The sequence below is a fragment of the Carcharhinus amblyrhynchos genome, chromosome 19, assembly GCF_965287045.1.
Source record: "Carcharhinus amblyrhynchos chromosome 19, sCarAmb.v2.hapA, whole genome shotgun sequence".
In the NCBI taxonomy this organism is placed as follows: domain Eukaryota; kingdom Metazoa; phylum Chordata; class Chondrichthyes; order Carcharhiniformes; family Carcharhinidae; genus Carcharhinus; species Carcharhinus amblyrhynchos.
The window spans coordinates 26,049,348-26,121,436 of NC_137342.1; the positions used below are offsets into that span (position 1 = coordinate 26,049,348).

At 42.2% G+C, this 72,089-nt stretch overlaps 1 protein-coding gene across 1 annotated transcript; it reads left to right on the forward strand.

Moving 5' to 3' along the window:
- Window positions 1–11,523: 11,523 nt before the first annotated feature.
- panx2 (pannexin 2) lies at window positions 11,524–60,178 on the forward strand. The gene is made up of 4 exons (XM_080207877.1): window positions 11,524–11,869; window positions 12,253–12,573; window positions 54,126–55,550; window positions 59,189–60,178. The coding sequence occupies exons 2-4, from the start codon at window positions 12,348–12,350 to the stop codon at window positions 59,566–59,568; spliced, it is 2,031 nt and encodes a 676-aa protein (XP_080064003.1). The 5' UTR covers window positions 11,524–11,869; window positions 12,253–12,347; the 3' UTR covers window positions 59,569–60,178.
- The last annotated feature ends 11,911 nt before the right edge of the window (window positions 60,179–72,089 follow it).

The window sequence follows — 72,089 nt, forward strand, 5'->3', positions numbered from 1 at the left end:
CCATCCTTTCTCAACCCTCTGTCTCCACTCCTCCAGCACCCCTCTTTTAAATCACCATTTTTATATCCCTCAGGAAATTAAACAATTCAGCTCGCAGTTCTGCTACTACATTATATATGATCGATAGAAGCTTGGTCGGTTGAGTAGTTTTTTTTCTCATTATAGGCTTTGCCAGGTCTTTCTGAAATAATGTATATTAAATAGTGAATGGCAATGTAAAAGCATAGCTACACCATTTCTAAGCATGGGTAGTGGTGCAGTATTAATCCTGGTTCAATAGTGCAAAATCTTTAATGCATTGTGATCACAATAAAATGTTATGGATCTCTCCCAGTCTGTTGCAATTCAATACCAAAGAAGCTAATTGTTATAAAAGCACAGTTAGATCATTCCTCTAAGATTGCAGTAATGTTGGATCAAAGGCTAAGTGGGTGAAACTTGCCTCCACCTAAGTTTTCTTGCACTGAACTTCACAGAAATGATGGTTAGAACTCTTTTTGGATGTTGGTTTACTAGTCTCACAGTTTAAAATGAATTTGATAGGTAAGTATCTGATGGTTTAGAAATATTCATATATGATCCAAATTATATATCAAGGAAAGGTTTTAGGAGGTTTTTTTTGTTCATTCATTGGACATGGATGTCGCTGGCTGGTCAGCATTTATTGCCTATCCCTTGTTGCCCAAGGGCAGTTGAGTGTCAACTGTTGCTGTGACTCTGGGGTCACATCTAGGCCAGACCAGGTAAGGATGGCAGATTTCCTTCCCTGAAGGACATTAGTGAACCAGATGCATTTTTCCAACAATTGACAATAGTGTCATGATCAGCAGTGGATTCTTAATTCCATATATTTTTTATTGAATTCAAATTGCACCATCTGCTATGACGGGATTCAAACCCGAGAACATTAGCTAAGTTTCTGGATTAATAGTCTAGTGATAATACCACTACGCCATGACAATTTCCATTTAGCTGGATATTTTCTTGCGCATGTTACTTGCAATGAAAATGTCTGTGGAAGGATTGTTAAAAGCACATTCCAGATCAGCCAAATGAAAAGCATTGGGAATTCTTCGGGGTTGAATAAAAATGAAAGAAAACAATTCCTGGTTAATTTAGACATTAGTCAGTTTAATAAATGGAATGAATAGAATTGAACAGTCTTATCATATCAGATACACACAACTTGATTTGTAATGTGAACTGGCATTTCAATTCTGAAGTGAGGGACAACCTGTACTGTCAAAAGTGTTGTGCTGTTGATTTGACGTTAAACAGAGGCAGGGCCATTTGCCATCTCTGGTAGATAGGCTAAAAATCCCATGCCACCTATTAAAGAAGAGCAGGGGAGTTGATCTAGTCAACATTTATCCCTGATAAAATATCAGCAATGGATTATTTGGTCATTTATCTCATTGCTCTATAGAAGGCTTTGTGAAAGTTGGCTGCTATCCCCACATCACAGCAGAGACTGCACTTCAGGAATGTTTGATAGGCTATGAAGTGATGTGGGAAGTCCTGAGATTGAAAGGTGACATATAAGTCAAATTCAATTTTCCTTTTTGTTCTTTGTTTGACGGAATGCACATGCCTTTAACTTAATTAATCATCAATACTGGTAGTGTCCAAAACTGATTCAGACATTCAAAAATATTTGTACATCAGATGGACCAGGAGTACAAAATTGGAACGGGCTCAAGATGGAATTGGAGTGGAGAATTTGGCCTCTGTAACTCATTAACGCAGCCTGTATCAACAAAACCACACAATGGAAGTTGGGGTTTTCCCTTCTTCCAACATGATTTTAAGCAATACTCAGACAAGGGTTGGAGAAAAGATTAAGGTTTACAATGACCGATTGTAAAATCCTAGAAGCAGTAGCAAGCCATTCATCTTCTTGAAAAAGCTCATAAGATTATTCATAGTTTAGCTATAGATCCCAGAATTGAAGGCTGAGGTGATCTCAAAAAAATAAAATTCTTAAGAGGACTTGACCGGTTAAATGTTGGAAGGATGTCTGGAAAGTCTAGAAATGGGGGCTGCTGTCTCAGAATGAGGGGCTGTCCACTTGGCACTGAGTTGAAGAGAAATTTCTTCACTTAAAGGGTTGAATCTTTCAAATTCTCCATTCAGTAGGCCTGTGGATTCTCACAGAATCATAAAATCCCTAAAGGCAGAAGGGGGCCATTCGGTCATCTGCACGGACAACAATCTCACCCAGCCCCTATCGGCATAACCCCACATATTTACCCCGTTAATCTCTCTGACACTAAGAGGCAATTTAGCACAGCCAATCAACCTAACCCATACATTTTTGGACTCTGAGAGGAAACCAGAGCATCCAGAGGAAAACCACACAGACATGGGGAGCAAGTGCAATCTCCACACAAAGTGACCCAAGTCCCTGGCACTGTGAGGCAGCAGTGCTAATCACTGTGTCACCATTTATTCAAGATAGTGTTTAATAGTTTGATGGACATTAAAGGAATTAAGAGATTTGAGGATAGCACAGGAATGTGGAATTGATGTGCAAGTTCAGCTATGAACTTAATGAAGCTTGGAACAGGTTTAAAGGAACAAATGGCCTACTACTGCTCCTAATTCTATGTTCTTTTATACTTGCATTACTTTCAATGCTAGAAAGGTCATTCATTTTGAACCAAAACTGATAGATCCAAATATGTTAAATAATGTAAATTTAGGGATGCTGGAGCTCCAAAGAGATTTATCATTCCATGTACATGGATCACTAAAATGTAGCAGTCAAGTACACAAAAAGAAAATTAAAAAAGCCTAATAGTTGTAAGCCTTTATAGCTGGAGAGCTGTAAAGTGGGGATTACATTTTGCTACAGTTTTACAAAGCCTTGATCAGACACATTGTGAATACTGTGTACAGCTCTGGTCCACGCACCATAGAAATTATACATTAGGCTTTGGAAAGAGCACAGGACAGAATCACTGGAATAATACAAGAGCTCCTAGGCTTAGATTATGAGGAGAGATTTGATAGCTAGTGTTGTATTCCCTGGACTTAAATGGTTAAGGGTGATTTGAAGTTCCTAGAATTTTGAAAGTACTGATAGAATAAATGAAAACATTTTCCATTGGTTGAGTAGTTTGGATAAGGGCACATGACCTACACTAGAGCCAAGTCTTTCAGGAGGAGTTGTGAAACATACAAAGGATGGTAGATGAATAAAGTGCACACTCACAAAATGCAGTAGATATTATTCAATTAACAATTTTAAATTGGAGGTTGTAGGACTTTTTTTTCAATCTAAGGTGTATGATATGGAGACAAGTTGGGAAGGAGAAGATAGAGTAGAGATCAGTGTGACCTCATTAAATGGTGAAACAGACTTGAATGGCTGAACATCCTGTTCATAAGTAGATGGAACTATCTGTACTGGTGAGAGAGCCCAGATCAAGGGGATATAAGCTTAAAATTAAAACGTGGCAGTATGGGGGTGATATCAGCAAGCACTTTACACAGATGGTGTTTAAATTTGAAATGTAATTCCCTCCTCCCTCCTCCCAACACTCAGAAAAACTGAAATTGGTCAATTGAGTATTTCAAAACAAAGCTTGATAGCTGAAGTGGCGTGGCTACAGATGAACCACAAGCTAATTGATGGGTGGAACAGGCTCAAGGGGCTGAATGGTTTTCTGTGACATCACTTATCTTCCTATTACTGTCACTCTTCCCCTCCACCACTACTTCTGCTGTTTTCTGTCGGCCATCCAGCTCAACTTGTGCTGCCCATGCCAAAGTAATGCAGTCTAATGCCAGTATCTGATGGGTTGGGCGTTTAGGATTTAACCGAACTAATGAAGAACTTGAATTTTTGCCAACAGCAGGGAGTACAAGGTGGGAAACAATATTGCCCAAAATGTAGAAAGAAATAAAAATAATCTGGTTAACCGTTAGACTGTGAGTGAAAACCTTGACACCGTTTTTTACAAGCTAGAAAAAAACACACATACACATAAACTGTTTCATCCTCAAAAATTCTAAAACGAATGAGGCGAGTTCATTTCTAGGGTAAGAAATTTTCTTCAAGTTTGTCCTCAAAGTAAGTGTCAGTGGCAATCTTGCTATCACTAACCAGGCATGCCAAAAGTCCATTGATTTTTTGATTTGACTTTGATTTGATTTATTATTGTCACAGATCTTAACATAGTGAAAAGTATTGTTTCTAGCACGCTATACAAACAAAACATACCGTTTATAGAGAAGGAAATGAGAGAGTGCAGAATGTAGTGTTACAGAAATAACTAGGGTGCAGAGAAAGTTCAACTTAATGCAGGGTAAGTCCATTCAGAAGTCTGACAGCAGCAAGGAATAAGCTGTCCTTGGTTGGACTTTTTCCCAAAGGAAGAAGGTGGAAGAGAGAATGTCCAGGGTACGTGGGGTCCTTAATTATGCTGGCTGCTTTGCCGAGGCAGCGGAAAATGTAGACAGAGTCAATGAATGGGAGGCTGGTTTACTCAATGAATTGGGCTGCATTCATGACCTGATGTGGTTACTTGCAGTCTTGGGTACAGCAAGAGCTATACCAAGCTGTGATGCAACCAGAAAGAATGCTTTCTATGGTACATCTGTAAAAGTTGGTGAGAGTTATAGCTGACATGCCAAATTTCCTTAGTCTTCTGAGAAAGTAAAGGCGTTGGTGGGCTTTCTTAACTACAGTGTCAATATGAGTGGACCAGGACAGGTTGTTGGTTATCTGGACACCTAAAGACTTGAAGTTCTCAACCCTTTCTACTTCATCCCCATTACAATCTCCTTTGTTTTGTTGACATTGAGGGAGATTTTGGTGGGACAAGAAGATTCCAGAAGCGAACAGTAAAATCCAGGCCCAAGTCTATAGCTACTATGTTTAAATAAGCTCTTATAATAATTTGAATTCACTCACAGTCAAGGATTAAGAGTAGCAATAAGTTTGAATTAATTAAATCACTGTGCCAGGAGGTTAAAGATAGTAGAACTATTACATGAATATGAGATCAAATATCAATGCATGGATATTAATGCTCCCTCCTCCACCCTGCTCACTCCCTATTGCAGATAATGGGCTGGGAATCAAAGGGGGTGTGGTCATTTAATCAGGCAGGAAGGTGCAGAGTGGTGAGCCAATTGGGACAATTTAGGGTTGCAACATGCAGAAGGTGGTATTGTACCAAAGATGGTGGTGGGAGATCACACCACATGGGCAGGCCGGCAGCTATATCCTGCTGGACCTGCTTGCAGAATATGCGCACCTCTCGCTTTGGGCGCCTGTGCTCAATAGTGGGCCCCTCTGGCAGTGAAGGTTAGCCTTCCTATGGAAGACACCACTGCCTTCCACATCAACACCCCTCCATCCTCCTCACTGGACCTTCCTGACTGGCCCCAGCAAGGATATTCACTCCCTGACTGTTCACTGTCCTGAGCTTTCTGCAATATCAGCAGTGGCCACAACTCCCAATGGCATTGCTAATCCTGAAGAGCTGACAACCTTCTAATTCTTCAGCAGCCGTTGGATGAGGGATCCACATCATGAAGGCACTAGCGACTCCAACAACAGACAGGTGTGTTTCTAATTGGGATTTAATCCCACTGGGGCTCCCAGAAATGGCCAGCATGCTTGCGGCTTTCCATCCAGTGGACTGGGACAATGGCAATGGCCATTAAATTCTGATGTTTCTTCTTCATCAGTGTCCTGTTCCTCTTAGACTTCACATTCCCTCTTCAGTGCTTGATCAGACGATAGTTTTTGGGTCACAGCAACAAAAAACAGAAGATGCTGGAAAATTTCAGCAGGTATGACAGCATCTGTGGGAAGAGGATAAAGCCAATTTCTTGGGTATCTGAAAGGGTGAAAGCGCAATGGTAAGACTGGGATGAGGGAAGGGGGAAACAACAGGTGCATTCTGACACTATCTATAGCACGTAGTTCAGAAGCAAGGGTAGGATAAGATGAAAATGGAACATGAGAAGGTGAATTAGGTGGGAACATATCGTCATTCTCCATTTCTCAGCACTGCCAATGATTGTCAGAACCATCCCTTCCATAGAGGGTGACTTCATTCCTGTCCCCCATTGGTTTTGCTCTGTCCCATTATGGTCAAACTTCTCCTGCAAGAGAGAGGAAAGTTTAGCAGTGGGTGTGAATGTGATTGGGTGATGGACATGTCCATAGTTAAATAGTTGACAGGGTATATATGCTGTGAGATGTGGGTATCAGAAGTGTAGCAGTGCTCTGTGTATGAGGTTGAGATAAGACAATGAATTAACTCAGTACAAGTGGATGGGTTTTGTTTGAATAAAATTGCGATGTCTGAGTCATGCTTAATTGAGGCTGTTAGCATGAATGAAAGGGTAGTGGCACATGTAGCATTGTGTGAGGATAGTGATTCACTTGTAATTGTGTACTCACTGACTTGACCACTCATGTCATCATTATGCTTCTTCCTGTACTGCATCTAGGTGCTCAGAGTTATTCTGCTGGTATTAGCCATGCAGCTGCTTGTTCCCACAGCCTTCTTACTGTCTACCTGAGCAAAGAGGACTTCTCTCCTATTCTCTGCACCTCCTGCAACATGGCTGCAGTGCTCTTTAGAGTCATACAGTTTTACAGCATGAAAGAGGCTCTTTGGCTCATAATGTCTGTGCCAGACACCAAGTACCTATCTATTCTAATCCCATTTTCCAGCACTTGGTCTGTACCCTTGTATGTTATGGCATTTCAAGTGAGGGTTCCCGCCTCTGCCACCCTTTCAGGCAGTGAGTTCCAGATTCCCACCACCCTCTGGATGAAAATGTTTTCACATGTCCGATAAACCTCCTACCTCTTTACTTATGCCTATGCCATCTGGCTATTGGTCCCTTGCTAAGGGGAAAGGTTCCTTCCTAACCACCCTATCAATGCACCTCATAATTTTGTATGCCTCAATCAGGCCCCCCCCAAAGCCTTCGTTGCTGGTGGCACAGTGGCACAGTGGTTAGCATTGCTGCCTCCCAGTGCCAGGGACTCGAGTTCAATTCCAGCCTTGGGTGACTACCTGTGTGAGTTTGCACATTCTCCCCATGGCTGCTTGGGTTTACTCCAGATGATCCGGTTTCCTTCCACAGTCCAAAGATCGCAGGTTGAGTGGGTTGGCCATGGTGAATGTGTGGGGTTACAGGTATAGGGGTGGGAGAAAGGGCCTGGGTGAGATGCTCTGTCAGAAAATTGGTGCAGACTTGATGGGCTGAATGGCCTCCTTCTGCACTGTAAGGATTTTACGATTCTATAAATCTATGAAAACCACCCCAGCCTATCCAGTCTGTCTTGATAACTGAAACGCTCCAACCCAGGCAACATCCTGGTGAATCTCCTCTGCATTTTCTTTAGTGCATTCACTTCCTTCCTGCAGTGTGGCTACCAGAACTGTGCACAGTACTCCAGCTGTAGGGATAGTTCCCTTGAACAGTGTGTGATGGAACCGACGAGGGAGCAAGCTATCTTAGATCTGGTGTTGTGTAACGAGACAGGAAGAATTAGGGATCTTGTTGTGAGGGATTCTCTTGGGACGAGCGATCATTGTATGATTGAGTTTTTGATGCAGATGGAGGAAGAGAAAGTAGGGTCCCGGGCCTGTGTCCTCTGTTTGAACAGAGGGGAGTACGATAGGATGAGAGAGGAATTGGCGAATGTAGACTGGGGGCGCAGATTGGTCGGTAGGACTGCTGAGGAACAGTGGAGGATCTTTAAGGAGATCTTCTTCGGTGCTCAGCAGAAATATATTCCAATGGTAAAGAAGGAACGTAAGAGATGGGATAATCAGCCGTGGTTATCGAAGGAAATAAAGGAGACTATTAAATTAAAAGCTGATGCGTTTAGAGTGGCTAAAAGTAGTGGGCAAGTAGAAGATTGGGAGACATTCAAAAATCAACAAAGAACGACTATGAAGTTGATAAAGAAAGGAAGGATAGACTATGAAGCTAAACTAGCACTAAATATAAAAAAGGACAGTAAGAGTTTTTACAAATATATAAAGAGGAGGAGGCTGGCTAGAGTGAATGTTGGACCCTTAGAGGATGAGAGGGGGGATTTAGTGGTAGGAGATGAGGAAATGGCTGAGGCCTTAAATAAGTTTTTTGCCTCGGTCTTCACGGAGGAGGACGCGAATAGTTTGCCGGATATTAAAGATAGAAGGATGGTAGGCCTGAATGCGGTTACTGTCACTAGAGAGGTAGTGCTTGATCGACTAGCGGGACTGATGGTGGACAAGTCCCCAAGACCGGACGGAATACATCCCAGGGTTCTGAAGGAAATGGCAGAAGTGATAGTAGATGCCTTAGTGATTATTTACCAAACTTCGCTGGATTCCGGGGAAGTGCCGGAAGATTGGAAAACGGCTAATGTTACGCCGCTGTTTAAAAAAGGTAGCAGGCAAAAGGCAGGGAATTATAGGCCAGTTAGTTTAATGTCTGTTGTTGGAAAAATGCTTGAATCCGTCATCAAAGAAGAAATAGCGAGGCACCTGGAAAGGAATGGTTTGATAGAGCAGACGCAGCACGGATTCGTTAAGGGGAAGTCGTGTTTGACAAATTTATTGGATTTCTATGAGGATGTGACTAGTGTGGTAGACAGAGGGGAACCGGTAGATGTGGTGTTTCTCGATTTTCAAAAGGCGTTTGATAAGGTGCCGCACGAAAGGTTGCTTCAGAAGATTAGGGGGCATGGAGTTGGGGGTAAGGTGTTAGCATGGATAGAGGATTGGTTGTCTAATAGGAGGCAGAGAGTTGGTATCAATGGGTGCTATTCTGACTGGCGGTTGGTGACTAGTGGAGTGCCGCAGGGATCGGTGCTGGGGCCTCAGCTATTTACCATTTATATAGATGATCTGGAGGAGGGGGCTGAGTGTAGGGTGACAAAATTTGCTGAGGACACAAAGATGAGTGGAAAAGCAAATTGTGCGGAGGGTATGGAAAGTCTGCAGAGGGATCTAGATAGGCTGAGCGAGTGGGCGAGGACCTGGCAGATGGAGTACAATGTTAGCAAGTGTGAGGTTATCCACTTTGGCAGGAATAATAGTAGGGTGGACTACTATTTAAAGGGCGAAAAGCTGCAGCATGCTACGGTGCAGAGGGACCTGGGGGTCCTTGTGCATGAGTCGCAAAAACCCAGTCTGCAGGTGCAGCAGGTGATCAAGAAGGCGAATGGGATGCTGGCCTTTATAGCGAGGGGGATAGAATATTAAAACAGGGAGGTCTTGCTGCAACTGTACAGGGCACTGGTGAGGCCACAGCTGGAGTACTGTGTGCAGTTTTGTTCGCCACACTTGCATAGGGATATTTTGGCCTTGGAGGGAGTGCAGAGGAGGTTCACTAGGCTGATACCGGAGATGAGGGGGTTAGTCTATGAAGAGAGACTAAATAGACTGGGTCTGTACTCGTTGGAGTTTAAAAGAATGAGGAGGGATCTTATAGAGACGTATAAGATAATGAAAGGGATGGATAGGGTAGAGGTAGAGAGATTCTTCCCGCTCAGAAAGGACAGCAGGACTAGAGGGCACAGCCTCAAGATAAGGGGGGAGCAGTTTAGAATGGAGTTGAGGAGGAACTTCTTTACTCAAAGGGTGGTGAATCTCTGGAATTCTCTGCCCGTTGAAGTGATGGAGGCTACCTCGCTAAATATATTTAAGACACGGGTAGATAGGTTTTTGACAGACAAGGGAATTAAGGGTTATGGGGGGAAAAGCGGGAAAGTGGAACTGAGCCACTTCAGATCAGCCATGATCTTATTGAATGGCGGGGCAGGCTCGAAGGGCTAGATGGCCTACTCCTGCTCCTATTTCTTATGTTCTTATGTTCTTATGACCTAACCGGTGTTTTATACAACTCCACCATAACCTTCCTACTGTTATATTCAATGCCTCAGTTAATAAAGAAAAGTATCCCATATACCTTATCTACTTATCATCTTGTCTTCAGAAATCTGTGGACATGCATACCAAGGTCCATTTGATCTTCTGTACTTCCTTGGGTCTGAGCATTCATTGTACGTTCCCTTACCTTGTTAGTCCTCCCAAATGCATCACATTTTTCAGAGTTATATTCAATTTGCCACTGCTCTGCCCATCTATATCATCCTGTAATTTAATACTTTGCCCCTCACTATTTACCACAGCACCAATTTTTGTGTCACCTTTCAGAGAAGCTTGGAACATTCAACCTGACTTGGGGCACCATTTCCAAACATCTTCCTACTTAGAGAGGCTTATCTTCCACACTTCCAAAGCCTGCAGCTGCCAAAATGCATTTGGGTGCACGCTACTTTAAGTGGTGTTCTCTTCACTCAAATGTGTGTGCACCTGGTGAGGTGTGTAGCCAGTCACTCAGCAGCTAGCTTGGCCCTGGACTACACATTGGCATTGGATCAACTAGCAGGCAATTCAATGTTTGTGTGCTGCCTGAATCTCAGTAGAGGGCCCGCAGATGATTCTAAATTAATCCAATTCAATTTTTTTAATCCATTCGTGGGACATGGGCATCACTCGCTGGCCAGCATTTATTGCCCATCCCTAATTGCCTTTGAACTGAGCAGCCTGCTAGGCCATTTCAGAGGGCAGTTGAAAGTCAACTACATTATTGTGAGTCACATGTAGGCCAGACCTGATAAGGATGGCAGATTTCCTCCCCATAAGAACATTCGTGAGCCAGATGGGTTTTTCCAACAATTGTAGATGTTTTCATGGTCATCAGTAGATTCTTGAATCCAGATTTTTTTTTACTGAATTCAATTTCAAATTCCACCATCTGCCATGACAGGATTCAAACCTGGGACCCCAGAACATTAGCTAAATTTTTGGATTAATAGTCCAGATAGATAATAGCCCAAGGTCTCCCTTCCCCAAAACATTTGCCCCACACCTCCACCTTTAAAGATTTTTAAAAGTGGCAATAATAAGGTGTTGTGACTTTAAGTGTTGTGAATACTAGTGGAAAGGTGTAAACTGTTTATTCTTCGTACTGAAAGCTTGATGTGATTACACACATTTGAACCCTCCTTCCTCATAAATGCAAATGCATTTGTTTGTCAAGCAGATAATAAAATGTTGTTTGTTAACAAAATAGCAGGAATGCGAGAAGACACGTCATGAGTCAGGCATGTTGTTTCCTGGAGACCAACATGATTGCGTTTTCCACAAACGTGCTGCAGGTTTTATTTTTTTATCCTGGAGACTCCGGCAGCCACTCCGCAGCTTGAGTCGCGACGAGCGTTTAAATGGGAGTGAGTCTCAGCGATTTGTGTGCGGCACATGGCGAGCCTTTGAAAGCGGCGGGTGTTTTTTACTAACTCGGGTGTGAGAGGAGGATTTGACCGAGGTTGGCGCCCCCGGACAGCTGCCCAGTCCAGCTGTGGAATGGCAAATCCGCTGCAGTTTCACGTGTTTACCTCCCCGCGCCATCCACAACAATGAATGGAGCACAGCGGCTGCTGCCGTGAGGAGCTGGCTATGGTGCTGAATCCACTGGTGCTCTGCAGCAAGCCTTACCTCTACTGTTCTTACTCCTGCACTGTGCGGTCCCCCCACCTCCGCCTCCCACCCCCCTCTTTTCCCAAGTATTTGCCCCGCTCTTTCGATGATGATCTGGCTGAAAGTTGATAGCTAAAAAGAGAGGCGATTGCACCGTTCGGAAGAAAAAGCACACACAACATGCACAACATTGTGGATTTCTGAATGATGAAGGCAACGTGAGAAACTCCAGGCATCGTTCTCTCAATGTAAATTCCAGCCAAAACGCTAAAGGCTCTGATCATCTGTGTTCATCAAAGGATGTCGCTGCTGGAGATTTGAAAGGGCCGATTTTAACACTTTTGGATCTCACAGACTCGGTGAGCACAATTTTTAAAGTTGGATGTATGACAGCTAGACCAATTTCTGGATTTTTTTTAGGGGGAGGGGTGATATGTTGCCATAGAAAGTAGGGAATTGTTGGGATTCTCTTTTTGGCCACACTTTTTATATGCTGCCGTAGTCAGTAATGTTTCAGTTTAATTGAAAGCAGGGAGGAAAGAGGTTCCATTGCATCTGAGCGATCTGGAATGTGTCTTGGTGCAGTGATGTAGTGTTTTCCGCTAATTGGCGGATGGGCTAAGTGCTAATTCTGTCTCTCTCTCTCTCTCTCCCCCCCCCCCCCCCCCTGCTGTTTTGGCGTGTGTCACAGTCTGCAAATTTCTGAACATGATGCTTTTTTTTCCCCTTAATGTGTTAACAGAAAGCGATCTTTTGGGAAAACAGTCGCTTTCCTGCAGAGAAAGGAGGAATCCAGCGCCAGGCGGTTGTAGGGATCATATCTGCACTCAGTGACGAATGCACAACATCATAGATCACCAACCAGACATGGCTACTGCGCTGTTAGCTGGAGAAAAGCTCAAGGAGCTGATCCTTCCGGGGCAACAAGATGAGAAAGGTTCGCCCTTTGCAGCCTTCATGGTCCAACTAAAGCTAGAACTCCCCTTCGACAGAGTAGTGTCCATCGGGACTGTCATTATCCCCATCCTCTTAGTAACATTGGTATTTACTAAAAATTTTGCAGGTAAGAAGATCGGGAAGTACAGAACCCAAAGCTTCATTGACAATCATTTTAAAACTGTTATACTAGGGCGGCATTCCTAGCCATTTCCCCCCTCCATTTCGGCTGTGATGCATGAGGGAGGTTCCAATGAAGCAGCCGCAGTCACATTCAAGCTCCAATCTAATCGCATCCCCTCCGAGACGCTTTGTCGCCACCCTCCCCAGCCCCCTCCCACCTCGCCCCGTTATTTAAAACTTTCATTGGGACGCTTTTATTGTTGACATCTGACCTTCAAAATGAACACACTGTGGCAGAGATGCCCACTTTAAAGGAATAGGATTATGCCTAGATTGCTGCATTACAGTTTCCAACCCGCCCTAGTAAAACTGTTTTGGAGAATGCAGGGTGTGCTTAATGTGTATCTACACCAAGTACAACCCATTAGGACAGACCTAAACACAGTGCCTTAGTTCTACTTTCTGTGATTTTTACATCCACAGTATCAGTTCCACTTCACGAGAAGTATTCGCCAAATGTATTTATCTTTGAGAAAGTGTAGATTTTTTTTGTTCTGTAAAGATTTGTGTGAGTGATGCATTGTCATGAGATTGACATCTGTTGTATGTGTGCAATAGAAAGTAGGACTGCAAAGCACTTCAATGAAAAGTGACAATTTAAAGCAACATTAGCAAATGCACTCGTTGGGTGGGGTAAGAAGAATGTACCACTTCCTTCAAGGACTGTTTGCTTAAACACTTGGAAAACATTTTACTTAAATACGTAAATTAACGTTTTTTAAGATTGAGATCTAAAGATTACATAAAAAACAACAATTTCTCAATTTATCCTGCTGAAAATTACGTCAGTCAGTAGTTACTGTTTATCCCAGCAACTCAACCTGTCAAAAATGCCACTTACACTGCACAGAAAATCTTCTTGTAAGAAAGCACGCTGTTATTAAGCGATGAAAACCCACCTCCGCAGTGCAAACATTTATCTGTTCAGTCCATTCTTTTAAGGTAGGAAAAGACTATAAGAAATGCCGTAGTACTTTGATTCTAAGCTTGTTTCATCTATTCTTTTTTATTCTTGTGAACTTTGTGTTATGAAGTCGATCCCTAACCTCCAGAAAGGAAAGCAGTCCATCATTTAGTCATCAGTAGTCAAGCAATAAATTGAAGAGGCGAGCATGATTACATGCTGCTTCACATACTTGCGTTTTGGCTATACTGTTAGCCTGCCATTCATGGAAGAGTACATAGATAATGTTGTGTACATTTGTACAGACATTGTACATGTTTCTGAGACATGAGTAAAGCAGGCGGGAAAAAGCTTACTGCCCTTGGGGCAGCAAGTGTTAACCACATAATGCGGAACTCGTAAAGACTAGACAAGTGTGACAGATTTCTGTGCCCAAAGAACATTAGTGAACCAATTGGATTTTTTTTTAACAACAATCCAACATCTTTCACGGGCATTTTTCTGGTGATAGCCCAGATCTTAGCAAATTTATTGAATTCCGTTTCATAATTTACAACGCTAGGATTTGAACTCGCATTGAACTTCAGGGTAAAGGCAACATGGAGTTGGAGGCAGCAGTAGGATCTATCTTACTGTTCCCGGTGCATTGTTGAGTTTGTTAGTTTTAATTTTTGCAGGAGGTGCTGGTGTGCCCGTATTTTACAGTTTGCCTCTCATGTGCATTGGCGGTGGTGGAGTCAATATTGAATATTTGTGTGAGCCTTGAGGAAGAGGTCTAGTATGCCTGATGTTTTCCCAATCCTTGTTGTGAGATGTGCATCAGGGGCGCCAACTGGCTTGGCTCTACAAGTCATGAATCTGTGTGTCTGTAATGGGAGCAATAATCCTGTCAAATGAAGCATGTCTACCTGTTCTCAGATTGGTGATTCTGATTCGTGAAGGATGAATCAGATTGAAGATCAAATTGTTAGATGTGAGAATGGATGAAAAGAATTCAAAGCAAATGATTTATCTTAAGTATATGCTCTTAACTTAAGAAAAGTTTGTTCATTGATAGAACTGCGAAGATGAAATGGTGGAAAATTATAGATTCTAGGCTCATATAATCAAACACTTTATTGAATAAATTATTATGACTCAAGCATATTACTGCTATTCATTAATTGAGAACTCCAAGATTCAATTAGTTAACTTCAATACATAACTTATACTTCAGGTGGGAATTGATTCTCTTCTGCAGCCCTTGAGCCAATTGCTGCTTTTTCCATCCAATGCATCTTTTTGTCAGCAGTAAATTGTCATGCTACCCTTGTATATAAACAATGACTATTGTTGCATGCCTGAATGCATTGAAAAATAAAGCTGTTGACCCCAAAGTACTCTTCGGTGTTACAGTTGGCATAAATATTTAACGAATAGTAATTGTATCTAATCAAGGCAATATAGAGGTAAATAGAACATGCATGGTCAAAGAGGCTATGCTATGGTTTGAAAGGTGTCTATGTGGGACCGTACTGAATTGAACAGTTCAGTTAGAAGCATCAAAAGGAATTGCTAAGTAGCCAGATACCATTGCTAATAGCAAAGGGAAATAGTACATCATCTGAAATGGCTTAATGGTTTGAATAAACAAAGCAGAAGATGATGTTCACTCGTCACCCAACAGAAGAGGTTCTGAACGAGGAAAGGAACTCACGCCAGCTGAGAGGAGGGTGAGTTACTCAGCTTGGTGACCTTGAAATGGAGTGGAGAGTTTGTGGCAAGAACACATTAGCTGAGTTGGTAAGTGCCTTCCCAAAGTATACGTCTCTGTAGACACAAATATTAATTGGACTGTCATGAATTTTAAACAAATGCACTTAATCAACTTTCGTTTGATGCATTAGTATTCTACTGATAGCTATAGATTTGATGCCTAATTATGAGATACCTGTGATACCTTTGTTGCCTCTGCAGATGAGAAGGATCAATTGGAATGATGCAGTCTCCCTATCCACCATGCACTGCACTCCAAAAAATGACCACCTTCAGAAGCACCTGTACTACAAGCACCAACACAGAAACTGTGGTACCTGCTGCAGCACTTCTGCATGAGCATTTATCTGGCATTAACAATCTAACAGTACTAATGGAGCAAGATTACATTCATTTCAGGTCATGAGGACTAAGTTGTGGCATTGCAAGTTCTTATTGAACACTTAGAGCATTGCAGATTAAAGCGGCATCTCTGAGGTTTGGGGTGGCATTGGATTCCAGAAGGCTGAAGTCTATTTGAATTATGTTAACTAACATATGAGCTGAAATAAAATCTTTAATGACACCTAGATTTGTGATAACCGTATTCAAACTGTCCTGAGTCTGATTATAGAACTGGCATTGATTGTGGGAGAGATATTGCAGTCCACTATGGAGCAAAGCTTGTGGCATCAATCACAAAGAGATGTCACAAACCAGTAAATCATTGTGAGGCCTAGTCTGAGCATTTCATTCTCGCAAGAACTGGTAAAAATCTTTGAGTTCTCCGAGAAGATAGTGGAAGCCTTCCTGTACAGATGTACAGACATCAAAGTGCTGCTTAGCCTCCCCACCATCCCTCCATCAAGATAGAGTCAATTTCTAATATCTTCTGACAACTGCTGTTCACAAGGGTCCCAGAAAAAAAGACACCCAGTTTCCAGCAGGTGAGACTTTGAAGTACAAAATATAGTTATGACATTGTTGTAATTTTAATAAATAAATATATTTTCACATCATTTTGTCATTGCCTGATTTATTGAACAAAGATTGGTTTATAATTAGGTTGAAACAAATATATTACATTCCTCATTTTGGTTAATTTCATTTTGAATTAATTCAGGGTGTGATGATTAACATACATAGCTGAATGTAATTAGTACAGGATATCATATGTAACTACAGGCATATCTTTACTTCTTGTTATCTAGATAGCATTTCATACATGAAGTGGTCAAAGCAGTTTGCTAGCTGTGCCTTTATACTGACATTTGGGTGGGGTGAGGTATGGGATCTTAGATTATATTGCTGTCATTGCACATTTATTTGGGAGGACCTGGAAATTGTTACACCCAATTTTGGGCAAAAGAATGAATACTATGGAGGAATACTATGATTAGTAATCTCACACACTCCATAGAAGTTCAGCAAACAGTAATATTTAGTCACAGCAGGTGACTGCCTGCATGTAATGCTGATCTTAGTAAATATTCAGGTAAGGGCTAGTCATTTAGTGAAGTAGCCTTTTCCAGATTGGATTGTGGGAGTGCCAGATTTATCTTTGTGCTTTGCTAGCCCTCAATCCTCCAACTCTTTTCATCCAGACCATCAAGTGTCAGGATATCTATCATTATCCTGATAGTTACCATTAATCAGAAATTGAACTCATGCTGATGCAAACCTCTACTCTACTCATTTGTCAAGTCAGATGTTTTTATGGGCAACAGTTACTCAACCGCGAGGGGTGAGGGGAGTAATTTTTGGTGACAGTAGCAGGAACAATGTGTATGGCAACCGTAGGAAGTTCATTAGTGTGTTCTATGAGGAGGGTGATGAGAAGCAGGGTAAGGAAAGCTTACCAGTGCTGAGTAATGGGGAGACCAAGGGAGTTGTCACGCCATTGCAGTTCAGGCCATATCATTAAATTTCTGGCACTGTGGCCAGGTCTTGAGTAAAATACTTCCACAATGATTTGCCCTGCAACTTCTGCCTACACATCCAGGAAAATTACCTTTTCACCAAACTGCCATCTGACAGGAAGAGCAACTTCTTCCCTGTGGTCACCCCCAAATCAGCATCAAGGAAGTGGGCATCCTTTTGACAACACCTTCAGCTGCCATTTCTTCCACAGAAGTTTTATTCAGCAGAGAGCAGCCAAAATCCACTTACGCTGCAAGAGATGCAGGTTGCCCTTAAACCAGGTTACTGATGCTTGATTTCCCACCCACTTGCAATCAGCAAGCTATCAATAAACAGTGCAAGCAGGAGTGACAATTCAGAGACCTTAATTGAATAAAACAAATGCAGCTATTTCACTCCATTTCTGGTGCTATTCAAATTTGTTTTTCATGGTCTTGCCACATGGGTCTCCAATAATGGGAGCCACATATACATGATATTTACTTCATTCAAGATAGGGATTAGATATGCTTCATTTAGATTAAGCATTTGACCAATGTTTATTATGGAAATGTTGTTTGTGCCTCCTATTTCATTTCCACGTTCTTTTGGCTGACCTCATATTTTTCACTCTCTGTAATTTTAAGTTCATCCAAAACTCTACTGGTCATATTGCAACTTGCAACAAGTCCCATTCAGTCATCTGCCCTGTGCTCACTGACCTGCTTTGGCTGCCTGTTCCGGGATGCCTCCATTTTAAGGTGCTCACCTGCATCTTCAAATTGCTCCATGGCCTTATCCCTCCCTGTGTCTGCAACATCCTGTGGCCCTACAACCCTCCAAAGACTCTGCATTTGTCTGGCAAGTTCTCTTCCTTCAACCCAGTACTGATGGCTATGCCTTCAGCTAGGCCCTAGACTCTAGAATTCTCTCTCTAAGTCTCATCACCTCATCCCCATCCCCCAACCCACATAGTCCTATAACTTTGCAATTTATCTTTTCTACTCATAAACACTGGGGTGACATTAACCATCTTCCAATCCAAGTGGACAATACCTGAATTAAGAGAGTTTTGGAAGAGGAGGCCAACAGCATTTACAATTCCCTCATCTTTTTTTTTAACTGCACCAGGGTGGAAGCCAATAGGTCATGAAGATTAATTTGTCCTTTGTTGCACATATTTTCCCTTTTACCATTTTAAAAAGAATTATATTAAATTACTTCCTCCCCTTTATTTATTTTTACTCATCCAGTTATTTCTGGTACTTTACCCTCATTCTCTACATTGAATACTGTGGAATTGGTAATGGCATAGTTGCACTGTCACGGGACCAGCAATCCAGAAACCCAGGTTGAAAACCCACACTAACGGATGGTGAAATTAGAATTTAACAAAAAAAAATCTGGAATTGAAAGTCTACTAGTGACCATGAAGCCATTGTCAATTGCTGTTAAAAACATATCCTGTTCAATAGCGTCCTTTAGGGATGGAAATCAGAAATTTAATCAACTATCAGGGGTAAGTTTTTCACTCAGAGTGTGATGGGTGAGTGGAATTGGCTGCCAACGGTGGTGGTGGAGGCAAATTCGATAGGGCCTTTCAAGAGACTTCCGGATGACTACATGGAACTTAATAGAATTGAGGGTTATAGGTAAGGCTATTAGGTATGGATATCATCGGTGCAACTTGTGGGCCGAAGGGCCTGTTTGTGCTATAGTTTTTCTATGTTCTATGTTTTCTAAATCTGTTATCCTTATCTGGCCTGGCCTACATGTGATTCCAGGGTCATAGCAATGTAGTTGACTCTTAAATGCCCTCAGGGATGCACAATAAATACTGGCAAGCCTGTGATGCCTACATCCCACAGATTAATTTTAAGAAAGTTAAAATTAGGAAGTCTACTATTTCCTGATTTTTCAATTACATTATCACCTGTGTCTGTCTTAATGGCAATCCTCTATTTATTGTTTAAAAACTCTTACTTTTATCCAGTTATATCCCCCATAAATTATTTCTCATGTTCCCCTTTTGCAGCTCTTACTAATTTCTTTATATTGCTATGGTGTTCTTTTATTCTCTCCCTATCTGGAACTGTATATTTCTTTGTATTCATACTATTGGCCTTTTTATTCATTCTTCTGTCTTCATTTGTCGGAAGATCAAATGCCAAAAATAGCTGAGAACCAAGGAAAATATACTTGCAAATAAAAGGTTGGAAGCTGACTAATGATCTGTTGAAAGTTAAGCTCAAAAGCTATTATTCTAATGTGGTGAACATTAAAGATATATATTGCCAATGAAATTGTTGTAGTAAATCCCCTATGAGCAAAAGGTGGAGAAGAAATGAAGCTGAAATATTTAGAATACTTGGGAATATGACTTTTAAGATATGGGGCAATGTAAGGAACTAAATTAGTTAATGATCAGGCAGAAGAAACAATGGGCAGTATGGTACCATGAACAGCATGAGTCATCCATGGTGTGAAATGTTATGAATTCTTCAAAGAGACAGTAAAATTAAACCGAATTGAATTGATTTTTTTATTGTCACATGTATTGGGATACACTGAAAGGTATTGTTTCTTGCGCACTATACCGACAAAACATACCGTTCATAGAGTATATAGGGGAGAAGAAAAGGAGAAGGTGCATTGAAGTTACCGATAGGATGAGGAGAAAGATCAGTTCAATATGTGACAGGACCATTCAAACCTCTGATGGCAGCAAGGAAGAAGCTGTTCTTGAGTCAGTTGGTACATGTTTTGACTTTTGTATCTTTTCCCTGACAGAAGAAGATGGTAGAGAGTATGTCCAGGGTATGTGGGGTCGTTGACTAAAGTTTAAAGTTTATTTATTTATTAGTCACAAGTAAGGCTTACATGAAGCTACTGTGAAATTCCTCTAGTCACCACATTCTGCTGCCTGTTCGGTTATGCTGGCTGCTTTCCCAAGACAAAATGAAGTGTAGACAAAGTCAACGAATGGGAGACTGGTTTGCATGATGGACTGGGCCATGTTCACAACCCTTTGTAGTTTCTTGGGCAGAGCAGGAGTCACACCAAGCTGTGATTGAGGAGTTGAGGGGGTTGAGCTATGAGGAGAGGCTGAATAAACTAGGCTTGTACTCGTTAGAGTTTAGAAGAATGAGGGGAGATCTCATTGAGACGTATAAGATGATGAATGGGATGGATAGGATAGAGATGGAGAGACTCTTCCCGCTCAGAAAGGATAATAGGACTAGGGGGCACAGCCTCAAGATAAAGGGGGGGCGGTTTAGAACGGAGTTGAGGAGGAACTTCTTCACTCAAAGGGTGGTGAATCTCTGGAATTCTCTGCCCGTTGAAGTGGTGGAGGCTACCTCGCTAAATAATTTTAAGACGCGGGTTGATGGGTTTTTGATAACAGAGGGGATTAAGGGTTATGGGGAGAGGGCGGGAATGTGGAACTGAGCCACGACAGATCAGCCATGATCTTATTGAATGGCGGGGCAGGCTCAAAGGGCTAGATGGCCTACTCCTGCTCCTATTTCTTATGTTCTTATGTGATACATCTAGAAAGGATGTTTTCTATGACGCATCAGTATAAATTGGTGAAGGTCATAGTGGACATGCTGACTTTCCTGAGCTTCCTGAGAAAGTCGAGGTGTTGTTGCATTTCCTTAATTATAGCATCAGCATGGCGGGACCGCGACACATTCTTGGTGATCTAAACACCTAGAAACTGTCTGAGAATCTATTACTATTGAGGTACATGTTATCCAAAAACTTGAAGAAATAAGACCCATATTACCTCTGTTGACTCTTTTTGCAAAAATTGATAGAATTATAGATATTTAAAGCACAAAAGAAGGCTATATATCACTTCTTTGTTACAGAAATCTAAAACCCATCTCACTGCATTTTCTTGAGCCCTTCCTTTGCAGTAACCGTTACCTGGAATAAAACGTCTCTTTGCATGAAGGCAATGCTTCTAACTTCTGATACATTTTAAAATCTATTAGACTGCCTCCTGGATGTCTGTACTCCAGTTAAATAGTCCTGGTGCCTCAAGACTCGCTGTAATAACTATGGATCTGATTTAACTGTGATTAGGATTCAGTCAGGTGACAGTGAATGTGGAGAGAGGAAGGGGATCAGCAACCATTGTTTTTCCCTACCACCCCCCCCCCAACTCCCCCCACACCACCTCCCCCCCCCCCCCCACCCCCCCCATTCCCCCTTCCCCCCGACCTGCCCAGCCATTTATTTATATGCACATCTGGAAGGCATTCAAAATGGTTCCACATAAGGAATTGTTGGCAAAAATGAAAAATCATGGAAATAAAGGCAACCTATTTACATGTCGAGGGAATTGGTTCAGAGGTAGGAGGCACTGAGGGAGAGGGAGGGAGATAAAGGGATAATGAGTATGCACACTAATTGGCAGGATATGACTAGTGGTATCCCTTAGGAATCTGCACTGGCGCCTCAACTTTTCATCATATTTACAAATGTCTTAGATGCAGGATTTGTCAATTGTGTATCTAAATTTGCTGAGGATATCCAGTTAGAAAGCACAGCAAATAGTGTGGATGCAAGTAAAAGGTTACAAAGGGGTGTTGAGTGGTTGCATTAGTTGGAGTTCAGTGCGGGGAAGTGTGAAATCATCCACTTTTGCCTAAGAGATGTAGATCAGTATGTTTTCTGAAAGGTAGGAAGCCAGGAACTGTGGCAACGTAAAGAGATTTAGGGATTCAAGTACAGAAATCAATTAAGGCTTGTGGGATTAGAATAGATTGATGCTTGATGGTTGTTGCAGACACAGTGAGTTGAAGGGCCACTGCCTGTGCTGTAAAGCTCTATGAGTCTATAAAAGAAAACAAGCTACAAAAATGTCTAATTGATGTTAGTCTCAATCTCAAAAAGGCTGGGATGAAAAATGATTGGAATTATCCAACAAATAAATGAAACTCTGGTTAGTTCACATTTTTTAAATATTCATTCATGACATGTGGGAAATGGCAGCATTTATTACCCATCTTTAATGGGCCTTGAGAAGATGGTATTGAGATGGCTGCTTGAACTACTGCAGTCTGTTTGGTGCAATTACAAGCACAAGTGCTGTCAGGTAGGAAATTCCAAGATTTTGACCCAGCAAACATGGAAGAACAGCAATACATTTCAAAGTCAAGAATATGTGCAATTTGGAGGGGAACAACTGAAGTGCTGTATTCAATTCTGTGCACCACACACCAGGAAGGATATGTTGGTTTTGGGGGAATGGAGGATGGATACATCAGTGGGATTCTGGGGCCCAGATTTTCAATCCCAGGACGGGTGTGCAGAATGAGTGCTGGGTACAGAGGTGGGCTGGGGGAAAGACCTGCTCCATCCTCCAGCATTTTAAGTTAACAAAAGACAGCTCTCTAGCCCTCATCCCTCACCACCTGCACATTCCATGCCAACCTATGCCACCTCATGACCTGATCTACCCAACCCCATGTCCCTCATACCCCCACGCCAACATGTGTCCTTTATCCACCCACATGGCCTCTCATACTCTCTATTCCAACCTACACTGTTTCACCCACACCATATGTTACCTTATACCCCTTATGCCAACTTATGTCCTCTATCCAACCCCAAAGCCTTTTATAATACTTAAATCAACAATGCCAACTTATGCCAACCCATGCCCCCACACACCACCATTTACCCTTACCCTCTCCTTGCCAACTTACCAAGTACTCTTTGACAGCTTTGACAGTTCCTTGGCAACTTTACGATTCCTTGAAAGCTTTGAATGTTCCTTAACAGCTTGACAATTCTTTGGTAGTTTTGTGACAGCTTGTCAGTTTCTTGACAGCTTTGACAGTTTCTTGGCAACTTGATAGTTCCTTAACAGCCCAACATTTCCTTGACAGCATGATAGTTCTTTAACGGTTCCTTGACAGCTTCAACAGTTCCAACGCAATTAAGCATATTTTACACACCATCAGGTTTACTTTCAACCAATCCCAAAGGATGCTTTTGACTCTCCAAAGTGCACCTTACCTCTCCAAATGGATACTCTAGCTATCCAAACAAATACACCAAGTTCAGAACTCGTACTTGGTCTGATCTGCACATTTTCGATTTCACACTCCTGTCTGATCAAAATCCCAGTTCAGTGGAGGCAGCTGGCAACCTAGATGCCAAGCCATCTCTGTAAGTGATGTATACATGAATCACAGTCCAACTCCAGTCTCAGCCCCGCAGAAATAGGAAATGCCATGCTTGGGAGCGGGTGTTAGAACTCCCGGCAATGTCTTGAATTTTCACCACAATGTAGTGAAAACCTGGGCCTGGGATTGAAGTGGGCCAGGTTGTATAGGTAAGTAACCCTTGAGTATAAGTGATGATCTAATTGAGTTGTCTACAATAATTAAGGAATTTCATAGGTTAAATAGAGAAAAACATTTTTTTCTGGCGTTGAGTCCATAAAGGTGAATAACTTTAAAACTGCAGCTAATCTGAGCAGAGGTGATGAGAGGAACCATTTCTTTGCTCAAGGGGCAGTAGAAACCTGCCCAGAATTTTATCATCCTGCCCACCATGGGAATTGGAGTGGGCGAGGAGCGGATAATGGAAAGGTCTGTTGACCTTGGGTGGGATTTTACGGTTTCAGGACGAGCAAAGCTGTAAAATCCCTCCCCTAGCATTCATACCTTCAAAAAAGGTATTGAGACTCAGCCAATTGAAAAATCCAAAACTTGTTGCCAGGTAACAGTAGTAAAGTATATGTAACGAAGGTGGCTGAATGAAATTGAGGGTACATGTACCCATTAATGGATGGAATAGTGATATGGGCTGCTCCTATTTTGGTTTTTCAAGATGTCACTGAAAATCTTCACCTCAGAGAACACAATACAGACAAGTTTCTGTTGTACATCACAACTGGAGACCCAAAGCAAAGTATCTAAATGCAGAACATATCAGATTCAGAAGCACAGAGGATTTGCATGAATTTTGGAACAAAATACATAAGGTTCAGATTTATGGGATAGAGGTAGATATGGTCGTATCAAAGATGCAATGGTCATGAGGCTTGGAATCTTCAGGGAGAATGCAACAAGAGGCGTCACATAATCCACAAAAAAATCAGCAGAGATGGTCAACTATCTGCTCTGGGCTACCAGTGACATTGAGGGTCACCATTACCCTCAATTATGTGCTTTAGGATTTTCAAGAACATCATTTTACAGTCAGATACCTTTCCTTGCTTTGCTGCATTACACGAACAACTAAAATCTTACATTTCAATACTCAAAATGTATGTGGGTAGATGATGTTAATGTCAAGGAGCAAAGAGACTGACGCCCTCAATTTTGGGCAGTGTTGTGGCACAGGATCGATTCCAGCCTTGGGTGATTGTATGTGTGGAGTTTGCATATTCTCCCATGTCTGCATGGGTTTCCTCTGGGTTCTCCAATTTCCTCCTACAGTCCAAAGATGTGCAGGTTAGGTGGATTGGCCATGCTAAATTGCCCCTTAGTGTCCCAAGACATGTTGGTTAGGGGGATTAGCAAGGTAAGTGTGTCCGGTTACAGGAATGGGTAGGGGGTGGGCCGAGGTAAGAGGCTCTGTTAGAGAGGTGGTGCAGACTCCATGGGCCAAATGGCCTCCTTCTACACTGTAGGGATTCTACAATTGTATGATTTCCAATATCTTTAAAGTGTAGTTGCATGATAATTTGTGGCAGTTAATCGCCTCTCCCTCGCTCCCTCCCTCCCTCCTCCCTTTTTCCTTCCTGTGCCTCCCCAATGTCCCTTCCCTTCCTAGACTCCCTCTTCTGCCCCATCTCATGATAAGAGTGAGAAAATGTAACTACTTGTTTATAATCCTGAGTAGAAGGATTGCTATTCGATTACGGTTTTAACGAATAGAATTTCTCTCTGAAAGTATTCATGAAAGATTGCTAGGTGTCATATATGATACATTTATTCCGGTGCAACAAAATAAGTCACAGCTGTTAAAGGAAAGGAGGAATAGGTGGCTAGGTTTCTCCAGCTGCGGTTATGAAATGGAACCATGCCTGATACCTCAACACAGCCAGAAAATAATTAACATATCAGGGCACAAGGTTAATCCACTCAACAGAGTGTGAGTCATTTACGGTGATTTGAGGGGACTTTATATTATATTGCGGAGAAGCTCCACAAAATTAAGTAGCATGTTTCATAATGTCACCATAGAGCGGGAGCTCTCCAAGCTGCAAGTTGTGGAAAATCAAGAAAAATGTGCTGTGCAGCAGCAGGGCTGGACGCGATAAGAATGGACCCAAGTGTAAGGTGTCACGGCCACCAGCAGTAACCTAGAGATGCAGTTGAATAGGTAGGTTTGAAGGAAGCTTTTGAAATTGGAGGGAAGTAAGTGACAAAGTAAATATTTTTACAGAGGTGATTGGTCTTGAACAGCTATTGCCATCTTCTATGTGCTAAGTATGACTCCAACCATTGAGGGGTTTTTCTCAATCATCCCCACTTGAATGCAATTTAAACTTCAATCCCTTGATGCCACATTGAAATGCTGTCAAGGGTAGTCACTCTCACTTCATTCATGGATCTCAGCTTTTCAGTCCCTGCCTTAGCTAAGGTTGGAATGGCCTCTGGAGACAAAATGGCCGCAGCATAACCCAATCTGAACATCAATGAATAAGTTTTTGATGCATTAGCTATCAAGCAGCACTTAAAGGAGCCTTTACCAATGGTAGTGCTGTGCAGTATATAGCAGTGTCACATTTTAGCCCCCTACTCAGTTGGTTTATGTGAGCTATTCTGAGTATCTGACTCACTGACTTTGGCAGCACAAAGTCCTGCTGAGTCAAGACTTTAATCTGAATGAGCATCTAACTCTATCTGGCTCCTGGTCTGCAGAAGTAATGAACAGTGTCATGAGTAATAGCTTCAAAACATAGGTCATTTTACAGCATATTGCCTCACTCACTTGAAATGGCTAAGCAATGTAAATTGGTGAAATCTTAATGCATCAGTGGTACCCATGGGGGAGCAGGCACAGATATGAGTAACACAAGGTTTATTTTCACATATTAAGAGTGCATTAATGAAGCAAAAGTTACTTTGATTTCCTGAATGCATGGATATGTTGCCCAAAAAAACAGTTAATTCCAGAATCCTCTTTGCAAGAGCCTTTCTCGTGTTGAGATTGTGGGTGCTAATCAGTGTCAAAGATGGTATATGGATATACAATGCCTCCTAGATAAGGTTGCAAATCTAAAGAGCAGCTCATCCCTCAGTTATCCCCTGTTTGTGCCTGGAATCTACCAGTGACCACCAACATGTTCACTGTTAATTATTCAGGTAACTCCCCATTAAACAGATAAGCTAGTTCTATCACCATCTCCCTGGAGAAAATTTCAAGCAATGCATTACCTCTTTATTAGCAACAGAAAGTTAGACCAGTATCTGAAACTGCATTCCTATGAGTAATTAATGGAGACCTCCAATGGGTAATCTGCGCAGTCTTCAAGAACTCTATATCCCACACCAATACTACAAACATTGTCGACCTACAAACAATCAGCTGTGAAATGTTGCTGGAGAGGGGAGCATTCTGACCCAGGATGGAAAAATGGATCACATGAAAGCTGAATGATGAGCTGAATAGCCTCCTTCAGCACTGTAGGTGATGTGTTACTTTGGTCGCTTTTTATTTTCTTTTTGTTACCTTAACAGTATGGAATTTCCTGTAACTAGCTGTACACAAAGTAATTAGGGACCAGCAGCCATAAACAGTGGGCTGACGAATGGCAGACGGAGTTTAATTTAGACAAATGCGAGGTGATGCATTTTGGTAGGTTGAACCAGGGCAGGACCTACTCAGTTAATAGTAGGGAGTCGGAGAGAGTTACAGAACAAAGAGATCTAGGGGTACATGTTCATAGCTCCTTGAAAGTGGAGTCACAGTTATCAGAGTGGTGAAGAAGGCATTCGGCATGCTTGATTTTGTTGGTCAGAACATTGAATACAAGAGTTGGGACATCTTGTTGAAGTTGTACAAGACATTGAAATACTGTGTGCAGTTCTGGTCACCCCAGTATAGAAAGGATACTATTAAGCTAGAAAGAGTGCAGAAAAGATTTATTAGGATGCTACTGGGACTTGATGGATTGAGTTATAAGGAGAGGATGAATAGACTGGGACTTTTTTCTCTGGAGCGTAGGAGGCTAAGGGATGATATTATAGAGGTCATAAAATAATGTGGGACATAGATCAGCTAGATAGTCAATATCTTTTCTCAAAGGTAGGGAAGTCTAAAACTAGAGGACATAGGTTTAAGGTGAGAGGGGAAAGATACAGAAGTGTCCAGAGGGGCAATTTTTTCACACAGTGGATGGTGAGTGTCTGAAACAAGCTGTCAGAGGTAATAGTAGAGGTGGGTACAATTTTGTCTTTTAAAAAACATTTAGATAGTTACGTGGATACGATGGATATAGAGGGATATGGGCCAAATGCGGGCCCAAACGACATGGACAAGTTGGGCTGAAGGGCCTGCTTCCATGCTGTGAGCCTCTATGACTCTATAACTCTATGAATGATTAATTTCTCCCTGTAGAATAAGGCATCAATCGGAATTATTAGCTCCTAACATGCCAGTGAGCACAAACTGTGGTTTACACACGATACAAGATTGCAAAAAGTGTGAAAGTAACCACCAGATTTTAATGGCGCACAATGGTTAGCACTGCTGCCTCACAGCGCCAGGTTCAATTCCAGCCTTGGGTGACTGCCTGTGTGGAGTTTGCACATTCTCTCAGTGTCTGCGTGGATTTCCTCCAGGTGCTCCGGTTTCCTCCCACAGTCCAAAGATGTACAGGGTAGGTGGATTGGCCATGCTAAATTACCCCTTAGTGTCCAAAGATGTGTGGATTAGGGGGACTAGTAGGGTAAATGTGTGGGGTTACAGGGATGGGCGTGGATAAGATGCTCTGACGATGAGTCAGTGCAGACTTGATGAGCTGAATGGCCTCCTTCAGCACTGTAGGGATCTTGTGAATTGCCTTCCTGTTTTGTAAACCAAGCTAAGAGGGTGGGAGAAGATGAAAGAACTGGTTTCAGTTACCATCACCACATCCCTCCCCTTCCACCCCCAAACTCATTCCATCCCACCCGGGTCCCATATTAACCTGTTCCTTTCAGCAGGTGAGCAGAAAACTGACAATTGGGCCCTGTTTTAAATACCCAAGTCAGACCTGATAATGTCATGAGGAGCCAATTTATAAGTACAACAGGACGCCGAAGACAGTGTGGCTTCTCTGCCAACTGAGACCTGGATCGTGGGCCAGAGACAAGTATTAGATTTCTTTTCCAAACTCCCTGTTGGGTCAGGAGGGGAGGAATGTTGAGTTCTGATCTCAGATCAAAACTTATCTGCCAAAATGAGGCCCCTGGTGAAATTTAGGGCTGTTGCATAAATATAGCAATGTCTATGATTCTGTCGCACAAGCATTATTTTCTTTCAACACTTTTGTCGCATTTACAGAAATCTTACCATTTGTGCTCTTTTTAAGGTAATTTTATTTCTTCTTGATTTCCGTCAGTAATGTGCATGCTCTGCTATGTATCTTCTCCTAATTTTGCCTCATGTTTTGTTGAGGCTTCGTAGAGTCATAGATGTGCAGAGCACAAAAAAAGGCCCTTTGGCCCAGTTTGTCTGCGGCAGTCAAAGACAAACTGCCAATCTATTCTAATCCCATTTTTTGGCACTTGGTCCATAGCTTTATATGCACATCTAAATACTTCTTAATTGTTAAGAGGGTCTCTGCCTCCACCACCCTTTCAGACAGTAAGTTCCAGACTCTCACCACCCTTTTGGTGAATATGTTTTTCTTCCCAAGCCCTCCTTACCTCCTATCCCTTTCCTTAAATCTATGCCCCCTAGTCATTGATCCCTACACCATGGGGAAAGGTTTCTTGCTGTCTACCCCATCTATACTCCTCATAATTTTATACAATACAATCATGTTCCCCCCCAGTCTCCTCTGTTCCAAGGAAAACAACCCCAGTCCATCCAACCTCTCTTCATAACTGAAACTCTCCATCCGAGGCAACATCCTGGTAAATCTCCTCTGCGCCCTTTTCCAATGCTATCACTTCCCTCCTATCATGTGGATTCCAGAACTGCACACAGTGCTCTAGTTGTGGCCTAACCAACATTTTATGTAGTTTCAGCATAACTGCTCTCAAATTCTATGCCTCCGCTAATAAAGGCAAGTATACCATATGCCTTCTTAACCACTTTATCCATCTGCTATCTTAAGGTCCCTCTGATCCTTGGTGCTTCCCAGAGTCCTGCTGTCCTTGTCTTGTTTGTCCTGCCTAAGAATATCACCTCCCAATTATCCGGATTGAGCTCCATTGCTACTGATCAGCCCATCTGACCAGCCCGTCTATATCCTCCTATAATCTGAAGCAGCTGGGGTAAATGAGGGAGGGGACTTTTTCTTGCAACTAAAACTTTGTACCAATTCTGCAAAATGCAGACCGTGAAATAGTTTTTTTGCTCTGTCATCTTTCAGATCTGTTGTATGCTTCTCCACAGTTGAATTCATAAACTATTCTTCATCTAAAACAATTAGGCAGCTTACTAGCTGTTTGTGAATTCTTATTATACCTGCAATATTTCAATGCAAATGCTGTTTCATGATAGGTCATCAATAATCTAAAGAACTAGTTAATCTTTTTCTCAAACAAAGAGGAAAATACCGTCCTCTGTACCTATCAAAATAATCTGGGTCAGATACCCTAGAACCAAGAGAAAGGCAGAGAGTTCTGTCTATTAGTTTTAGCACCTCCATAAATACCCCAGTGAAGCACAGGGATCTTGTAAACGTGATCCGAGTCTTCAAAGAAAGGCACCGTGTTAACTGAAATATTTCAATTCAGTTAGTCTAAAGAACATGTCACAGGATAAGAACATAAAAAAAATTGGAGCAAGAATATGCCAATTGGCCTTTTGAGCCTACTCCACTAAGATCATGACTGACTTTTGACCTCAGCTCCACATTCATGCACTACAACATATTCCTTGATTCTCTTAGTACCCAAATGTCAGTCAATCTTCAACTTGAATATAGTCATTGACTCAGCATCCGTGTCTCTCTGGGGTGGGGAATTCTAAAAATTTACAACTTCTTGAGGGCAGAAAATTCTCCTCATTATCCCTTATTACTTCTTCCTGTTTATTAGTCTGATCATGGATAATGGTCTGTAACTTCATAGCTCCCTAGCATTGGATTTGGATAGTATCCCAAAGGGTTTTCCCATCCTGCTGCTATAGACGGAGATTTGGCTGGCTGCCAAATTCTCTGACTTCACTGCGGTGGGAGCGTGGTGTGAACAGCCAGTAAGATAATGCCCAAGAAAAAATTGTGACATGTTCTGATCGCCCTCCCCTAGAGAGTTTTTTACTGAAAGATTAGTAATTAACCCTTTTTTACTGCACAACACTACATCTGTTTGCACTTGGTTCTTTGACATACTGATCTAGAAAACTGTAAAAGGATGCTATTAGCATTTATCTCAAATTATGGAAATCACATTCAACAGCAATAGGTCATGCCTCATGAATTTATTTGAATTCCATAACAGGTAACAAAATAATTGGAGGTAAGAAGAAAGACTTTGGCATTAAGACAGTGCTTTATCCTGTACCTCAGATATACTTCATAGTACTTTGGATACAATTGATATACAGCCATTGTTACATAGGTAAAAATGGACCATAATTTAATTTACTTTGATTTTCAAAAGGCACTTAATGAAGCTCCACCTTATTGTCCATTTCCACTAGGGAAGGGAGTAGCAATTCTATGTAGAATGTGTCTACAGTCGTACTACTGCTCTTTATATTGGAATACCAAGAAAGTTGGAAAATATAAAATGTATGTTTTAAAAGTTCAGTAAGTATTGCAAGTAGTATGAGGAAATGAGATTAGTTTAAGAATATAAGAAATAGGAGCAGGAGTAGGCCATCTAGCCCTTCGAGCCTGCCCCGCCATTCAATAAGATCATGGCTGATCTGTCGCTGCTCAGTTCCACTTTTCCACCCTCTCCCCATAACCCTTAATTCCCTCTCTTATCAAAAACCCATCAACCCGCTTCTTGAAAATATTTAGCGAGGCAGCCTCCACCACTTCAACGGGCAGAGAATTCCAGAGATTCACCACCCTTTGAGTGAAGAAGTTCCTCCTCAACTCCGTTCTAAACCGCCCCCCTTTATCTTGAGGCTGTGCCCCCTAGTCCTACTGTCTTTTTTGAGCGGGAAGAGTCTCTCCACCTCTATCCTATCCATCCCATTCATCATCTTATATGTCTCAATGAGATCTCCCCTCATTCTTCTAAACTCTAACAAGTACAAGCCTAGTTTATTCAGCCTCTCCTCATAGCTGAACCCCCTCAACTCCGGTATCAGCCTAGTAAACCTCCTCTGCACTCCCTCCAAGGCCAAAATATCTTTGCGCAGGTGCGGCGCCCAAAACTGCACACAGTACTCCAGCTGCGGCCTCACCAGTGCCCTATACAGCTGCAGCAAGACCTCCCTACTTTTATATTCAATCCCCCTCGCTATGAAGGCCAGCATCCCATTCGCCTTCCTGACCACCTGCTGCACCTGCAAGCTGGGTTTTTGCGACTCAAGCACAAGGACCCCGAGGTCCCTCTGCACCGTCGCCTGCTGCAGTTTTTCGCCCCGTAAGTAATAGTCCTTCCTACCATTCTTCCTACCAAAGTGGACCACCTCACACTTGCCAACATTAAATTCCAAAGTTTTAAAGTTTTCATCTTTAGGAGTGCATATTGCAACATCAGGCGAGGGGTTCAGGGCTAGTTGTGATTTTTTTTATCATTTATACACAGATGAGAATGTAATCCATTTCATTACCTTCCATTCCAATGGATTTTGTCTTAGGCCAATGTTTTTGCATCATTGTCCTATCTTCTGACACCCACCTCCCGCTCGCTCCCATCGAGAAAGTGTTATCATTAAGCACATGTTCTCAAACTTCTAATGTTTTGCTTGCTTTGATTCAATTTAGAAGCTTCCTTTTTAGAAAATTGTGATTGAGTGGGCAACATAAATTGGATCCAGTTAAAAAGATTAAATCATGTACATCTTTGGCCCTCTAATTTGGTAAAAAGTCTGACAACGCCAGGTTTTAGTCCAACCGATTTATTTCAAATAAATCGGTTGGACTAAAACCTGGTGTTGTCAGACTTTTTACCGTGTTTACCCCAGTCCAACGCCGGCACATCCACATCACCTCTAATTTGGGTCAGCAAGAGAAGTAAAGCACTCTAGACAGATCTAATTTCCGATAGTGACAGTTCTGCTATAATATGTAAAAGTTGCTATTCTGGAGGTATTCTGTTCTTTTATTCTTCTGAACTGATTTATACCTGCATTGTGCTTGAATCTTTCATTTTCATGATGGACAGTTGTTACATGCCATTGGTGCAGCATCCTATGTAAAGAATTTCTGATACTTATGCCACACAAGCGGATGGTAAATTGTTTGTGAATTCATCAGTGTTTTAGTGACCATCTGTGCTATTGGCAGCAAAAAATGGCAGCTAAGAACCCTACATAATAATGAAATGATTGCTCACTTAGTACATGACTTTATAAATCTGAAGCTACCAGCTTTTTTAATATGTTTAGTCTTACAAAGTTTTGGTACCTGTATTTCAGAGGGCAGGCACATCTTATTATTTAGCTGATTAGTGACTAGAAATAAATCTCTTCAATGTGGTGGCAGGATCACAGATGGAATTTCCTACCGTTCATACCGGTGGGATTTTCTGGTCCCACTGCAGTGAACAGCAAATTCTCCATCCTCACTTGCAGTGGTGTTGGGGTGTGAATGGCTGGGAAGAGGCATTAAATAAAAATATTTGTAGTTTTTATATATCATTGCATTCCTTGAAAATCCTTCGTCCCAAAAAGGACGTTTCTTAGCAATGCTCTTACCATGTAATGGAAATAACTACTTTGACATTAGCTTCTGCCTCTGGGAACTGTGTTTCCTTCCTGAGTACAAACAGGTCTAAAATTTAAGAATTAGGAATGGGGCACATTGACAAATATACCTAGACATTCACAAGTTACAATGGATAATTGCCTGAAAAAATATGTGCACCACGTACTTAAGTATTGAATAAAACTCATTCCATTTTAGTAGGCCTGAAGCCTGTCATTCTTTTATTGGTGTGGAAATGCTGGCATTGGGCAGGGATAAGCACAATGAGAAATCTCACAACACCAGGTTAAATTCCAACAGATTTATTAACGTTATGAGACTTTTTACTGTTATTTTGTTGCACACTTGTTTGAAAAATAAGACTCAAAAAATATGCGGCCCTTAGCAAAAAACAAATAATTAAAGTAACTTTTAAGTTGGAGAAGATGCTGGGAACATTCAGCAGATCAGGCAGCATTGGAGGATGGAGAAACAGAAGAATCAGAAGGAGGTGGGAGTCTTGGCTACTGGTCAGTGAGATTCTGGGGTCACCTCTTTTTCAGAAGGTTAAAGGTCTGCTTGTGCTACTCAGGCACTTGAGAGGCCAGCTACAGGCCTTTTCACAATGTCAAGGACATCAAGGGCAGGCATCCTGCCCACCAAGAGCTGCCATCTAATTAAAGGCCAACAGTTTTTCTGTATTCAGCAGCTTCACTGGGATGGTGGTAACTGCTGCCAGTACTACACCCACCACAGCTTCGAATCAAGGAGGGTCCCAGACACAGGTGAGCGATGGCAGGAAGATGGTGAAGGGAAGGAGTAATCAGTGAGAGCACAGAGGTGGTTCTCAGCCCCACCGCTTCCCAATGCCAGGTCCCTTGATGAGGCACTGAGTGCCTTTGAGTGAGGGATTTTTCTGGGAGCCAGGGTTAGCTTGTCAGAATCCCCTGGGAGCCAGGGCTAGCTCGCTGCACTTCCTCAGTGGCGTGACCTCACTTGTCATGAGATAAAGCATTTCAGTGAACATTAATTGCCAACGTAAGGGCTTCAGTTTCCAATGGTTCATGGGGTAGTCCGTGGGCCTTCCTGCCCAGATTTAAGCAGGGTGGAGGCGGAAAGGTGGGAGGGGGGGTTTTCTCCACTCTTCCACCTGAGTAAATGCCACCCTGCCACCCAATTTGCCATAGGGAAGGGTACAAGATTCCCCCAGTGTTTCAGACCGATGGGATTATTGACCTGAAACGTCATTTGTTTCTCTTTCCACAGATGCTACTTGTCCTGCTGAGTGTTTACAGCTTTCTCTGTTTTAATTTCAGATTGCTGCAGCCATAATTCTGAGGAAAGGTCTTTGCCTTGAAACGTTGGGTGGGATTTTCTGACCTCATTCATCCCAAAACCGCCCGAGGTCCACAGACCTTTCCGTGGGCCGTCCCTCACCCGCTCCGATTCTTGTGGCGGGCAGGACAGTAAAATTCCAGCCATTAACTCTATTTCTTTCTCCTCAGATGCTGCCTAATCTGCTGAGTATTTGCAGCATTTTTTTTGTTTATTTTTATTCCACAGTACTTTGTTTTTCTTTTTGAAATAGAGTTCTTGTGTTGAAAATGCACCCATTAGAAAACAATAGTGCACAAACCTAGAATTCACTTGAGGAACCAGAGAATGAGACCCTCACATATCTGTCTCATTGACCCCAATTCTAACCTAATGTTCCTTGGGTCGAAAGTCTCTTTTACACCATACCCAATTTTACAATCCATTGATTGGTCTACCCGAAGACTTCTGTACTTTTTACTTCCCTTATTCCCTAATAGCTTTGAATACTTGCTCTTTGTTCATCTGGTAAAACCAACATCTTAGTGAGATCCCAGTATTCAATATTTGCCTCTATCTCCTGCCTCTTCATTCATTTCTCATAGTCCGCATTAACCAAACGAAAAGCTGTGCCCCACCTTTCTTTCCAATTTTAGAGATAGGAGCCTTCTTCAGAAATGGACAGCAAGTTCATTAGAGCTTTCGTAACGGAATTGTATCATTTTTTGGCCGGGTCCACTTACTTGCATTAAAATTATACATAGAGAAAATTGCCATTTGAGATTGCTTTGCCTTAAACTACTGTACATAGCAGGATGTCGCATGTATTAACATATAGTGAAAAGTATTGTTTCTTGCACAGTATACAGACCAAATACACCGTTTGTAGAGAAGGAAACAAGAGAGTGCAGAATGTAGTGTTAAAGTAATAGCTAGGGTGTAGAGGAAGATCAACTTAATGCAAGACAAGTTCACTCAAAAGTCTGACAGCAACAGGGAACAAGCTGTTGTTGAGTCGGATGGTATGTGACCTCAAATTTTTGTATCTTTTTCCCAAAGGAAGAAGCTGGAAGAGAGAATGTCGGGGTGCATGGGTTCCTTAATTATGCTGGCTGCTTTGCCAAAACAGTGGGAAGTGTAGACAGAGTCAATGGATGGGAGGCTGATTTGCGTGATGGATTGGGCTACATTCACGACCTTTTGTAGTCTCTTGTGGCCGTGGGCAGAGCAGGAGCCATACCAAGCTGCGATACAACCAGAAAGAATGCTTTCTATGGTGCATCTGTAAAACTTGGTGAAAGTAGTAGCTGACGTGCCAAATTTCCTTAATCTTTTGAGAAGGTAGAGACGTTAGTGGGCTTTCTTAACTACAGTGTCAACATGGGAGGACCAGGACAGGTTGTTGGTGACCTGGACACATAAAAACTTGAAACTCTCGACCTTTTCTACTTCATCCCCATTGATGTAGACAGGGATATGTTCTCCTTTATGCTTCCTGAAATCAATGACAATCTCCTTCGTTTTGTTGACATTGAGGGAGAGATTATTGTTGCCACTACAGTTGACCAGATTCTCTATCTCATTCTCGTACTCTGTATCATCATTGTTTGAGATCCAACCCACTACGGTGGTGTCACCAGCAAACTTGAAAATCGAATTTCAGGGAAATTTGGCTGCACAGTCAAAGGTATATAAGGAGTATAGTAGGGATCTGAGAACACAATCTTGTGGTGTTGAGGATGATCGTGGAGGAGGTGTTGTTGCTTATCCTTACTGATTGTGGTCTGTGAGTTAGGAAGTTCAAGATCCAGTCATAGAGGGAGATGCCGAGGCCCAGGCCATGGAATTTGGAAATGAGTTTTGTGCGAATAACAGTGTTGAAGGTTGAGCTGTAGTCAATAAATAGGAGTCTGACATAGGTGTCCTTGTTATCTAGGTGTTCCAGGGTTGAGTGCAGGGCCAGGGAAAGGGAACTGTGGAACTGTTGCGATGATAGACATACTGTAGTGGATCCAGGTAGTCCGGGAGGCTGTAATTGATTTGTGCTATGACTAATCTTTCAAAGCACTTCATAATGATGGACGTCAGAGCCACCAGCTGATAACCATTAAGGCAGGTTGCTTGGTTTTTCTTAGGTACCGGGATGATGGTCGTCTTCTTGAAGCAGATAGTCTCACCCTCATCATGTTGAAAACTATGAAGATCCTTTGGCAAGATTGAATTCAAAAGTAGATTCAGTTGACTAGTTTTTGGGATCAGATGCTATTGATGTGGCTTCATCAGCTGACTACAAATGTGTCCTCCTTTACCACTTGTAGCTTACCATTGAACTGGCCACAACAAAATCATTGGCATTGACTCCAATATGGTTAGAACAGGAATACAGTCTGGACTTGACAGCTGCAGGCTCTTTAGTCTAGCATCAGGTTTAAGTAAAATAACCTAAGTTATTCTCTCAGCAGACTGGCAGAGTGCCATATTGTGATAATTTATTAGCAAATAACCAGCATGAATTTAAAAAAAGAAGACCCTGTCAGATAAACAACCTGTAGTTTGTAATTGTCACAGACAATGTAGACAGTAGAAGTATGTTTGGGCTTTTCACAGCCTTTTGGTGTATCCCATATGAGAAGTTTCTGATTACACTGGGAGCTGATGTATAACTTGGTGCTGAATAAGAAGTGGTGCTCAGCAGACAGCAACAAAGATGTGTAAGGGAGAGGGAGAATTAAAACCATAGCAAAATACTTTCTGCTTGTTTCCCACCCTGTCTATTTTAACACTGCCTTTTCTTGGGGAACTGAGATTCTACCTAACTCAAGCAAAGAAACCACACAAATGTATGCAAATTAGGGTGCTATCACCCAGGTAGGACCTCAAATTCATTTTACTTGCCTAATGACATATTCAATAGATATGTATAATAGGTATGTCGGAAACGGGGTAGTTTCTGTAATCATTAATGTTATGACCACATGAGGAGAGACTCACCTATGATGCCAATCCAAGTCTTATCATAACATGATTTTTTTGCAAATGTAGCAAGAATGTGCTTTGTTGATATGTAAGCATCTCATTTTATATGCTTTCAATTCATAAAAAGTTAGCCAGACCAACTTTCTGAGTTAAACAAAGACCTGGATAAGTTTATTTACACTACTTCCCAAATTTTAAAAAAAATTCAACCACCACTAATACATCACACATATTTCCTCAGCCCACATCCACCAGTACAGATGGTAAAGTAAAAGGGTAGGCTAAACATCTTTTATAGTTTGTGAAGAAGGCGAAAAATCAAATAAATATACAGTTAGCAGTCGTTTGGCTGGTCTCGATGGGGTGATTGCAGCCTTTTTATTCAGTTGTCTTAGGTATAGCTGCATGAGGCAGATTTCCGCATTTTATTCCCAAACGATTTTAGTTTACAGTGACCTTCTCTTCTCAGGATAGTAGCTTTGCAAATCCAGGCGCAATACTTGCAATCAACAGAGAGAGAGACACACACACAGCTTCCTTGCAGTTTTTTAGTCTACAACTCTGATCTCTTTCTGTGATCACACTGGCTTGGTAAAACACCGGCTCGCTGTATATTCTAGAGGAATTTGAGTACCTGCTGCAGTCATTGTTTTGGAGAACAGATAATTGCATTCTAATATCTCACCTCAAAATGCTTTTGAAGAGTTTTAAGATAGTGTAAAAGCCAAAAAGGGAAGGGCTGGTTTACGTTCCTTAGGTTTGGGGAGGCGTTTGTACCCATTTCATCACATTTAGGTGGAATGCAAGTTGTTTATTCTGGCTAGCTAACTGTCTTCCATTATTTTAATGGGATTACAGTTTTTTTTTAATCCAGACAGAAAATGGAGAATTAAAATTGCATTAAAAAAAATCCACGTAACATAATCCATATAATTGGCACATTTTATATGATAACAAAATGCTATTATGTAGAACGTTTGATAGTGAAGCGTATTGCATGGTTGGAAATGTTGTCTTTCGGATTAAGCATCAAACTGAGGCCCCATCTGGCCTCCCAGGAGGACGTAAAATATTTTATTGCACTTTTCGAGGATGAGTAAAGGAGCTCTCCCAGTGACCTGGAGGACTGTGATATTTATTCAGTGTAAGACAGCAGATTACCATTCTGAATTGGCAAAGATTACCAGTAACATTTCCAAAATCTAATCAAGTGGATGAATGTGGAAAATATTGAATAGTGTTAAAAGATCTGAGAAGGTTTACAATTATCTTCAACTGGCCACCTCAAGGTGCAGCTGGAAACTTCCTTGCAGTTTTTCATTACAGTACTCTGATCTCCCTTCATGATCAATCTGGCTTCGTAAAACAGTTTTAAAAACTGGCTGGCTGTACAATCCATCCCCACAACAATGATCTCTAGTAGGGGAAAGGTGGCACAGCACTTCAGGTTTGAAGATGTAGAGAGAGAGAGAGAGGGAGAGAAAGGGATTGGACTGTGAATCTACAGTGACTCAAAAAATTTCAATATCTTTCAAATTAAACATAAAAATGTTTATATTATTGAAGCAAAATTCCGCAGTTGCTGGAAATGCTCCACATATCAGGCAACATCTGTGGAGAGGGAGAACCAGATTTGATTTAATTTGATTTAATTTGCTTTATTATTATCACATCAATTAACGTACAGTGAAAAGTATTGTTTCTTGCATGCTATACAGACAAAAAACATCCCATTCATAGAGAAGGAAACAGGAGACTGCAGAATGTAGTGTTACAGTCATAGCTATAGTCATAGAGAAAGATCAACTTTATGCGAGGTAAGTCCATTCAAAAGTCTGACAGTAGCAGGGAAGAAGCTGCTCTTCAGTCGGTTGGTTCGTGACCTCAAACTTTTGTATCTTTTTCCCGATGGAAGATGGCAGAAAAGAGAATGTCTGGGATGTGTGGGGCAGAGTTAAAGGGACCAATTTTCCAACCATGCTGCGCCTGGCGCAGATCGGGTCAATCCCAGAAAATGGAGTGCAGGCCTAAGAATCAGTTCCATGCCCAACATAAACTATTTGCAATTGTCGCAGCCCCTCTCTATTGGTGCAAAGGGGATCAGTTAGCCAGGCTGCAGAGTGCTCGGGTGCCGTTTCACAACGATGTCCCAAACCCAAAGGCCAATTGGCATGAGATTTGAGTGGATTTCAATTTGATTAGCGATTGTACCCGTCCAACCCCACCCCCTCCCCAAACCCTCCCAGAATGATCCCACCTCTCTGGCAGCAAGAGGTCACACAGGCACAAATCAGAAATGGTCTTCTTTAGTGGAGACCCCTAGCAGCGATAGCCATGCTGGGAGGATCGGAGGCCATTGCAGCCCCCAGATGATCAGGGGCATGGCCAGGTAGTGCCCATTGGGCAGTACCCACATGGCAGTGCCCAACTGGCACTCAGTCAGTTCCTACTGACCACCCTGTCAGTTCCCTTAGGACACCCTGGTAGGGCCAGTTGGGCACTGCCAGTGGGCCAGGGACACTTTGAAAGGAGTGGAATCCAAGGTGCAGTGGGGCCTGAGTGGGGGCGATGATGGGGGGGCTATGACACTACGGCTATGACAGAGGGGAGGCAATGCATGGGGGCCTACACAGGGACGGTCGTGCACGGGTGGATCACATGGGGAGAGGGTCATGATTGGGGGACATAATGGGGATCCATCGGGAGGGACCCAATGCCTCAGTGTTGGTGACCCTTATTGAGGTGAGGGAACATGCTGCTGATGAATGAGGGGTCCCAATGTCCGTTTTGGGAGAGGTGACTCCCAATGCACTGTGAGATCAGGGTGCCATTGTGATTCACCTCTCTGCAGCCAGGCTCACAGGCGTGTTTAGGACCCAGCCCCTCAACACCTGCATGCAACTCACCAGAAAAGTGACTGAGTGTGGGGCGATCGCAGTTCAGAGTACAGCTCACAGACTGGCACGCAATGCTCTTGTATTCTCACCGTTATAACACTTAGAGTGGAATATTTCGGCCGTTCACAGATTTTCTGGACCCACTCTAGTGAATAGAGATTTGGCTAAGTGCCAAATTCTCTGTCCTTGCTTGCAGTGGTGGTGGGCCATGAATGGCTGAATAATCGCAGCCTTTGTTTTTTGCAGGGAAAGCACTTCAAGCGTGGACCTTTCAGATGACATAATGCCACGGGTACTTTTATATCTACTTTAATGCGCGTTTAGGTCCTGTGTTTATTGTCTCATCGGAAAGACAGGACCTCTGACAGTGCAGTACGACAAGCTCTGGCATGGCACTTGAACCAAGAACCCTCTGAATCAAAGGCAGCGTGCTTCCAACATAGTCATAGCTGTAACACAAAATAACTCACTGTATGCACCTGAATAATTGGAAGCTTTTTCCCAGGTTGGAAATGACAAACACAAGGGGTCACAAATTCAAGGGAAGGGGGGCAAGGTTCAATACAGATTGTGGGGGATGTATTTTACACAGAGAGTGGTGGGGGCTGGAATGCACTACCAAACAAGGTGGTTGAGTCAGACACACTACAATCTTTTAAGACTTATCTAGATAGCCATATGAACAGACTGGGAATAGAGGGATACAAATGGATTTAGGAACACATGATCGGTGCAGGCTTGGAGGGCCGAAGGGCCTGTTCCAGTGCTGTATTGTTCTTTGTTCTTTGAACAATTCTTCCTTCACTTTTCAATTATCATGATCTCACAATTCAGGAAAGAAATCATTAGGTTCCACTCCGAGCATGGCACAGGGTACAGAAAGATTTACAATGTTGAAATCCTGTATTCAACCCATGCACATATCTAAAGATGCCTCACACCAGCAGTGCACCACAATCTCTGTCCTGAATATCTCTGCATGTTAATACAAATGGATGGTTGGTGAAGTTACGCTGAGACTGGTGCACGCATCAGATTACATCTGCACCACTGTACATAGACTGTTCAGCTTACGTCTGTCTGAATTGCATCCAGAATATGCCCAAATCATCCCTTTTTGCTTTTCTTAGCCTAAGAGAGAGTGACCGTGCTCACCCCAAAACCGGAAAATCCTGCCCGAGGTCAATGGCATGATCCGTCCCTCCCCACTACGATTCCGGTGGCAGGAAAGGAAAATTCTGGTCTGTGAGTTACACAGGACTTTTTCACACTTTATTTTATAGTTTAAAAGCTTTGCACCATTCAAAGTCATAGTGAAAATAATCTGTTGTCAAACTCTTAAAAAGTATAAATTATGAGTCTGTAAGTAACTGATCCCATCCACACCCTTAAAATCAGTTTACCAACTGTCACAAATTTTGATATCAATTAAATGTGTAACTTTCAAGATCCAAATTAATCAATTAAATTCAATCATTTTGAAACTTCAATTAAGGTTGTTTGCTTTCATGTCCTTAGGAAAAAGTTCACACAAGGAAGCATAGTGTGCATTATATTCTGAACATTACGATTAATTATGATTATAGACACCCAATCTCCTCCCTACTTCCAAGGAATGCAAAATGCCTCACCTCTGGTTGGCCTTTAGTTATCTTGAAATGCTTCAGAAGTGTTTGAGATGAGACATCAGAATGCAAATATCTGTTCTTCAAAACAATGACAGCATCAGGTAATCAAATTCCTCTGGAATATACAGCCAGCCAATTTTAAGAACTGCTTTACCAAGCCAGAGAGATCACAAGGTGAGATCTGAATGCTGTACTGAAAAATTTCTGTGTGTGTCTCCCCCTGTCTGTTGATTGAAAGTGTTGCACCCAGATTTACAAAGTAGCCATTCTGAGAAAAGAAATCTATTTGAGAAACAGAGATCTTTTAGGAATAAAATATAAAAATCTGTTCTATGCATCATACTTACTGCCCAATTGGACAGGGATATTGAAATTTAAAGGAACTTAGAAAAACTCCAGCTAATACGAGGGCATAAGAGGCCAACAAGTAGTATTAAGATTTCTACCTGAAATGTTGCATTGTCTTTGTCCTTCAGATGTTCCGAAACTGATCAATTATGGTGAGGTAAGTTGTTCACCTCAGAATTCCTAGCCTCTGACCTGATCTTGGTAGCCGCAAGGCTGGTCTGTGTCAGTTTCAGGTCAATGTAATCCCCCAGGATGTTGACTATGGGGGATTCAATGATGGTAATGCAATTGAACATCATGGGGAGATGATTTGTGTAAGGACTCAGGAAGCCTGGCAGAAAAGGAACCTAGTTTATTACAAAATTAAAAGTAAAACCACTCCCATTGGGTATATACACTCATGCCTGCCTGGATCTACAGTTCAGCAGGCCCAGTCATGTGCCTGCCTTATAAAGGGCTCAGGAAATGTGTTCCAGCTCAGCAGGTTTCTGCCTGTTACCAGGGGAACTTGGACTCAATGACCCACATACAGAGATTAATCAGTGATTCCCCATGGACCTCATGGGGGTTATCACAGTTTGATTCTCTCTTTTTCAAAGCCATTGCCTGGCACTTGAGTGGAGCAAGTGTTATTTGTCAATTATCAGGCCAAGCCTGAATGTTGCCCTGGCCTTTGTACATACAGACATGACTGCTTCACTATCTGAGGCATTACAAATGGGACTGAATATTGTGCAAACAGCAGTGAGTATTCTCACATCTAACCTTGAGCTGAAAGGAATACTGTTGATGAAGCATCTGAAGATGACTGGAAGTGGAACTGGTGAACTCCTGAGGCCTTGTCCAGGAGCTGAGATGATTTGCACTACAACTAAATGATTAACCACCTCCAACATTTACTCGAGAATCATTTTCCTTTGTGTGCATACATGCAACCAAGCCACTATTCTAAACCAAAGAACAAAAAGAAACTCTAGAGCCACAAATTTGTTACTTTTTGCAGACTTGCTTCTTCTGTCATAGGGTGGAATTTTCCCGTGCACCCGCCACGGGAATTGTAGCAGGTGGGTCCTGGACCATGCAAAGATCCATTGACCACTTGCGGGATTTTCTGTCCTTGGAGTGAGCATGGCCAGAAAATTCCACCCGTAGAGTTATAGCAATATATAGCATGGAAACAGGCCCTTTGGCCCAACCCATCCATGCCAACCAGATTTCTAAACTGAACTAGTCCCATTTGCCTGTTTTTGGCCCATATCCCTCCAAGCCTTTCTTATTCATGTTTCAAATTCATGCAACCTGTTAAACCTGAATATCACACATGGATCCAGTCCCAAAGGTTCACACAGAACATTCTGTACTTCACAAGATTCTTCAGAAAGCATAAAAGAAACACAGTTTGTCCTGTTGCCATCAAATAAAGCATGCTGGGCGAATGTCCCTTCACAATGCATGTGCAAACTCGATATGTAATTTAATATAAAAAGAAGTTTTGTTCACACCATTGTTGACAGTGTTTTGCTTGCCATTATTAGTCCTTTAACTATTACGGAGCTCAATTTTTTCATGTGTTTGGTGTCATTGTTTTTTATTTCCTCAGAAGACCAAAGTCAGGATTTTTTTTGGTCTGGAGGTGGCCTGGACTGGTGCACAGTTGCTCCCCTGTTAGCCAAGTTATAATTCCAGGTTATTCCCCCTTGTTTGGACCCATTCATCAGAAGCAATGGAGTACACACTCCACAGTTCCACAGTACAAAGATGTGCAGTTTAGATGGATTGGCCTTGCTAAATTTGTCCCTTAGTTTCAGGAGGATTAGCTAGGGTAAATGCATGGGGTTGTAGGGATAGAGCCTGGGTGGAATTGTTTTTGGTGAAGGCTCAATGAGCCAAATGGCCTCCTTCTGCACCGTAGGGATTCTTTGATTCTATTCTATGATTAATGTAAAACTGTGAAATTTGGGGACAGCTGGAGCATATCAAATTCAGTCCTATTAGAAACTTATCTCTGTTCCCAATTTCACCCTTTGCAAAAGCTCAGCGGGATGGAATCCCTGTGGATGGTGGGCACTAACTGTATTGGCAACTCTAGCTACTTAGTTCAGCCTGAATTCTGGGATACTGCTCATTCAGAAGGACATGAAGACTTTGAAGAGGGCAGAAAAATTTACAAGAATGATCCCATGAATGAGGGACTATAGTTACTTGGAAAGATTGGAGAAGCAGGAGTTGTTCACCTCCAGAGGAGAAGATTGAGAGGAGATTGATGGAGGTGTTCAAAATCATGAGGCGTCCAGAGCAGAGAAACTGTTCCCACTGGAGGTAAAGCTGAGAAGGAGGGGACCAACTTAAGTTGATTGACGAAAGAACCGTAGTCAACTTGAGGAAAAGTTTGTTCACGCATTGCGTCATTCCAATCTGGAAGGTACTGTCTGAAAGGCTACAGAAGATAGATCCAACCAAGGCTTTTGAAAGGGAATTGGATGAAAAAAGATTGCAGGTCCACAAGGAAAGGGTGTGGGAGTGAAATGAGCTAAATTGTTCTTGAATAGAGCTAGCATAAGCCGAATGTGCCAAATGATCACTTTCTGTACTGTATTCATTCTATGATTCCAGATATCTTTGAATAGCAAAATAGTGGAGGAAGTGCTTCAGTGTACATAGCATTCTTGACCAAAAGTGTTATCTTTCTATAGCATTGCTGTATTTCATTGTTACTTTCAAATATTGCTTGTAGAACCGCAGGAAGCTATTATTCCCATTTTTCTAGATGATACAATGAATTCTTCTGACAGTGTTGAATAATAAAAGGCTTTTCGCTTTCATTTCACTGACTGTCTTGTGATTACAGTTTTACTTCAGCTACAGAAAGGTTACTGCGGTCTTCCAAAATGTAAAAGCAACACACCAGTACTTTTCCAGTCGCATACGCTGGAAGTACCAGCTGACAGTAGCTGTTATGCAACCTTACCCATGTCAGTCATATATGATCACTCTGAATGTTGGCATGTTATTTTGAAACTGGAGAGAAAGTTTACCTATTATCTTAAGGTGATTTGAGTTGAGTGAGTGAGAATCATAGTTGCACAGGAAGGCAGACTCTTGATAACTCAACAAATTATGAATAGATGAACGAAGGGAAACGTCTCAAGTTCGGTCTTCAGGCTGTACTGAGTTATTTAATCTCGGCTCTGGCTGATCTTCCTCCTGTAATCCCAAAGGGAACGTCTGACCTGCTGCTTATTGTGATTCAGCAATCCCTGCTGGAAGTACACATCCGTTGTAAACATTGGATGGCAAGGTCAGCTGCGATGTTTTCTCTCTTAGCCTACTTGCCTTTACTGTCACACTTCACGCATGAATAATGGCAAATCAGCACATCTGCAGAATTGTACATGTATCTGTACGGGAGGGGGTGATTGGTGTGTAAGCTCTAGGAGGAAAGGCTAGCTGACTCAAAGGACAAGCATACAGCAGTGATTTACAGAGAAAGGTACAAGCAAGGAATACAATAGTTTGTCTGTGGCCAATTTCTTTGTGATTTTTGAAAAGGTTATAAAGGTGAAAGTAAACAAGGGAAGATCGACCTTTACGGATGAGATGGTGAAATCATTCTTCTACTTCATTTTGATAAACATTTGGATTAAACTCTTTGGACACAGATAGAAATAAGGAAGTAATTAGATTAGTACTTCTGGTGGGACCAGCTGACATTAGTTTACATGAATTGTTCAACACTTTACAGTTTCATTTAGTAGCTAAATTAATATTTGCGTATGCTGAGCCTGATTACCACACAGATTCTAAAATGATTTCCACTGTATTGATAATGCGTAAATCTATATTAATTTTTGGAACTGTGAGTACCAGATTTCCAATCTACCTTGAAAAGTACAGTCATGGTCTTTTTTTTTGTAACTGATTTATGCAAATTGTTAGTTGCTTGCTGGTTCTCCAAATAAATCTTTCTGCTTTAGATTTTTCGGTTTCCTGTTTATTCATTATTTTTAGCTTCTTGCTTGAAACACATTGATTTATTTTGCACTGTACACATTTTTCATTTGTTTCCTTGTATGCTTCATGAAGTCAATATAAATATATCTATATTCTTCAACTATGTTGATGATATTTCTGTTGGGCCACCAAATCACAATCACCCATTTTACACTATCACACAAAGTCAAAGTCAACTCCAATATATTGGAAAGGAAATATAGCATATGTTCTGGAGGCTGAACTTAATATTAAAGTTAATATTTTGCTTTTGTTTCTTCTCTGCCCAATTTCCCCTCCCCCCTTCCCTCTTGAAGATGTTGACTCATTGACAAGATCTAAATTCATACACATCAATCATCCTCTGGTACCTTACCCAAATGGTCAATCATTACATTGGAACCCTCAGAGTGCATGGAACCCCCAAACCATTGTCCTCTTTGAGATCATTTAATTAAGCTGGCATTCTACTTTCTTGTCTGTGCTGCCCCGTTACACACTGAATAAACTCTTGTAACTACCATAGGAAACATATGTTTTAACATTTAGTCTTTCCACGCCTCTAAAATTCAGTGTTAATGATTTGTTTTGTGAAAATGCAACCCAGTAAATGCAAAGAATTATGCGAGTGTTTTTGTTGGAAATCTCTGATCTCGCCTGCGACTTGGATTCCCCAGTGAGTCTGCAATGGGTGCAGCGGAAATCTCTGATCTCGTCCACAACCAGTGCAGCTACAATGAACGGAGCTTTGGCTGAACTCCAAATTCTGCACTCTCTTTGGCAGCGGGGTGGGAATGGATAAGATCGGAGAATACCGCCCTTTATCTCACAGAAACAAAATACATAAGAACTAGGAGCAGAAGTAGGCCATCTGACCTCTCGAGCCTGCTCCGCTATTCAAGAAGGTCATGGCTGATCTACCTGCAGCCTCAGCTCCCCTCATCTACCCACTCACCATAACCCTTAATTCCTTTACAGTTCTTAAATCTATCCATCCTTGCCTTAAAAACATTCAATGAGATAGCCTTAACTGCTTCACTGGGCAGGGAATTTCACCAATTCACAACTCTTCGGGTGAAGAAGTTCTTCCTCAACGCATTCCTAAATCTGCTCCTCCTTATTTTGAGGCTAGTTCTATTTTCACCCGCCAGTGGAAACAACCTCTCTCTTCTATCTTATCTATTCCCTTCATAGTTTCTATAAGATCCCCCCTTATTCTTCTGGATTCACATGAGTATAGACCCAGTCTACTCAGTCTCTCCTCATAAGTCAACCCTCTCAACTCTGGAATCAACCCAGTAAATTTCCTCTGTACCCCCTCCACTTCCGGTACATCCTTTCTCAAGGAAGGAGACCAAAATGTACACAGTACTCCAGGTGTGGTTTCACCAGCATCTTATACAGCTGCAACATAACATTCCTGTTTTTGAAATCCATCCCTCTTGCAATGAAGGCCAAAATTCTATTCGCCTTCTAAATGACCTGCTGCACCCGCAAACCAACTTTCTGCAATTCAAATACAAAAGCACCTCTTTTGTCAGAGAGAGTAAAAATAATTACAGATGCTGGTATAACTTTATCGATCATAAAATTTTATTTTATAAAACACCACAACAGATTTGGAATGAATCCAATAAAGAGGCAGACAAAATGTATTAAAGTCACACAAATATACAGAAAAAAATCACCACCTCCTTCTTTAGAATTTACATAATCCAATGCATAATATACTTGCAAGAATGAAAGGGAAAAATGCATCAGTTGAAAAACTAATATGCATCAGAAAACATTTTGGCACTTTAATCTATCGTGCATTCAACTGTATGTCAATGCTGACTCCATTACAGTACTCGACAGAATTGCAAAACAACTAATGGAAAACTAATAGTTTGGTAGATAGACACTTGCTTTAAATTATTTGTGTTGTTTGTCTGAAACAAAATGGGAAGGCAGATAGGAATTCTCAGAAGGCATATGTATATCATTTCACAACTAATTCACCTGCTTCTGTTACTGCTGCATAATTAATAAGTACAGCCATGCAAGCTGCTTAACATCCCATTATTTTACAAGAGTTCCTGTCACTACAAAGTGAAAACATAATAATTACTTTAGGTGTCACCATGATATTCGTAGCTACTCATCAAAGGCTCCTCAAATAAATATTTTTTTTTAGCATGCAAGAGGGTCTAATCTCTAGTTGAGCACCATAGCTGTCATATAATTACAAAAATATGAACCATAAAGTTTTGCATTATAAAATGTAAGGGCATTGAAAATATCTGCATATTGACTGAACTATTTGGTGAAATAACCAATTTGCGTACATCTTCCTTTGAGGGTATTATGAAACTTCAGCTTAAAAAATTGCCTTCTTGCATCATGCACATTCCCCATCCAAGTTGGTGACTGACGTTCTTTGAGACAGGAGCTTTAGGGGCTGCACAGTGGCACAATGGTGAGCTCTGCTGCTTCACAGTGCCAGGGACCCAGGTTTGATTCCTGTCTTGGGTGACTGTGTGGAGTCTGCACGTTCTCCCTTCCCATGTTGGCATGGGTTTCCTCCGATTTCTTCCCACAGTACAAAAGACGTGCTGATTAGGTACATTGGCCATGCTCAGTTCTCCCTCAGTGTACCCAAACAGGCGCCACAGGGTGGCAACCACAGGATTTTCACAGTAATTTCACTGCAGTGGTAATGTAAGTCTTCTTGCGACACTAATAAATAAATTTAAACTTTAAAAGATTATGGCAAACTAAACAAGGATGGGTTAACAATGGTCTTCAACTCTTAATCGGACCCTACTTTTGTCACTCCTCAAGGTAAACTGCTTGGTTTCTCATAATGGCATTTCTGAGATCAGTAACCCACCTGGTGGAGGATCACAGGATGAATGTCCATCCTCACATTGAGTGGAGCATAACAATGGAATTCTGCAACTTTGTTTCATTACACTAAATTGTTCCTCTTGCATGTAAATGACCACAAATATATTTACTCTACTAATACAATTATTCCTTATGTATAGTTTTATTATTATTTAATTCATGTAATATTATTGTTTATCTTTGATAAAGCAAGGGATGAATTAGCTTAAGCCAAGGCATTATTAATGAGTGCCACACAATTCTTCCCCAATGGCTGATTTTATTGCATGTCACATTTGTGTCCCTTGGTAGCTCATTTGTCGTCATACATGTGTCATCTAACTGTGTTACTCTAACAACCGTCTAAAACTAAAAATCAAACATCATTAGCTAGCTCTGTGAAGTAGCTTTAATTTCCAACACATGAGGTTTGATTTAATAAAATTCACTCATGTTAAATTCACTAGCAATATGGCCCCCAATATGAATTTTATTTTGGTAACACACAGACCATGAGCTGGATTCTCTGACCTTGCTGGCAGCGATTGCAGGGCACACATGGCTGGGTAGTTCCAGCCTATGTACTAGTAATTTTCCTTATATTAGTAATGCTCATGCACTTGCATCACCCTGTTGACCAGAATATAACCACTGATCTTGATTGCTGCAACACTCACAAAATAACACTGGAGCCAGCTAATGTTGGTGGTTTGCTATGATTTAGTTTAAATTTATATTTTGAATTGAAAATGTGCTTTACAAATGCTGGCTATTGCAGCAGGGGCAAAAGTTGAAGCATGAAGATTATCCATTACCAAATGATTCAGTCTTTTTTTTAAAAAATGCCAAATTGAAGAAACTACAATGTCAGGACAACACTTCATGTTATTCACTCAGGTTTATTACACACTTATGCTACATTTGAATGCTGAAAAATATATACTCATGTAATATCACAGAGCTCCAGTTCATTATAAATAGGCTTATTTTGTATCTGATTAATATATTCATGATTTTTTTATGCTTAATACCAACATGCAGATGAATTTGAGAAATATGCAAATCTGGCTAAAGTGATTTGGTTTACTTGCAAAGCATAAACAAAATGCCAAATTCCAAGATCTACACATGGAAGTAGAACTCACTTGCTGTCACAACTTCCTAATGTTTAGATTGGCTTGGAGCTTAGACACATTGATAGATGATTACTTTTCATTACATGTATTTTTTTCCCCAGAACGCTAAGTCTCGCTACCCCCTGGACTCCAAATTAAACATATTTGCTGACTATCTCGTGGAGGCTATCCAGGCTATCACTGGCTTAATTTAAATTCAACCTAGTTATGAAGGATCCTAATTCCGGAAAATTTACTGTGTGGCTACAGCTATGGATAACTTTGTAAGACAGAAAGTTTGCCTTCTATCAATTTGATATGGCATTACGCAAACAATTACTTTGAAGAAACAGCAGTATGATTGCCTGTATTTGGGGGTGCAGCTCAATTGCAAAAATGTTAACCTTCAGAACTCTTGGATCCCAAGAGTATTTCATAACCACAACTGACGGATCCAATTTAAGCTCTGTAGCCCTGCCATACTGGGGCAGCACAGTGGTTAGCACTGCTGCCTCACAGCGCCAGGGACCCAGGTTAGATTCCCAGCTTGGGTCACTGTCTGTGCAGATTCCGTACATTCTTCCCATGTCTACATGGGTTTCCTCCGAGTGCTCCTGTTTTCTCTCACAGTCTGAAAGATGTTCTGGTTAGGTGCATTGGTCATGCTAAATTCTCCCTCAGTGTACCTGAACAGGCAACAAAGGGATTTTCATAGTAACTTCATTGCAGTGTTAATGTAAGCTTACTTGTGACACTGATAAATAAACTTTAAAACATTCAGTCATGAACAGTGGTGGATAATTAAACAACTAACTCAAGGAGGACGCCCTATGAATATCCCCCCTCTCCAGCAGGAACCCAGCACATCAGTGCAAAAGATAAGATGAAACATTAACAACCAAGAGGATGATCCATCTTGGCTTCCTCCGGAGGTCCCCTGCATCATAGGTGCCAGTCTTCAGCCAATTCAATTCCATCAATGAATGGCGAAAGCACTCCATACAGCAAAGGCCAAAGGCTCTGGCAACATTCCAACAATAATACTGAAGAGTTATGCTTCATATGTAGCTGCACCTATAGCCAAGCTGTTTCAATACATGGCTATACGAGCATCAACCTGGCAATGTAGAAATTTGCCCAGATATGTCCTGTACACAAGAAGCAGGACAAACCCAGCCCAACCAATTACCGCCCCATCAGTCTACTCTCGTTCATCAACAAAATGATAAGTTCTAACCTGCTTACTGACATTCAGTCCAGGTTCCACCAGGGCCACTCAGTACATGACCTCATCATGGCCTTGGTTCAAACATTGTCAAAAGAGCTGAACCCAAGAGAGGAGATTGCCTGCCCTTGACATCATGGCTGCATCTGACTGAATGTGGCATCAAGGAGCCCTAGCAAAATTGAGGTCAGTGGGAATCGGGGGGAAACTCTCCACTGGTCGGAGTAGAGCAGTACAATGGAAGATGACTGTGATTGTTGGAGTCAATCATCTCAGCACTGGGACACCATTGCAGGAGTTCCTCAACGTAGTGCCTTTGGCCCAAACATCCTCAGCTGTTTTATCAATGACCTTCCCTCCATCATAAAATCAAAATGAGGATGTTCACTGATGATTGCACAATATTCAACACCATTTGTGACTCCTCAGATACAGACTGTCCATATGCAGCAAGACCTGGACAATGTACAGGCTTGGGCTAATAAGTAGCAAGTAACATTTGCCACATAAGTGTCAGCCAATGACTGTCTCCAACAAGAGAGAATCTAACCACCTCCCCTTGTCATTTAATGACTTTAACATCACTGAAACCCCCACTAACAATATCCTGAAGGTCAACCAAATTCACAAACTGAATTAGACTATCCATATAAACATTGTGGCTACAAAAGCAGGTCAGACACGGGAATTCTGTGAAGAATAATGTACACCCTGGCTCCCCAAAGCCGGTGTACCATCTATAAGGCACAAGTCAGGTTTGTGGTGGAATACTCTCCATCTGCCTAGATGAGTGCAGTTCCAGCAACACTCAAGAAGCTGAACACATTCTAGAACAAAACCATCTGCTTGATTGGCACCCATACACAACCTTCAACATTCACTCCCTCTGATACACAGTGGCAATAGTGTGTACCATCTACAAGATGCAGTGCAGTAACTCACTAAGATTCCTCCAACAGCACCTTCCAAACCCACAATTTCTATAGTCTGAAAGGATAAGAGCAGTAGTCGCATGGGGGAACACCATCGCCTGGAAATTCCCCTTCAAGTCACACACCATCCTGACTTGGAACTACATTGCTGTTTCTTCACTGTCACTGGGTCAAAATGGTGGAACTACCTCCCTAACAGCACAGTGGGTTACCTGCACCATATGGTCTGCAGTGGTTCGAGAAGGCATCTAACCATCACCTTCTCAAGAGCAATCAGGGGTTGGCAATTGTAATGACTCAGGAAGCCCAACTGAAAAGGAATATAGCTGATCACAGAATGCAAAACAAAATCACTGCTGTGATGTACACACTCTAATCCCTGATAGGCCTACTGCTCAGCAGGCCCAGTCCCAGGTCTGCCTTATTAAGGGCTCAGATAAGGAGTTCCAGCTGGGCAGCCACTGCCTGTTACCAGAGGAATACATAGTCAACAAGCCTCATGGGGAGATCAATCAATGATTCCTCATGGACCTCCTGGGGGTTATTGCAGCAATAAATGCAGGCCTAGCTAATGACACCCACACCTCATGTCCAATTAAAAAAAAATTGTGCAGGGGTATACTGAGACCAATGTGAATCATTTAAATTTACTGTGTTCTCATGTTCAGTAGCAATCCCATTTCCTCAATGTTTAGGGGAATTATTTATGAATATCTTTCTAACATTGGTTGTTCCTCAAAGCAGTAGTCAAAGTCAGAAAGTTGGCCTCCACACTACTTTCCCTTTATTGTAGCCCTCTGAACAAGTGGAGAGAGAAGGGCAGAACTTTAAGCACCTTTCAAATAAGGGAATGGGTGCCCTGTGATTTTTAGTATAAAATTGCCTCAGGATTTTGCTGCCATTATTGTGGGGCAGAGCGGGTTGGGGTGAAGGGTGGAGAGTGGTATTGCTTCCATGGTGGTTTATGACTACAGCATCATACAGGCAGGAAGGGAAGGCCTCTAAGCCTGTCTGGAACATATTTTGCCCCCACAATGCCTGTTTTCAAAAATTCCACTTGGTATCCAACAATAGGCCTCGAGTGAGGTAAATCGCACTTGCCAGCTCCCACCCCGTTCCCACCACCCCAATCCGTCTTCAGAAAAATGGCCCCAGGCCCCCCAGGGCTGGAGCCAGGAAACCAACATATGCCTTCCAGTGGCACCCGTTTACCCACCCTCGCCCCTGACAAGCTAAAAATGCAGCCTAAACATCAGTGGAGCGAACAGATCTTGGAAGATTACCTGCACTGTGAAAACTGGAGCACAAGCAGAACAAACAAAAGATTTTTCCAGCAAGATTCGCAAGTGCCTCAGGAAGTAATGTAACATTTATTAGAAGTATGTAGGTCTGTAAAAAGAAAAGCTCCTTCCTTTCAAAAAACCACAGTCCCATATGACAAATAATGCCACAGTCTAAGTAACTTGGCAGGACTGAGAGAGAGGGAGCTTTCTAATTATGTGTAGGGCTGAATAATGAGCAGAATAATTTAAAAATCGGCTCAAAGGCCTGATATCAACATTTGAAAAATGAAATGTAATATAATTGATGGAGTTATTGAAGATTATTTATTTTACAGAGCACATTTGACAGGTTAAAAAAAACAACCATGACTTTTCTCTCTCTTGTACAGAAGAATCGATATACTGTTACACGCCAAACAATTTCACCCGCGATCAGGCTTTATACGCCAGAGGATACTGTTGGACTGAGCTGAGAGATGCTGTCCCTGGCGTTGAACCCAGTCAGCGGCCATCCCTTTTTGAGCACAAGTTCCTCCCCTATGCCCTCCTCGCCTTCGCCGGCATCATGTACATCCCGGCCCTGGGCTGGGAGTTCCTGGCCTCCACCAGGCTGACCTCCGAGCTGAACTTCCTGCTCCAGGAGATAGACAACTGCTACCATCGAGCAGCGGAAGGACGGGCTCCCAAAATCGAGAAGCAGATCCAGTCGAAAGGAGCGGGCATCACCGAGAAGGAGAAGAGAGAAATTATTGAAAATGCAGAGAAGGAGAAGAGCCCGGAGCAGAACCTATTCGAGAAGTATCTGGAACGGCGAGGGCAAAGCAACTTCCTGGCCAGGCTTTACCTTTCCCGGCAGTTGTCAGTCGTCTTTCTGAGTATCATTCCCATCACATATCTGTGCACTTATTACGTGAACCAGAAACAGAATGAGTTCACTTGCCCTCTGGGGGAGCCACCAGACTTGTCCAGCAGTGAGATGCTGCATATTCACGTCAACTGCAAATTGCCTTCGGTGCAGATGCAGCGTATCATCGCTGTAGTGGACATCGTTCTGCTGTGCTTCATAAACCTCATCATTTTGATAAACCTAATCCATCTTTTTATAGTTAGGAAATCCAACTTTATATTTGATAAACTCCACAAGGTTGGCATCAAGACTAGAAAGCAGTGGCAGAAGTCACAGTTCTGTGACATAAATATTTTGGCTTTGTTTTGTAATGAGAACCGCGACCACATCAAGTCGCTGAACCGCCTGGATTTCATCACCAACGAAAGCGACCTCATGTACGACAACGTTGTCCGGCAGTTGCTGGCGGCTCTGGCCCAGTCCAACCATGATGTCACGCCGACCATGCGGGATGCGGGCATCCAAACCATTGACCCCAGCGTAGACCCGGCTGACATCGAGGCCAATGAGCAGCTGATTATAAAGCGGCCCAGGAAGAAAATGAAATGGATCCCCACCACCAACCCACTGCCTTTCAAAGAGCCGTCAGCTGCCCTGAAGTTTGAAAATAATAAAGGGGAGAAGCCCAAGCCCGCCAGACGTAAGATAGCGACAGACAGTCTTGCAGCCCCCCTCCTGGACTCAACTTCCAAATATTTCCAAGATTCATCTTCCAACAAAGTTGAAGGGAACATTAGTGTCAGTAGTGAGAAAAAGCATAGTCGGCACTTGTCTTTGGATGTTCATCCGTACATTGTGAACACCAAAAAGATCAAGCCTGAAAATCAGGACAGTTGCACAACTAAAGAGGGAGATTTCCTGCGCTCAGAAGAGAATATGCTGACGCACGTGCCGTCTCCTATTAAAGGTGAAGTGTGAGTTTACTGAATATTAATAACCTTAAAGCAATGGATAAATGCATATTTTTGGAAATATGGGGAAACACAGGGGCAGTACAGTGGCACAGTGGTTAGCACTGCTGCTTCATAGTGCTAGAGACCTGGGTTTGATTCCTGGGCTGGGTCACTGTCTGTGTGTTGTCTGCACATTCACCCCGCTGTGTCTAAGTGCACCAGTTTCCTCCCACAGTCTGAAAGACATGCTGTAGGCGCATTGACCTGAATAGGTGCTGGATTGTGGCGGTTAGGGGAATTTCACAGTAACTTCATTGCAGTGTTAATGCTTGCGTTACTTGTGAGTAAAGAATATACTTTATTTTTATTTTCAGTGTTGTGTATTTTCACACAACATTTTGCTTGACAAGTCCCCAGATCCCTTTCTGATAGGTTTTGTAAATTTAATAAGTTTGAAACCAATAACCAAATACCCATGAGCTTGTTGTGTGTGACATTTACAGAGATTGGACTTGTAGTGAATCATGAGGCATCAAAGCTAACCCACTGAGATGAACAGTGTCCACATTAACAATTGCAATTTAAAAGGGGATGATACGGATTCCAAATCTGCGTCAACGAGACTGTCAGACTCATCCACTATATAATATTGTAATACTTTGATAGCAAGTATTTTTATTATTACATCCTAAACCCAATAACATTCCAGAATCAAGTAGCACTTTGGAGTTGATATTTCTAAAATGTCAGTGTATGTGAAATGCAAGAAGTGCCAACATTACAACATCTGATTGTGAGTATATTTTAGTTACTTACACCCAAAACCTGCTCTATTTGCAGCAACGTATATTTTCTCATGAATGTGACATTTTCCTTTGCCAGACAATTCTTTATGTGAAATATTTTTATACTCATGATCAGAATTCAAGCTGTGGGTGGGGCAGCATGGTGGCCCAGTGGTTAGCACTGCTGCCTCACAGCACCAGGGACTTAGGTTCAACTCCTGGCTTGGGTCACTGCCTGTGTGGAGTCTATACATTCTTCCCACATCTGCGTGGGTTTCCTCTCACAGTCCAAAAGACATGTCATGCTAAATTCTCCCTCAGTGTACCTGAACAGGTGTCGGAGTGTGGTGACTAAAGGATTGTCACAGTAACTTCATTGCCATGTTAATGTAAGCCTACACTGTGACACTAATAATTAAACTTACCTAATTCATAATCATTGATGTATCTGTAAATATTCTTGTCCCACATTAAATGTTCTGTTTCTCTTGGCTTTTCTTCATTTCATCTGGATTATTTTCTGTTTCCATTCATCGCTTGTCATGTTGTGCAAAACCTCTCAATGGTCTCAATTCACATGTTATCACATTCCACCCAAAAAAGGCTATCCAATCAAATCTCAGCAAAAATAAGAAGCCACTGATATAATTCCTCACCCACCTCACTTTATACCTTTAACCAATAAAACATTCCACACGAAAATTATATAAATCTTGCAGAGCAAGTTGAAAATTACACATAGGCTTAACTCCCAAAAACTCCTCATAACCTCTCCACATTCAACACAGCACCCTTTAAGATACTGGTTATCGGGATGTATATATACTACACCCCTATTGTAATTCGAGATCCATAGCCAATAAATTAACCAGAGATCTGGGGCTGGATTTTCCACCTGGGGCGATAAAACAGAAATTGGGATTATTTCTGGGTTCTGACCCAACCCGACTCATTGGGATTTCTCATGGAGATTCCAGCTTAATTGCGATGGAGACAGATTTCCTGTCCAATTAAGGGTGAGAGATGGGCTATCAAAGCTGGAGGGCTACTCAGAGGCTTTCCAGGCTGTGGGGAACAATGGGCTATATGTTGGCAGGTGAGTAACAGTTGGGGATTTTTTCAACATGGAGGGATTGTCTCATCAACTTTCTTTAACACTTTAATTTAAAGATTGTTCTTACAATTGGCCAGCACGGTGGGAGAGGGTGGAGTGGAGGAGAACCTTTACAGATAGTATATAGCTGATCTCATATCCAGATGGGCAAGGAGGGCCTCCAGGAGCCACTGGGCATACCTGAAGCATTGAGCCACAGCCTGCTGCTAGGTACCCATCTCTTGCCATCAAAACTGGTCCCCAGTGGTGCAGGAAACAAGAGGCTGACCAGACAATTTCAGTCAACCTGCCTGATTTGGATTTGAGAAAAGTTGAATCTACCACCAGCCATGTGTGAGTGGACAACCCTGCGAGCCCCTAAATGTCCCTCTACAAAAGCGGCCTGTGTCTGCAAAGGCATTGGGAAACCATCCAAGTTGGCTATCGCCAGTGTTTTCAGACCCCATTCACCTCCATTCCTGACCCTTTGCTGAGCTCAAAAACCCTGCTCCTGATGTGAGAAACATATCGTAAGCAAGCAAGGATGCCCACACTGTGGTCAATTGCTGATGAAAAGGATTCATATTACTGGGAACCACAACTTATATCTTCTCCTTCAAACAGTGGAATGCTTCATTGAAACAGTGCCTTCAATGAAGGCACCACATTTCTTGAAGTATGGTCACAGGGTATTGAAGCTAAGCATAGGGATGAGATTGTTTATGGTATTTCAGCAGCTACCTCCATCCAATGTGTATGGCCCAATCTTTACTTTGCTTCTGTAAAAAGATAAAGGAGTGATTTATAAACTATTAATTTTAATTCCTGGTTTACTCTCTATGCTTCAATCTGATAAACTAGTTATAGAGTCATAGAGGTTTACAACATGGAAACAGGCCCTTCGGCCCAACTTGTGCACGCTGCCCTTTTTTTAAGTCCCTAAGCTGGTCCGAATTGCCTGCATTTGGCCCCTATCTTTCTATACTCATCTTACCCATGTAACTGTCTAAATGATTTTTAAAAGACAAAATTGTACCCGCCTCTACTACTATCTCTGGCAGCTTGTTCCAGAAACTCACTACCCTCTGTGTGAAAAAATTGCCCCTCTGGACACTTTTGCATCTCTCCCTACTCACCTTAAACATATGCCTTCTAGTTTTAGACTTCCCCACCTTTGAGAAAAGATATTGACTATCTAGCTAATCTATGCCCCTCATTACTTTTTAGACCTTTATAAGATCATCCCTCAGCCTTCTATGTTCCAGAGAAAAATGTCCAGATCTATCCAGCCTGTACTTATAACACAAACCATCAAGTCCCAGTAGCATTCGAGTAAGTCTTTTCTGCACTCTTTCTAGTTTAATAATATCCTTTCTGTAATAGGGTGACCAGAACTATACACAGTACTCCAAGTGTGGCCTTACCAATGTCTTGATGATATCCCAGGAGGCCACTGATTCCCTATAAGTGGCACCAGCTTGTAAATCATGTAAGTACAGAGAAAATCACTGTTCTAGAAGTGGGCTGCTATCTTCGAGGTTAGCTTCAAACACAGTCCCTTCACCATTAACTATAAAATCCAGGTTATGTAATAAACTGAAACATATGTCACTTCCCTGTAATTTGAAGCAAGGTCAAGAAAGGCATATACAATGGATTGATTTACAGTTTTTGGTTATCTAAATGTAGAATTGTAAAGTTTGAAAACAACCACAAATGTTGAAAAATGTTTGCTTCTGTTTGCTTTTCATGACTAACAAGTTATTTCTCATAGATAGTAATCTGTCTGAAGGAGGTGCTGCAAGCAATATTAAATATTCATCAGAGAGCTGCTTAACACTACCCATCAGCAAAGCTTATGCTACCAGCTATACGAACAACTTGCCTCCTGTAGTGGTCCCATCCAATCAAGAAAAGGAGGTCTGCGAAACAAAACCCCTGTTCAACCGCAATCCTGCTCAACCCCTAATCAACATCCAGAACATCCCAGCCCTCTATGAAGACCGCGAGGATGAAGCATTTCCCTCCAGCTTGCCACACGCGAAAGTCACTTCCTCTGCTGATGCAGCAGATCTATCTACACGCTCACCCGAGAAGATATTACTCACTACCTTTAAAGACCCTATAGTAATGGTCAGCACGATAGAATATTAGCAAATTAGATATGCAGTAGAATTAGTTCTTTCATGTGGCTGACATTGCATCATTGGAAGATGACATTGGCACAAGTACTAATCTCTCCATCTGTCTAGGTAATGACTATATAAAGCAAGTAGTGTTCTGAATGTGTCCACATGAGTTTCTTTAGATGCAAAATAGCCGATGGGGCATGTTTCCTCACCCAGAAAGATTATCTTTAAATCAACAAACTCTCGAGACTCAACAAATTTTATGGTGCTTAGCTTTACTAATTGTAACTTGGGTTTAAAAATCTTCTTCTAAAACTGCCAGCAGCCAAGAAGTGATGGAATAATTGACTGGAGTTTACAGTCAGACAGTTAAAGGACTATAATTACTGGGTCTTGCTGTCAGGTAGCGTAAGCATACCAGTGCTATTGAGTAGATTCTGACACAGAGAATAGAAGGAAGCACTCTTCACTGGTTCTTTGTTAGAGGTTACACCAATAAAGAACCAATAATTGTTTACACAGTTTATTTTTACACACCTTTTAGTCACTACATTAGCAGGAGAACTACTTCATGGCACAATAATGCAATAAACAGTAATAAGAATGACAGAACTCCAAAGCAGCTGCAATCTGTTTACTTTTTACTTCAACTTTTAAGAATTTTTACACTTTGGATTTTATTTCCTGAAAATTTTAATTAGTAGAGTTATACTAGATTGCTATATTTCATTTCTTGTGAAACATAAATATACCAACTGTATAAGTAAAGAATAGCAATAATTTTTGTCGATATACATTTATTGTAAATATTACAGTTCTAATTATTACCATTAGTATAACATCCATGGCTATTGCCTCGATACCACTGATCCAATGCTATGACACATCCCTTAGTTACGCCAAGATGCTTTTGGTTTTGAAGGGACTCATTCAATAGAATAATTCACTATTTAAACAAACAATGATTCCTTTCACTAACTATTGATAAATAAATTCTAAGTACGTCACTTTAAGCAAATACCACTCTTTATAACACATAATGCGTATTCACACCAATGCACCGAGGCATCCCAATCATATCACTCCACCTGGTATTTCAAAACATTCTAACAAAATCATGGAAAAGTGTGGCTTTGAAACATAGGCTTGGAAAATGATATTGTGCCAAGAATCAGTGTGAGTGGGTGGCCTGCCTGCAATATGTGCTTGAAGATAAAGGCTTGATTCTCTCTGGGAATTGGCCTGGGTGTCTATTCTGCATAATTATGGCAAGAGATCCACAATATTACAGTGGAACCCTTCCTGTTCCTTTTGTAAAGCTTAATCACGCTTATGTGGCCTCCGGCAGTCATTTTAAGGCTCACCAATTAGACCATTATAGAGGAGAAACAGTGAATAGAACAAACCTAGAACATGCTGCAACCAGCTTTCACTGAATATGGCATGGGGTCCTTAAAACAAGTATTGGGTCACTGATTAGCTTATTGAAAGAGGCTAATACCTATTTCAGGTGGGCACCTTAGCTTTAGGAAGGTGACAGTTTGACCTTGGTGCCTTCAGATTCCCAACATGCCCAGTTCCAGTTGGCGTCACTGGATTAGCAATCAACCAGGAAACTGTGTTTATTTTTCCATTACATTGCCCAGGGATATTGGTTCTAATAGAAGTGCCAGGTGTACTTTAATCAACATAATCCTGGAATGCCACTCGGAGCAATCATGGCACAGTGCCACCTCTACACGTATACATACCCACTAAGAAAGACAAGGTAATGATCATTTAACTTTGCTGTTACTGTAATGATGAGTGGGACTGCACTGCCAAGATGTGTTATGACTCCATACTGTGTTATTACAATGCTCCCTCCACCATTAAAAAGGCTGTGGCCAGAATTCTCCAGTCTCGCAAGCCCTGCCATTGCTGCCAGTGAGAGCGGAGAATTTGGCACCCAGCCAAAACTCCATTCACAGCAGCAGGACCAGAGAATCCCAGTCGCAGGTAAGACCAGCGAATTCAGCCCTGTAACAACAAAAAACTAAAGATACTTCTCCAGATTTTAATTAGGAAACGGGAGCGGATAGTGGAACTTGTTTTGCTGATGTAAAATAGGATAAAAATGATAATTTTGTGTGCCTATGCCTGAGGGTGGTGTTGTGTTATTGTGTAATGGCATTGCCACTGGACTAATAATTCAGAGACCCAGGGTGATGCTCTGCATACCAGGGTTCAAATCCCACTTCAACAGATGGTGAAATCTGAATTCAATAAAAATTTGGAATTAATGTCTAATGGTTACCATGAAACCATTGTCAAATGTCGTTAAAACCCATCTGGTTCACTCATGTCTTTTAGGGAAGGAAATCTGCCATTCATATCTGGTTTGGCCTACATGTGACTCCAGATCAACAGCAAGGTGGTTTATGGGTCATAAATGTGGCCCAGCCAGTGATGCCCACATCCCATTAATTAATTTTTAAAAGGGTACCTGAAAATCTTGAAATATATCCAACAGTAGAATGGTTCAGGTGATATTCAGGCAACCCTGTCAGACGGCAAGATCCTTGAATATACTAATGACAGGCCTTAAACATGTTTACAGACCTTGTTTTAAAATTAGTCAGAAAGTAAGCTCAATGCTTGCATGGCATTGGCACAAGCTAATTTCTACAGCCCCCTGAGATCGACAGATTTTAATCAGTAAGGGAATTAATGGAACTGGGGAGAAAGTGGGTAAGTGTAGTTGAGGGTTATCATATCAGATCGGACATGATCTCATTAAATGGTGGAGCAGACTTGATGCGTTTAATGGCCTACTTCTACTCTTCCATCTTATGGTCTAACTAACAGTCCTTAAAGAGACCATTTTTAGACAAGATAGGTTTCTCCTGGCGCTACAGAAGTGTGGCATTCACTGCCACACCCCCACATCCCCCTCAACACCTGACTTCCAGGGCGCTTCTCAAAAGCAGTGCCAACATTCGTACCAGCCAAGCTTGTTCTGTGCCCAACTGATGCCTGCAGCTCATGGGGTTTCATGGAAATGAACCCTGAGGACCAGTTTTGGGAGATCGCCCTGAAGTGACCATTGCTGCTGTACCACCAGCTTCCTCCCTATTAAGCAATCTCTTCCCCAATTTCTTTAATGAGAACCATTTCTGAATATGCCAGATAAAGATGGTTTTTTCATCTATGTGATCAATGAAAAAAATGTAATAATCTATCATTCATGAGCAACATGGTAAATGCCCTTTGCAACCTCTTATTTGGATGGGTGGCACGGTGGCACAGTGGTTAGCACTGCTGCCTCATAACACCAGGGACCCACTTTCATTTCCAGTCTTGGGTGACTGTGGGGAATTTGCTCATTCTCCCCTTGTTTGCGTGGGTTTCCTCCGGGTGCTCCGAGGTTTGCTCCCACAGTCCAAAGATGTGCAGGTTAGGTTGATTGGTCATGCAAAATTGTCCTTTAGTGGCAAGGAGGCTAGTAAGGTAAATACTTGGAGTTACAGAGTTACAGCCTGGGTGGGATAGTTGTCGGTGCAGGCTCAAAGGGCTGAATGGCCTCCTCATGCACTGTAGGGATTCTGTGATGATTCTACTATTCTAGATAAAGTGAAAGTCTGCTCCTGAAAAGAGCTTTATTCAAGTGAGGAACACACAATAAGTGAAGAGTTACAATTCTCCTCAAAATATATTTAACAATCACTTCCTTCCCCCTGTTTTACAGATGCACAATACAATGCTGCAAATTATATTGAAACAAAAAGGTGCATTTCCTTTCCGTTTCTTCACCCATTGAGAACAAAATGAAGGTTTGCTAAACTTCATTTCACACAGTGTCATATTAAGCTATTAGAGGCTGTAAAAATTAGGCTGTTACTGCTAATGTAGAAATAATATCCTAGAAATTACTGTCACTAAAAGTGTGAACACTTAGCAAGTTATTATAAAATCCCCTTCCCTATTTTGATAGAGGTGTTAGTTAACCCATTTTAAACAAAGTGAAAGCCTCAACTATCATGGAGGGCAATGCAATTATTAAGGGTGACACAGTGGCACAGTGGTCAGCACTGCTGTCCCACAGCGCTAAGGACCCGAGTTCAATTCCAGTTTCAGGTGATTGCATGGAATTTGAAAGTTCCTCTTGTGTCTGCGCGGGTTTCCTCCAGGTGCTCGGTTTCCTCCCACAGTCCAAAGGTATGCAGATTAGGTAGATTGGCCATGCTAATTTGTCCCTTAGTATCCCAAGATGTGTAGGTTAGGTGGATTAGCCATGGTGAATGTGTGGTGATAGAGGGTGAGGGATGGTCCTAGGCAGAGTGTTCTTTCAGAGAATCGGTGCAGACTTGATGGGCCGAAACCCTCCTTCTGCATTGTAGGGCTACTGTGGATTCTATAGAAGTGTGTTAAGGACTGATACACTACCATTTCACACAATAGTATGCTGATTAATATGTCTCGTTCAGTCTTGAGTGTTGCTGAATGAAATATGACTGAGTGAAAAATTAAATTAATTGTTAGACCTGGCACAGTAAACTCAATCAGTACTCGTGACTCAAGAAATCAAACTTGTCAAAAATTCTTGGTTCTTGTTCTGATGAAGGATCATCATCGATCCAAAATGTTAACTCTCTGCAGGTGCTGTCTGGTCTGCTGAGAATTTTCAGCATTTTCAGTTTTGATTTCAGATTTCCAGCCTGGTGTTGTGAGACTACTTACAACACAAAAGAGGACAATAGTCTTTTATTGCAATACTGTAGGCACAAAAAAAATTCATTGTTGCATTTTTGAGAGACAGTTCTGGAATTTCCTCCTTTGGGGCGACTCAGAGTCTAGGCTACAAAATATGCCCAGTCTTGCCCTCATTTACCTAATGACAACTTACACACAAGTATCCTTCCCAGCTCAATGGAACACATCCAAAATTGAAATGTGGAAATGTGAGCATAGATCAGCATAAACAACCAAAGCCCAAGGGGCAGCACAGCAGCACAGTCGTTTTCACTGCTGCATCACAGCGTCAGGGACCCAGGTTCAATTCCTGCCGTGGTCACTGTCTGTGTGGAGTTTGCATTTTTCCCCACGTCTCCATGGGTTTCCTCCGGGTACTTCAGTTTCCTCCACACTCCAAAGATGTGTGGATTGGGTTGATTGGCCATGCTAAAATTGACCCTAGTGTCAGAGGATTAGCAGGGTAAATGTGTGGGATTATGGGGATAGGACTGGGTAGTATTATGGCCAGTACAGACTCAATGGGCCAAATGGCCTCATTCTGTACCATAGGCATTCTATGATTCAATGAAATGCCAAACACAAAAGTATATTTACTCCTTGAGCTTTAAATTGAACTCATTCGTGTAGACCAGTTTCAGCACGTTTATGATCCTGCAACATGGGAAGCTTCTCAATTTATGATGTTGTCACAAACATGACATAAAAGTACATTCACAGAAACAGAACAGATCTCCATGAGGATCAGTTTGTTAAAAGACACGATGGTCGAGATTCTCCGTCCTCCCAGCCATGTGTTGCCTGCTGGTGGGATGTGGTATGTTGTTTACTAGTGGTGGGATTCCCTGGTCCATTGCTGACAATGGAAATTGCCATTGTTGTCACCCCACACCAGCGGGAAACCCATAGGCAGGAGTACACTGCTGGCAGGACCAGAGAATCCTGCTGGCGTGAAAGGGTGGAGAATTCTGGCCAAAAGCTTTCAATTAAGGGAAAATTGATTTTGTTTCCTGCTGAGAGACCTCCAAACAAATGCAGTCAGGGGATGTTGGCATTGGAGAATTGAGGGACAGGCCAGTTTCATGGTTGAGATTAGGTGGACAAAGGATTTGATGGACATTAGAAAAATGGAGGAGGCTTGCATGTGTTCTAATTACTCCGGTGACTCACTTAAACACAACAGTCCCCAATCTTTTAAGACCTTTGTACCCAGTTTATGGGAATATCTGAGTACAATTACAGAGGGAATTCTGGGCAAAGTGGTATTTGTAAAACACCTTTGTGCAAATTGACTGATGTTCAGCTCAGGACAAGCTACGTGACTGGAGCAAATTCTAATCAATAATTTATAATTAATATCAAAATTGATGTGTTAAATGTGTTTGCTCATTCCAATAAGGCATCAGTGAAACATATGTAAGAAAGCTAATTTAGTGTTGGGGTTAATGCTGTACAGGCAAATAATAACTTGTTGCGCATCTAGATTCTCACAAAGGCTGCTTTGGTGACTGGAGTAAATCATTTTTTAACACTCTTTTAGGCTGGCTGTAGGTTTCTTTCAGACACTACAGATTTCTTTCATTATTTTATTCAGGAAGAGAATTGTATTAGATTCTTGCCAAGCAAGAGAATGGTAGTTATCAGGAGTAGGGGGAGTTCAGATTTGAGGTTACTATTAGATCAACATTATCTTCTTGAGTGATGGAGAAGTTCGAGGGGCTGAATGGCCTACTACTGCTGCTTGTTCATATTAGATTGGAGTAGTAGAGTCTGACTCTGAGGGCAGTGATTGACATAGTAGTAAATAAGAGAAGAATTCAATACCTGCAAGCTAATTATGATACCAGCATAACAGATAACTTTTTCTAACACAGGGAATGGGGGCGATTTTCTGGCTTCACTGTGCCTGGTGCAGATCACAGTGATCCTGGAAGATAGCATGTGGGACTACAAATTTGTTTCACGCCTGGCGCCAACAGTTTGCAATCGCTCTGTTCGCTTTCTACTGGCGCAAACTAAATCACAGCCAGTAACATTTAAATATACACCGCCATTCACCACCATTTTCTCCCAGCTCCCGCGACCTTCTGACCTTCAGGCATTTCACAAGAAAGGCAAGAATCACTACTGGTTTCCACTTGCAGAGACCAGGTTTGATGGCCACAATGGGAGGCTCTGACGCCATTAAAGCCCCTGGGTGGTCGGGAATTTGACAGGCAGAATGCATCTGGCAGTGCTCACCTAGCACCTTGGCAGTGCCCACCTGGACAGCCAATTGGGCACTGCCAATGTGCTGGGGCACTGCCAAGGGAGTAGGGTCTGAGTGTGGGTGGTGCCTGCACAGGGGCAATGACAAATGGGTAATGCTGGGGAAGTGTCATGGAAGGATGGTCTATGCAAGGGTGATTGTGCAGAGGGGATTGTGCAAGAGGGGGTTATGCAGGAATGAAACATAAAAGGGGGGAGCATGAAGGGGTGAAACATAAAGGGCATATGTTGTGGGTCATAAGGAGTGGAAATTCTGGGGTCATGAAGGGGGAACCCATCAGGAGAGCTTCCAATGCCTTGATGTCAGCGATCCATATCGGGGAGGGCCTGGGGATGAGTGCCATACAAAGGAGAGGGTGCTGAACTGGGGGAAGGCGAGCTATAGCCGGAATAGGAAGGAGCTGAAGGACACTGATTGGGAGGGGTTGTTAGCGGGCAAGTCCACGGTTGGCAAGTGGGAGGCTTTCAAGGGCAAACTGATAATGTTGCAGGAAAGACATGTGCCGGTAAAGGGGAAGGATGGGAAAGGCAGGATCAGAGAGCCGTGGATTACAGGGGATATTGAGGACTTGGTCAGGAAGAAGAGAGCGGCATATGTTAGGTCTAAACAACTGTGAACGGAGACAGCGCTGGAGGAATATAGACAGAGCAGGAGGGACCTTAAAAGGGGAGTTAGAAGGGCGAAAAGGGGGCATGAAATGGCTTTGGCTGATAGGATTAAGGAAAATCCAAAGGCATTTTACTCTTATATTAGGAACAACAGGGTGGTTAGAGGGAAAATAGGTCCTCTTAGGGACAAAGGAGGGGAACTATGCATTGAGTCTGAGGGAATGGGGGAGATCCTGAATGAATACTTTGCGTCGGTATTCACGAAGGAGAGGGGCTTGGTGTCTTGTAATGTCTTGGAGGGAGCTGTAGATCAGTTGAAGGAGATATCCATTACGAGGGAGGAAGTGGTAGGGTTTTTAGGTAGCATAAAAATGGATAAAGCTCCGGGGCCTGATGGCATTTATCCCAGGCTGCTTAGGGAGGTGAAAGATGAAATTGCTGGGCCTCTGATGCAAATCTTTGTCTCTTCCTTGGACACAGGTGAGGTCCCAGAGGACTGGAGGATAGCTAATGTGGTACTCCTGTTTAAAAAGGGCAGCAGGGATAACCCTGGTAATTATAGGCCGGTGAGTTTGACATCGGTGGTAAGAAAATTGTTGGAGAAAATTGTTAGGGCTAGGATGTATAAGTATTTGGAACGTTGCGATCTGATTAGGGATGCGCAACATGGCTTTGTTCAGGGGAGGTCTTGCCTTACGAATCTGGTAGAATTTTTTGATGAGGTGACAAAAACGGTTGACGATGGATGAGCCGTTGATGTCATCTATATGGATTTCAGTAAGGCGTTTGACAAAGTCCCTCACGGTAGGCTGGTAGAAAAGGTTAAGGCACATGGGGTACAGGGTCAGGTATCTAGATGGATTGCAAACTGGCTAGGCAACAGGAGACAGAGAGTAGTAGTGGAAGGGTCCTTTTCAAGCTGGAGGTCTGTCATCAGTGGTGTGCCGCAGGGCTCAGTACTGGGACCTCTTCTCTTCGTAATCTATATAAACGACTTGGAAGAGGGTGTACGTGGTGTGATCAGCAAATTTGCAGATGACACCAAGATGGCAGGATTGGCGGATTGTGAGGAAGATTGTCAGGTGACACAGTAGGATATAGATAGGCTAGTATGCTGGGCAGATAGATGGCAGATGGCATTTAATCCTGACAAATGCGAGGTGATGCATTTTGGAAGGAATAATGCAGGGAGGAGTTGCATGATAAAAGGTAGGCCAATTAAGAGTATAGAAATGCAGAGGGACTTGGGAGTGCAAGTGCACAAGTCTCTGAAGGTGGCAACCCAGGTGGAGAAGGTTGCAAAGAAAGCTTATGGAATGCTAGCCTTTATAGGAAGGGGTATAGAGTATAAGAGCTGGCGTCTAATGCTTCAGTTGTACAGAACGTTGGTTAGGCCGTATTTGGAGTACTGCGTTCAGTTCTGGTCACCTTACTACCGGAAGGACGTGGAGACCCTGGAGAGAGTGCAGAGGAGGTTTACTAGGATGCTGCCTGGTATGGAAGGACTGGGATATGAGGAAAGATTGGGTAAACTGGGGCTTTTCTCCTTAGAAAGACAGAGATTAAGGGGGGATCTGATAGAGGTGTATAAAATAATGAAAGGTATAGATAGAGTCAACAGTGGCAGGCTTTTTCCTAGATTGGAGACAAATATCACAAAGGGTCACGAGCTAAGGGTGAGGGGGGAGAAGTATAATATGGATACTAGAGGGAGGTTTTTCACACAGAGGGTCGTGGGGGTATGGAATGCGCTACCAAGTAAGGTGGTTGAGGCAGGCACGCTGGGCTTGTTTAAGGTTTACTTAGATAGGCACATGAGTGACAAAGGGATGGAGGGTTATAGGCGACAGTTTTAAAAAGGGTCAGAGCCTCGGGACAATGCTGGAAATGTAATACTACATGTTAATGTTTTGTCTCTTTTAATCCGCAGGTGTGTCGGTCCACCTTGTTGTCAAACGAGGGGCATGCACACGGTGGGTCATGCATGGGCTGCTCTTGGATGTTTCGAGAGTGGCCTAGTACTTCACGTCGTGTTGTGTGCTTAAACCTGGACCAGCAGATGGGCACCACAACAGCTCAGTGACTATCACTGCTAGCTGTGCAGATACATGGAGTTGGGCTGGTGCCTGTGGGAGTTTGCGCATTCTCCCTGTGGTTGTGTGGGTTTCCTCCGGGTGCTCCGGATTCCTCCCACACCCCAAAGATGTACTTTTAGGCTGATTGGTGTACCAAATTGACCCTACACTATTCTCCCCTGAATCTGGTTACAAGAGGGGTACCATTAGCATACACACGGGGCAAGGTAGGTGTAGGAAAATGCTTTGTTGAGATGGCGGCGCGGGCTCGTTGGGCCGAAGGGCCTGTTTCCCATGCTGGGTTGTTCTTTGTTCTATGCCGCTGATGAGTGGGGGCGGGGGAGTGTCCCAATGTCTGTGGAGGGAGGGAAGAGGCCTCCCAGTGCACTGTGAGATCAGAACACCCTTCCAAAACAGTGCCCGATCGCTTTGCAGGAGGTTCAGCTGCATGTTTAGCTACAACGCTCCCAAAACCAGCATGCAATGCACCACTCTCTCAGAAAAATGACTAAGTGTGGGACAGTTGAGGTCCAGATCACACTGGACAGATTGGCACAGATCACTCCCATTTTTTGAGAAAATAGCAGGCAATATTTGAAAGGCGCTTAAAACTTGTTTGTCAGCACAGGAAATTAAACTATTTGCTGCAATAACTACTACGAATTACAGAACTTCTAAATGTGATTCAGCTGCCACATTTTGTGCAAACTGTATTTTGTTCCTTTACTATGTCATCCACAAGATGGAGTTATGCTCCTTAGAAGTGTGAATTAACCCCTCAATCACCAAATGTGTACATCTGTTTTTTGACACCTCAGGCCCGATTCTCCGACCTTGCCTGTGGCTGGTATTCTCCAGTCCCGCTGCAGTGAATGGGGATTTGGCTGAGCACCAAATTTTCTGTTCTTGCTGGCAGCAGTGGCGGGCCAAGAAAGGCTGGAGAATTCTGGCCCTCATCTTTGTACTGGATGGCACAGTTTCAATCCTTTCCTGGTGGTCATGGTTTCTGCTCAAGTCTATTTGCAACATATTGAGCAGACCGTGAAAAATTATTCCTCATAAAACGAAAGGGATTTGGGGATGACCAACATGTGGTCACCAAATGAGACCAACCTTTAGATTTTCTTCTAGAACACAGATGCATGTTTGCTGCAGATCATAGAAGATAGCAAGAGGATGGTTTTGTAGCATAACAATCACCAAACATAATGAAGAAAGAATTGAGACAATGGTGAGGAAAAAATAAACTTAAGACAATGCTTACGATCCACAATCACCACTTTAGTGTTAACAGAACTAGTAGGCATGACATATAAATTGTTTCAAAGAAGATTTAGTTAATGGCCCATCAGAATCGTGCAGCTAGCATATTTATGACAATAAATTAGTGGAGCCTTGTTGCAATGTTGAACATGGTAAGCCCAAGGAAGAGTGTTTGTAGCTTTAGTTTCCTTCCATACTTCTCCAAAGTCCATGAAACCTTCCGTAGTCCGGAAAGAATTAACATCAACTACTCTACACAAAAGACATGAGACCAGAGGCATAAACAATCATAGAATAATAGAGTTAAAGAATCCTACAGTGCAGAAAGAGGCCACTCAACCCTGCACTGAAAATAGTCCCACCTATGCTCTTTCCTGTAACCCACATGTCTACCCTGCTAATTTATCTGGCACTAAGGACAATTTAACATGGTCAATCAACCTAACCCGCACATATTTGGCATCACAGCAAACCCAAAGGAAAAAAACTGTTCCTGAAAAAAAACAACAGCAAACAATATGATTACAAGATTCAATACGTAAATGGTGAGAGAAAAATACAAACATGGCTGAAATAATGAGCGCAATGGATGGCCACTGCTGACACTTGGTAAAAATTGGACTCAAATCAATAATGCCAAACCCATTAAGATAGGAATTAAGAATGCAAGAAAAGGGATGTTTAAAGAAAATCCCTCTCTATCTCCTACCCTGACATTCATTTCAAATCAAATTCATTGAACGAATAAGAATATATGTCAATATGAGGCAACTGGTATTCAGTAACTATAGTCAGAAGTCTGACAACACCAGGTTTAAGTCCAACCGATTTATTTGATAGTAAACTCACAAGCTTTCGGTCACATTCAGTAACTAACAGTACCAATAACGCATGGAAATCTTTCTGGAAATATATGCTATGGCTTAAATAATACATACTGAACAATCACAATTAACATAAACTAACAAAATAAAACTTCAGCAACAGGGATACTGACTGACATCCACACTTATACTCAGAAAGTCAAAATAAAGAACCTTAACATATTAAAGCTGTAGCAATAATCAAATCAAGGGACTGATTGTTTTTCATTCAAAAGAACACCAGCACCAATGAGGTTATAATCGCCACCAAGATAAAGCTGGGCCTGAGTTTAACAGTGTGTAAGTGAATGGGCTTTGAGTGAGTTAAAATTTCAACTGACTCTCACAAATCTCAAGAGTGCATTTAAATAAAGGCAATATTATGAGAACTTGCCCCCAAACTGCCATCAAATGTACAAGATGAGTTGCAACCTGAGCAATTTCCTTTCAGCTGAATGGAAGATAACTTCAACATGACAGACGCAGCGGACATAGATGAATTTGGGTTTAATTTGATAGCTGTGACAAAAAAGCAATGACAGGAGGCTACAGAAATGACCTTGCTGGCAAGGCTGGAAGCATCTTTGCCAGGTTATTTCTCTAACTTAAGGGCAATATGTTACCTTTATAATTCGTGCAAAGAAGTGAAAATTGCTTTCTTACATTTTTCGGAGGCTTGGGTCTGTGTCTTGTGACATCAGTGAGTAATGGATGCCATTATGTTATCTATCTACTGC

Excerpts from the sequence above, each read along its gene's own strand:
- panx2 (XM_080207877.1), top strand. The coding sequence starts at position 12,348 with ATGCACAACATCATAGATCACCAACCAGACATGGCTACTGCGCTGTTA. Across the intron at positions 12,574-54,125 it reads ATTTACTAAAAATTTTGCAG|AAGAATCGATATACTGTTAC; the intron begins GTAAGAAGATCG and ends TCTCTTGTACAG. Across the intron at positions 55,551-59,188 it reads CGTGCCGTCTCCTATTAAAG|ATAGTAATCTGTCTGAAGGA; the intron begins GTGAAGTGTGAG and ends TATTTCTCATAG.